This window comes from Chenopodium album, chromosome 15, assembly GCF_948465745.1.
Source record: "Chenopodium album chromosome 15, dcCheAlbu1.1, whole genome shotgun sequence".
Lineage (NCBI taxonomy): Eukaryota > Viridiplantae > Streptophyta > Magnoliopsida > Caryophyllales > Amaranthaceae > Chenopodium > Chenopodium album.
Window position 1 is genome coordinate 44,989,663 of NC_137848.1, and position 72,089 is coordinate 45,061,751.

Sequence of the window (72,089 nt, forward strand, 5' to 3'; positions counted from 1 at the left end):
AACCACGAAAGGAGGATCGAGGATGATGGTACAAAGTGAGTCATGGAGTCACATTCGCCCGTATTGGCCTCTACTCGATTCTTATAGTGAAAAGTGATTCCTGCGATCTCAAAGGAATACAAACAAAATATTTAATTCGCTCCAAACTATTATTAGGCTAAATTGGTTGAATATTAATGCAACACATAATCCTAAAATATTTGTGATCACTTGAATTAATAACAAGATTAAAAAGGAACCTAAATCGGTCGTCCAAATTATTTTATTAGGCGTGATTTTCAATTACATATTCCCTTTAACATGCAATATGGTGATCAGAAATAATAATAGAACAAACATTAATATTGGAAGCAATTTAACAATAATGGCGTTAGTCAAATCGAATATAAAATAACCTAATCATGATACTAGCAATATTAAAATAAAATAAGAGTAGCTAAATTAATTAATTACTCACATTCCGCGCGTTCCTTTAAATTGCTACATCATGAATAAACTGTTAGTAACTTCAATAAATAATAAATCAAATGGAAATTAAATTAAATAAATGTAGATTTGAATTGGTCCAAACCCTCAGTTATTTATACCTTTCACGCCTTGGTTTAAGGATGGAACCTCGGGTTAAGTATGGACTCCTTGGAGTGCTTAAGGGAAGAATGGTGTAGTTAGGAATATAGGTTTAAGGCTTAAAATATGGGAGAGAGAAAATAGAATGATTTTTGGTGTAAAAGAGAGGAAGAGAGAATGATTTTTGTGCCCCGAACTGCAGAAAGGAAGGTCTTATTTATAGAGAAAATGAGCAGGGGGAACACACGGAACCCTAAAAAGATAAAAACCCTAAAAATTAACACCGCGACACGGCAGAGAACACCGTGACACGGTGCCAGGCACCGTCAAACGGGGAAAAGTCCCGTGACGCGGGGAAAATTGGAGCGACGCGGGACATATTTGACCTACGAGAAGTGAAAACCCGTGAAGGGTTTACGCGGAAAAGACACGAGAAAATCCCGTGACACGGTGCCCAGTCAGTGACACGGAGCTGTTCCGTGTAATTTCCGCCCAATTTTTTTTTACCGTGACACGGTGTACTGTACCGTGCCACGGTAAAAAAAAGTGGGCGGAAATTACACGGAACAGCCCCGTGTCACTGACTGGGCACCGTGACACGGGAAATTGTACCGTGACGCGGTGCAAAATCCCGTGACACGGTGGATTAAAAACATGGAAAAACGCACCGTGACACATTGTAAATTACTGTGTCATGGCACCGTGCCACGTCAACAGGCACCGTGACACGGTGCTTTAACACCGTGCGCGGTAATTCCAGTTTTTTACCCGTTTTTAAAATCATCATAACATTTGATCTGTAACTCGGAATAAGGCATATAATATATCATTGGAAAGCTTATCAAGTCTATTTTCCAACCCAGTTATAATTAGGTCAAAATAATTTGTATAGTTTAAGATATGGATGTTTTAGTGGAAAGGTGTCGGTTTTGGGCCGAGTTTAGTGTTTTGCTCATATCTTTTTCGTTATAGCTCGGAATTGGGCTTATGATATATGGTTGGAAATATTATGTCAAGGCATATCCAACAAAATAATAATTGGATCAAAATTATAAGACCAAAAAATCAGTTTCTCTCGGTTTTGCGATGTGGACACGAAAAGTGGATAACAAGTTATGGTTTAGGGAAATGAGCTAGGAAATGGATTGGTTTATGAAATATATTGGATAGAACATGGATTTAAGCACTCCAAAGATTAAATACTCAACCCGACCAATAATGGCGGTGAAAGGTGTTCATCATCGGGTTTGGTTTTGGGAGACATTTTTAGGTGTCTACAAGTGGCAGTAACAACCAAAACTTACCGCAGTAGTTACTGTCCTCTTTTTAAGGCGAATTTACGGATTTGCCCCTGGTATTGGACAGACGTGTCCATACCTGGTAGCGGTCCATCATGGCTCCTCCCTCTTTCCCTTCATATTTCCCCAACTCGTCCCTTTAAGTTTGCTCCATACTATTTTTAGTTATATGAACCCCATCTTGTCTCATAACTAGAGCTGGTTATTGGTTAGGGTAGCCCAATGATAATTAGGTCAAGGCCAAGCTTAAAGAGCTTTTAATGGACAGGGCTTTTAAGGGATAGGACCCTTATTGGGGGCACGATCAATATAGGGCCAAAATGTTTTTCCAATTTAATTGAGAAAGAAAACACAAACTATTGGGTGCGGGCCAACAGTTCGTGCAGCAACTCATATTCTCCTAACTTCCCCCAATTCAATCAAATTCAACTCCATTCATCAAATTCAACTTAATCAACTCAAATTCAACTCAATCCAATTCAAATTCCACATTACTCAAAACCAAACCATTTTTTTTTTAAATAGAGAAAATTAGTACTTGATAGAGACAAGGATGACAACAGAGGAGATGAAGAATAAATTCTCCGGTGACGGCAAGCGTGCTCTGGTGGTGCAATTCACTTGTGGTAGGTGCGGTGGTGGGTTCACTGATTGTGGGTACGGTGGTTGGTTCGCTGATTGTGGGTACAGTGTTGGGTTATCGGTGAACGGTGTTTGGCGACGACTTGCAGCTGATGGGTTCGATGGTGGTGGGTGGCTAGGTGTGGTTGGTGGATGTGGTGGGTTGGTGGGTGAGGTGGAGGAGGAAATCAGGGGAAGCGAGGAACTAATTGAAGGAGGAGTGAAGGGATTTGTCACGATTTGTGAGGAATTTAGGTTCCTCCATTTTCTCGTGAAAGGGAAAAACATGAAGGGGGGAAAGAGGCGAGAGGAGAGAGGAGAGAGAATGAAATGTTAGGCTTATATAATGAAATATTAGGCTTATATATTTTGGGTGTTGTCTTATACATTTTGGGTTGTTGGCTTATACATTGTTCATATTAGTCATTCAAATGAACATTTCAGCCAATTGATATCTGATATCAATCAACATCAGGAACATATCAGACATAAATAAAAAAAAGTATAAGCCAACAAGAGGAATATATCAGCCAACAAAAGATACATATTAGCCAACAAGAGGAGTATATCAGCCAACAAAAGGTATTTATCAGACAACAGAAGAAACATATCAGCCAACAAATGAAGCGTATCATCCAACAAATGAAGCGTATCAATCAACAAAAGCAATAGGTAAGCCAACAAAATAAACATATCAGCTAACAAAATGAAACATATAAGCCACCAATTGAAATATACATATCAGTTCACAATATAAATATATCAGCCAACTGAAGAAACACATAAGCCAAATTATGTTTGATATCAGCCAAGAGAAAGAAAAAAAAAAGAACATATCAGTCAATAAAAGGAATATATTAGCCAACCCAAAAACCATATCGGCCAACAAATGAAATATATCAGGCAACACATAAAATATATAAGCCAACGAGTAAAATATATTAGCCAAACCTCCCATACCAAATAGTTCGTGCGTCCGTATGCACGCAATACCTTCTCTAAAAAAATGGATAATGTAATTTTACATAATTAAAGTTGTATTCATACATATATTTAATAATGGTTTTATCCAATATTTATTTTAATTGATATTTTGTAGGCTCATTTATCGACCTACTTTTGACCAGCGACCCGCATTGACCCTATAAAATATGACCTTATTTGACATGTCCCGTAATCGACCCTGACTCGACCCGCCCAATAACCAAGTCTACTCACAACTATTACATTTACATCACCATATTTTTCTCTCATCAACTTTATTAGCCAAAAAAATAAAAAAGTAAATTCACCTTAATGGGCCTATGGGGCCAATAAGTAAGGGCCGACGGGATTAATAGAAATAAACAATACTCATACATTGATTTATAATTAGGCCCATAACATATACTCGATAACATTTTTACCAATGTTTGATATGTGTAATAGTCCATCAATCCGTATTATAATCTCCTCCTTGTGTACTTTTTTAAACAAAGATAGATAAAGTGAGTTAAGCATAAAAGAAGTGTAATACCCCGCATTTTTTAAACGTATTTTCTAATTAAGTATTCTCTTAAAAAGGGTATTTTAGTAATTTATTTTACTATTTGAATTTTGGAGCCAAAATGATATTTGAATTTTGGCGCCAAAAGTATTTTAAAACTCAATTATTATTTTTGGATTTTGGATAAGATTTATTATCCATTTATTTTATTTTAAAAATCGGATTATTTATATATATTTCGGATATTTTAATTAAACAAAATTATATTTTATTATTTATTTAAAAGGGCCGAAAATTCCTACATTATTAACTATGATTTTCGGATTTTCTATGTGTAGAAAATCTGATTTTCTTAGTTATTTTATTTAGTGAATAATTGGAATTTTATTAATTAATTATTTTATACAATAAATATTATTTACACAATTATTTTTAATTCCTTAAAACTAGCAAATTAATTCCCTAAATATCTAAAGCCACCATGATGGATTTTTGGGTGACTTATTTTGGTAAATTATATTTTTAATTATCTCCTCAAAATATCTTATTTTCCTTAATTCTATTTCTCCATCTTTTTAATATCTAATCATCATATTTTCTTGCCATTCATTCTTCTTAATTATTCCCCGAGTAATTCCAATGTCCTTATTATTTTTCATGACATACATACCTTCCATATTCAAGTATACACAATCACCTTAATATCCAAACTTTCCTTAATTCTTTTATTCACTTCTCCAAGTAATTTCCTTAATTCTTTTTACCATAATTCTTCCCACATTCTCTTGCCATAATTCTTGCATGAGCTAGCCTATAAATACCCCTTCATACCTCTCATATTCTTCACACTAAAAACCCAATTCTCTTCTTCTCTCTTATTCTTCTTTTCCCTAAACCTTTTCATACTTTACTTCTCTTTTCATATAAATATTATCCCGTATACCTTTGAAGCCAGTTTTCGGGCACTTATGATCAGTTTTTGAGGTATTGATGTTCACAAAAGATTGTTCCTCTCGAAAAATCCTTGAGGTTAGGCTCAAGAATCACCCAATTCGGAGTTATATTGAATGAGTTATGACCTCTACAAGTTCTGCCTATTCTTTCCAATGAAAATTTAATTCTCTTTAATCCTATTCTTTTATTTTCTTCATGGTTAGTTTTCTAAAATACAAATACCTATTTCAAAGCTATAATTTTATATTAAAGTATTATTTTAAAAGAGTTTTATAGTCCATGCACATTAGATTTGAGTTTATGTTGTGATAACCTTATGGTTATGTTATTTGCAAGGTGTATTCGTGATTGAACTTTGAAAGTGCGAAGTATTGATTGATATTCGGAATCAAGGTTCTTGAGGTTCTTTTTGTGTGGTTTTTCTAGCAAGGATTAAGGTACGTTTAGGTGGCTAGATACCTTTAAAAGTGATCAGTTTGAATAACATGTTTTACATGATTTGATTGGTGATTGAATTAAATTGATTTGAATTATGATTTTGAAATAAATTATGTTTGAAGGTATTGATTTTAATAAAAGTATTTTGAATGATTGATTTTTAAATCATGTTTTGAATGGTTTGGATTACTTATCATGTTTAAATAAAGGACTTGATTTTAAAAGGTTTGTTGAAGGTTTTTTTTTTCAAGGAAAAGTTGTTGATTTTGAAAAGCTATTAATTAATATGAGATTTTATTCTCAAGTATTTATTTACAAGATTTGATTTTGAAAGCATGTGGAATTAATAAAAAGGGTTTTGAATTATATTGGAACTATTGGATATTAAAAGGATTTATTGAACCATTGAATTATTATTATTAATGTTTTATAAGCATGTTGGTAATCCCACTATGCGAATTTGGTTTATTGATAAGGTCTTGGACTTTGTATGACCGGGCCTTTCCTCAAGAATAGCCTTGTAATATAAGGATACTAGCTTGGGGGGTGTGCACACTTAGGTGAGGAATTGGATTAAAAGAAATTGGTTCTTAAAAAAGGAATTGGTTTTATTAACTATTATTTTGAATATTGAATCATTGGAATCGGTTTTGGAATAATGAATTTGGAATTTATTGAATTAATTATTGGAATTGATTTTGAAAGCATGTTTGCAAATAAATTGAGTTTACATTATCTTGCACTTACCGTACTTAGCATATTTTGCTAAACTGTATTTCTTATTTGTTTTGGTTCACCCTGTTTACCGTAATGGTAAACAGTGTTGACTATTTTCAGGTGGAGTCATGAATGAGCATATGAGAGTCCCGAGATTTGCTTCACCTAGTTTAGGAATGTTGGTCTCGTCTTTATTTGAGTACTCAAAACAATGTTACTATTTTTATAAGTATTAATAAAATAAAGTTGAGTTTTCGCTGCAAGTTTTGTTATTGAGTTAAGTGTTTGAGTAGTCTTGCGTAATCACGCGGCGGTAATATGCCCAAGTCTATCTCTACGGTATAATTATACGTATTATACTAGTATTTCCGTAGAGGGAGATTTGGGGGTGTTACAAGAAGGACCTCACTTTTCATATTTTTCATCGTTAAGAACCTTTTACTTTTTTTTTTTCACCTTTAAGGACCTAACATTTACTTTTCGATAACAATTAACAATAATTAACCCAAGTTGAGTTAAGCCTTGGTTAATTGAACACATATACCCCACGTTTTTCTTCCTCACTATTTCTCTCTCCTCTTCGTAAACCCCTTCTCCTCTATTTTTTTTAAAATTATTATTTATTTATTTATTTTTAATTCACAACTTTGTTTTTCATTTTAACTTTCAATCTTTCATTGCTTTATTTATGGGTAGCAGAATTTATTGCCCGTCTTTGATTCTTCAATCTTCATTAATAACTTTGCAATTCTTTCGACCATTTGTAAACTAATTGAAAAAAAATAATTATCCGTAGTGTCGTAGTGGTATGATTCAAGTTCGTTGATGATTTTTTAAAGGTTGTATGGTTTATAATTACAAATTAAATTCCTTCTCCTCTGTTTATTTTTTTGTTCCTTGAATTTTTTATTTTTATTTATAATTTTCGATTTATAAATACTTTCAAAGTCGTAGTCGTCGAGCTCCTTGTTCTTCTTCTTCAATCAGTAACTGGTAGAATTTAATTCAAGCTTTATTTATCCGATCTTAATTTAGGTCGAAATTTTTGTATTATGTTTTTCCATAATTTGGTTTCTTCGACTTTTTAGGTTTGTTTTTGTTTTTGTTTTCAATAGGATCTAAAACTCAAATTTGTAATTTTTTTTTTAGTTTATGTTTTTGTTATTTAATTTGATTCAATTAGTAATGGGTTAACATTCTGTTTCTTTCTTTGATTTTGAAAATTAGATTTTATTTTTTAAATTCGTGTTATTACTTTGAGGTTAATTTTGGATTGAATTGAGTGTTGTTTTGATGGATCTATGTATATTTTTGAAAGTGTTGCTTAGTACTATTTTTTTATATTTTTTTTAATTGATTTTTCCATCTCAAAAAAATAATGCAAATTAATCAGCTGAAAATTTGAGTCAAATATGATTAGTTTCGATTAATTTTAATCATGCATGGATTATTAACTTGAAAGTTACAATATATTGAAACCAAAGTATTAAGTTTTTGATGAATTTAAATGCTCCAAGGATTTAACATTTGTATTTGAAGGACTTAAGTTATAAGTTTTCAATTTGAAGGACTTCATTTTCTGGTTGGAGCTCAAGTGGGTTAACTAACCATAGATCCTTAAAGGTGAAAAAATAAACAAGAGGTCCTTAAAAGTGAAAAATGTATGCTTAATTCAGATAAAGTCATAAACACATTTCCCATTTCACCAATCAAAAAAACTTACATCATCAACCAAGCAGCTAAGCCGAGCCACTAGCCCAACCCAAGCCCAAACCCCAAAAAAACAAAAATCCCAGTAAAATATCAAACACCACCACCAACAAAACATACGACAACAAACCATATGAGAGAGAAACCAACTCAACCTCAACCCACCATCCGTGGCTGAACCTTCAACCTCTCAAATCCAAACCACCACCACCGCAACCGCAACCGCAACCGCCGTAACACCGCCGTCATCTTGGGGAACTCAGGAAGAACTCTTACTAGCCTGCGCTGTTCAACGTCACGGCATCGATGCTTGGGACTCCGTTTCCAGAGAACTCCACAATCGCACCTCTTTCTCTCACTTCACTCCTCTCATATGCCAGCAGAAATACCGCGACCTTAAACGCCGCTTCGCTTCCGATGTCGCCGGAGAAATTGCCGCCGATGATGCTGGTTTGTGGCTTGAGGAGTTGCGCCGCCTTCGTGTTGCCGAACTCCGGCGTGACCTTCAGCGTTACGATCTTTCCATTGTGTAATTATCTCGATCTGAAATTATATTATTTTTTATTAATTCGGTTTTTATTTATTGATTCTTGGATTGATTTAATTTCTAAATTTAGGAATTATTGTTCATGCAGTTCGTTGCAATTGAAGGTGAAGAAATTAAAGGAGGAAAGAGAAAGTGACGTGAAGGAAGAAATCAAAGAGGAGAGAGAAAAGATTTCCGATCCAAAGAAAACCGAGGAGAGAGAAAAGGAAATCAACGAAGTGAAAACTGAACCGGAACAACCGGGTGAGACAGAGCCGGACCGGGTGGGTGAACCGGTTGGCGGTGAGGAGGATGACTCGTGTAACGGAAGTTCGAACTCGAAGGAAGAGCGAAGGAGTGAGAAGGAGAGGAGAGAGCGGGTTGATTCGGGCGAATTGGTGGAATCGGTAGCGGAGTCGAAAGACGACGGTGGAGGAGGAGGAGGAGGAGGAGGAGGAGGAGGAGGAGGGGTGAAGGAGAGTAGAGACTTACAAAGTACGGCAAGTTTGTGGAGGAGTGAGAAAAATGATGATGATGATGGTAATAATGTTAATGATAATGATAAAATTGGTGATGAGAATAAGAGGAGGGAGAAGAAGATTGGGGTGTTTTCCGGGAATAGTAGCGGCGAGGAGAATCAATCTCCGCCGGTTAAAGCGAATGGTGAGGGAAAATCGCCTACGTTGGTTGAGTTTCTTGATGTTGTTCGAGCTCGTAAGCTTGGGTCGTTTTTTGAGCGTCGGCTTGAGAGTCAGGTAAAATTACGGATTTATTATCATCTTATGTTTAAAGTATGGTGCTAAGTATATTGATTAATTTTAAATATTGAGTTATTAATTATTATAGTGTCGATAATTAGTTTAATAAATGGTGATAATAAGAATGAATATACGTACTTGAACATTTGTACCCTGTGTGGTCATACCGTAATACTCGGTTATCCTTTTTTTTTTTTTTCATTACCATTAGTTAGTTGTCAATAAGAATTGAGTATAAAAGTCAAAATATTGTGATTATTACGGAACTAAAGAGGGAATACTCCATATCTGTACTTTGTTTGCCTGGTTGGCATAACATTTTTAATTATTGATAATCTATAACCTACCAGGCTACCACAATACATGTCATAAGGGATTATAGGAAACAGAAGTTTCAAGTCTACAACTAATACTTAAAAACGAGTATCAAAAGTTGATCTTCAAAAAAAGTTGACGTGAGTGCTTTATTGGCTACTTTGTATTGATTATTGTAAAATAGACAGATACTCCGTATAATACAATATTGTGAGTTTGTGTCCTCTCAATTTAGATTTAAGATTGATTTTCGTCTATTTTATGTCCTTTATAACAATCTCTAAATGGAGGGTGAGTGAGGAGATAGCTCAGAGTCGTTATCCTTGATTGGGATGCTTCTTTCCTAGTTAATGGTTACAAGATGTTTTGTTTTTTTCTTCCAAATTTATCAAGTGGAGAACATTTTAAATGGAAAAAAATTAATAAATAATGTTACAAGAAGTGTTGGGCAAAAGAAGGAATTTTGATTTTGCTCAAAAAAAAATTTAATTAAATAAAATTACATATCCAAGGGTCTGTTTTGATTTACTGAGCCAAGCCGAGCTGAACTGTTTATGAGAGAAGGAAATTAGGAACTGAACTGAAGTGAAATTAAGCTGAAGAGCAGGTCCCAAGTAGCTAACCATTGGTGTACAAATCAACTAAAAATGAAATTAGTTTAACATCTCATGTGGCAGGGTAAGCCAATCTGATATTTAGTTTGCCATTGGACTTAAGTGACCCCTGCAAACCAATTTTTGCGTAAATATCTGTGTCCTGTGCTGTACATTTATCATCAAGAATGAAAGTGTTCATTGTAATTGCAGGAAACTCCCAAATATACAAACCTAATAAAACAGCACATTGATCTGGAAACAATCCAGAGAAGACTGGAAGAAGGCCAGTATTCAGATTGTCAAACCAAATTCTACCGTGACCTAATGCTCCTCATCAACAATGCCATCGTCTTCTTCACAAAAAGATCTTCAGAACACAAAGCAGCACTCGAGCTTCGACAACTACTCAACCAACAATTCCAATCGCAATCATCATCTCCACACGATCACAAGTCTCGCTCTTCCAAACCTGTCCAACCAGCACCCCTACCAAAGCCAACAAAACCTGAGGCCAATCAAGCTGATCTCAAGCAGCCTAATTTAACTGTAAACGGTCTGGTGATTGCTTGTAGAAAACGAAGTTCAATAGCAGGAAAATCATCAAGAGGAGTAAGTGAGAAAAGGGAGCCAGCAGGCCCAGCACCAGCTACACCACCTGATGAAAAAGCTCCTATTGGGGAGATGGTGAAGCAGCAAAGGGAGAAAGCATCATCAACGTCATTCAATACTGTGACTAAGAAGCGAACCAGAGATCAGAGTTTTGGGTCAAGAAGCTCATCAAGCAAGAACAACAGCAATGCGAACCCAAACACTCCTATATCGAGCAAGACAGAAAGTTCCGAGGCTAAGGCCAATAAAAAGAAGCCAAGTCCTGGAAATTCCTCAAATAAGATAAAGCAGGTTTCAGGATCAGCCTCAGGTAAAACTTTATTTTTGCAGTCATTGAAGAATTCGGATAAAAGGAAGACTGGCAATGGCGGCAGTAGTAGTAATGTTAAGATTGACAGGAGGAAAGATGAGGGTCCACAGAATGGGTCAGGTAGTAAACTTAGTAAGGAAAAAACGGGAAAGGAGGAGAGAGAAAGTCCAAGGAATAGGAGCAGCAGTCGACCACCTAAGAGAGCTGCAGCAATTGCAGCTATGGGTAAGAGAGGCCGAGATGCTTGCAGTGTAGATGCAGATTCACACTCAAAGAAACGCCAGAGAAAGTAGGGGGGAATATGTGTATAGTTATGGTGGGAATTGGGATCTTTTCGATTTGATTTTGTAATGTTTAGGCAAGTAGATTATAAGGCACAGGCTTGGTGTATAACCCATCTATTATTTTGTTGTATTTGACGATGGGTACATGCATCTAACAGGTGTATAATTGCACTCTCATTGTTCTTGAAATGCATAATCTAGAAATCAACAAAAAATACATTGTTAATCCTACAAAACTAACTACTATCTATAAATACAAATCAAAATATTATTTATTTTCACATGGAATCTACTTGTACAATTACTGATCACTACTTGGTCAGTATAAAAAAGAATTTCCCAGTTCATCTGTTCTAAAACAATCACAAGGACCAGCAGCAAGTCAATTGTGGAACGTGCCCCTGATTCACAGATAAAGCTCGATTGTGCGCGCAACTTGCATTCTACCTTAAGCAACTGCTAATACGTAGGCTTTTGCTAATTGCCAACTCCAGATGCACTCAAGTATCTGGTTTGCTACGCTAGTATTGTTGATCTCCATCTGGTTGAAGTCAATGCACATCAGTCAGTTCTGTTTATCAATCACGGACACACAAATCAACCTAAAAATGAAGACGAGAATTTCCCTAAAACAAAGAAAAGAAACCAAAAGAAATTGCATATAGCAGAGAGATGAAACAAAAATTACATTGACTTAAGTTTTAACTTTTCACCCATCATATTTACCCCAACACATCCACATTCCACACCAAATGACATGAACTACAAAAGTGTAAAAACCCTTCTGCCCATTTTGCATAGTTACCCAGCTTACACCTCTAGATGAAAGGTGATTAGGCGGAGAGGGTAAAAAAGGAACAATCCCTCCCCAGCATAGATGAAGAATATAGGTTTCACATTACTCATATATGGCTGCACGAAAGTTCAATGCATGTTGTACATCGACTAATAAATTCTTCATTCCAATTATTCCCAACTTCATGGGGGTAAGGCCCTCAGGGATGACCCTCGAAACCACGAGTTCATTAGATGAAACCCAAATTTGAGCTTTTCACAGTTCTCCCCCCCCCCCCCCCCCCCCCCCCCTCTCTTCCTTCACACACCCGCACAAAAATAATTTTTGCCCTAAGTGCTCTGCTATTGGGTTCGTCCAAAAGCAGATATGAAGGGAACCCTTCCAAATAGGTGAAAAGAAGAGTTTAGAACATCATAGTTTGACATAAAAGTAATAAAATGTATTTAATTTCACATAAATGAATACCTTTTTATACTTTAAAAAGTATTTCCACTGTGTTAGTTTTTATGCTGTTAACCAAAATGGACTGATAATTTCCAAAAAAAATAAGGTAAACATGATGAAAACATGAAAGTTACATCAGTTAAGCCCAAATCACAATTCCCCTTGCTATCAGATTCTCATTAATTTTAGTAATTTAATCCTAAAAAATGAACCTTCTTTTTGGGAGGAAATACAGCTCGAAATCTCAAACTGTTGAAAACATTTTTTAAAACATCAATCACATTTTGGTAGTGGAATCCAGAACTTGCAAGAAACTGATAGTTCAAACTACCTCCACATTTTTACTCCAATAACATCACACTGGATAACCCACAACAAAATTGATAAATTAGCGTGTTGACTAAGCTTAACATTGCATGACCACCCTGACTGTGCAACAGTTGCTCATCCTCCACACCGGAAAAAAGATGATATCCACCACAGGAGGATGGACTGCCACCCTCTGTTTATTTATTTTGGGAGGAAGTGAGGGTTGGAAATTCTAATGCTTTTAACTATTGCTAATTGAATGAATATACTGGCATGCAAGTTGTTCCTCTATGTTCAGTTTGTTTCAATTTTCAGAAGAGATTAGGAGAGGAGTTGGGGAAGGGAGGGGGGGGGGGGGGGGGGGGGGGGGTTGCTTAATCAGTACTTCAAGCTATGTCCTGGTTATTGATTTTATACAGACTTTTCATCACATAATATATATGAGTCTATTACCACTGTCACCATCTGATACATATGTAAGCCTTGAGATTGCATTGACAAGTGCTTGCTCGTGTTCCTGCAAAGTGTACATTTGACTGCTTATCAGAATCTAGCAGTTGCATGGTACACTAGAATACTTGCACAAGCAAAGAGGAATATACCTTCAGCATTTTCTTCGCCTTCTCAATTTCAAGGCGGTCAGGATTACTTGCAGCAACTACCTTTTCAACCTGGTATGAAAACAAAGAATAGCACATAAACTAGACTTGCAATATAAGCATATAATAGTGCCTACAAATAAAGTCCGTTATATATTGTTCAATACCTCCTTAATCAATGTATCAGTATGGAGAATCTCAATGTCATCTGTCATATTTCCAGTGCCATTCTGAATTTCACTCCTATTTTGCTTTCTTCCAGCACCAGGAACTGCACCAATGTTGTTCATCGATCTCTTTTCTCCAGGGCCCCCTCTATGAGATAGTCCAGGATCTTTATTCACCCATTGGATATCCTCAAAAGGTATCTATGAAAATTTGAATAGACAAGTTTACTACTAATAAAAAAGTAGAAAATAAGCAAAAGGCAAAGAAAGAGGCAGTTGACAGCATAAGGCATTTCCCTCTCATCAATAGCAAACGAGCATATAACATCATGAAATGTGACTTGTTTTGATTGATATGCACCAGTTAGACAAATTATACAACAAAAGAAAAGAAAAACTAGTTTGATTCCTACCATTGGCAGTCAGTTACATGAACTTTAAATTAATATTGTTTGAAAATCAGAAATACACCCATAAGCATGAAAGCAAAATAGTTCATTGACCACTATTGAATTCTCTCAAGTTTCAACAATCATTATAGCATGGTTGTAATAATATCATCAACATCTTGCATCCTCAATACGTGATTATTCTTGATATTAAGTTCTCATACTGCTATAAATGCACAGGTTACCCACACCCAGCCCTGCTACAGCTTGGAGAGAGGAGGAGGAGAGGGGGAGGGGGGGGGGGAGGCCTGAGGCAATTAAACCACTATATTCTTATGAGGTAATTCCAGCAAACAGCTAAAGCCACCAACTTCAGTCAGGCAATTACAGCTACTAGCCCAACAAGCAAAAACTGGTGATCAGCATTATAGACAATCCAAGCATTATGAAGTTCAATATACCCATCAGTAGTTAGCTTACAGGTGCGTACTCAAAAACTGCTATGTACTTAAAAGTTCAACGTAACCTACTCTGTCTTCATTATAGTCATCAGTTCCTATTTTACATGGTCATTCTCCAAATACTGACAGTTATACACTATAAATGGGTTTGATTGACTGGACTAAGGTGATCCAACGTTGGTAATCATGGACTTTCCTAGATTTAAAAATTCCAGCACACTCCAACCTTTATCTAATTCCTACTACACACCCGTCCGGCTCAGAAAGTTGCAAAAACAAAGCTATATAATTGACCAATCACCAAGGGCTAGAGACCATGAGCACAATACATTTAGCTATGTTCTTGAAATTCTGAGTAAACAAAACTCGTTTGTTCAAATACACCAATTCAGATAGGAGCTTTATGATCAGGATTACAATATAGTCAGTAGCAGGTGAGCTTCCACCAGCATTCTGCACATGCTGCTAAAATACATCTGAATTGTTTCAAGTAGGCGGTATGATAAAGGATTTTCAGTTGACCAAACCAAAATCGGCCAGTTCATTAATGGATGTTTCAAAACCTGCAATCTCATCCGAATCAAATGTTACAACCCTGAATTACCCCAGGTGTTTCATTCAAAAATTACTTTTCAAGATATAGTAAAATATTCCTCATTCCTCCTCATTAATGATTCTAAGCCTCTAATAGCCTAATGTAACTACTCTAATAGCATAGAGTTTAATAATAAGTCCTTAAAAGACATTGAAATCAAATTCGCATCAAGATAAATGGCAACACGGTTCGCGGTCAATGCACCATTTCCGCTCTCACAACACAGTGACCATTCCCGCAATCACGACCAAAATTGTATTTTCAAACCATGATTCAGCATTACTAATCAATACCAGGAGTTACAGAATCCAGCACTCTAATCATGAATACATATGTAGCAGAAGACAAAGCATGAGATGAGGGTATGAGGCAATGAACATCACAACTTACAAGCACCACTGCCTTAAAGCTAAAATCTCATCATGTCAAGGGGTCCTACTTCCTTATTGGAGGGAAGAACTTCCAACAACCTTTATTATGGTAGGAAAAAAACCAGCAATCAGGAGACAAATGTCACATGACTCTGAACCTATGTTCACACAAGGCATTAAGGCAACATGTCTTGCTCATGTCCTCTAAAAACAACTCATTGATGTCATTGCAGAAACCTAGTAGCACACCACAATCAAATGCAGAATATATTTGCACTGGATATCCTGTTAAATTAAATTAACACTTATATGTACTATTAACACTCACCTCCTTGAGATTAACCCACTCAAAAGATTCATCTTGTGTTTGAGTACCATACACTAACTCATGTCGGCCCTGATAATATCCATAGAATTATTAGAATGGTTCTTGATTTTGAGAAAACTGAAATCCTATTTGAAAAGACATGACATACATCAGATGCATTGTATCGAGTAATCATGGCCTCATAAAAATGGTTGTCATCTGGCCACCTGGTCAACACTTTCATTCCCACCAACTCTTCACCTTCTCCAGGCACAGAAGTTTCATGTGCAGCAGAATTACTGTATGGGAACTGTATGGACGTAAATGAGAATACACCAGATATGACCTCAGATATATCAAACAGGTTAAGAAACAACAGAAATGGAAGTTGCCAACAAACATCAGATGAGATACTTAAACAAGCAAGATCTACAAACCTGTTTGGGTTTTCTGCCTCGCGGTCCAACAGATCCAGCTGGAGGTTGTGCTACATTGCCAGCATGGGTGGGAACAGATTGTGTTGTTCGCTGCTTCTTGCGGGAAACAGGAGTTGGGCTGGATACATCATTTATAGGATGCGATGTACTTAGAGTCTGATGCCCTCCAGCCTGTCTCCATTCCCTTAATAAACAGTAAAAACAACATATTGCATCACAACAAAGAAACAGAAGCATTTAATATCTTCAACATACAAGAGATACAAGAGGGCTTGTCCTTGCCAAAAAAAGGGGGAAAGTCTTCCTAAGATAAGAAAGCTAGGAGTTTTGTTGCAATCTGCTTACATATCAGCTAGAAAACTATGCTTGTCAATTGAAAAGCAAAATTTTTAACTTAGGAGTATTATTTCATGCAGTGTTTAGCATCTTTTGACAAGACATAAGATGTAGAGCCATAACCCATTAGCAACTATTTTTCCAAGACAGAAAAGTTTAATTTGGAGTTAGATTCTAAATAGAAGCATTAGACCCTACAGATTCACAGGTTAAGAAGTAACTGAATAAATCTAGTCTTAAACATATCTCAGCAATAAATCATTAACATACAGGTATAAAACAGAATACGTAAAAACCCCAAACCTTATTCTGCGAATGATATCATCATTATTGACCCTCACGAGAAGATCTCTGTGTTCATCATCTGAAACTCTCAACTCTTTCCGGAGTTCCGTTATCAAACTTTCTTTTTCCTGAAAAACAGGTTTTTAAAGTGATCCAGAATCTAACAACATGAGCATCTGACAACCCATTGACATCAAATAAAATAAATTACCCAAGAAATTGCATCAGATTGTGCTTTGAAGGCTCGAAGAACTCCACAATATGCTTCCTTTTCAAGGTGATGGATTTGGTGCTCCATATCTCCCTGCACTCTGCGATAAGGTCCTGAACCTAGCATTGAATTTCCGTATTCTGCGATGTGGGGTGCTCTCTGAACTCTATATTGATGTGGAGGAAGATCTTCATCAGTATCTACGGTATTCTTCAATCAGAAAACATGATTATTTTTTAATAACCGCGTGTCCTTTACAGTTATTTTTAAGCGCGTATAAATACAGAGATAAATAAAGCTGATGCAGCAAACAAAACTTGTAAATCAAAAGGCAACCTCCCAAACATAACCATTTTTATTTATATCTCATGCTAAATGTCCCTCATAATTTATAAATACTGGGCATCATTCACTTTTCCACTGGAGTAAAATAACACTTCCCACTATACATCCAATTCCCAAATCAAAATCTCAAGCACATGTCTGGCATCCCGCTATAATGTAACGAAGACATAATATCACTCAATTTGGGCAACAATTTCGACAACATGAAGCAGAAGCAGTTAATGTTACCAGAAATTTGTACTCCCACTAAACAAAGCTTAGCTTCAAAATCAAATTTCCCGCCTACCTACTGCAATTACTAAATCATTGAACTATTATCGCAATCGCTCAGATTATTTTACTGAAGTTCGTAAACCACTAATAGAGAATCACCAGAAAAAGGGGGCAAATATTAAGTAATTCCAAAAATATCAATCAATTCAATTGTAGCAAACACAACCCTGACAGTTAGATGTACAATCAAAGCAACAAAGTTTGAAACTGTATCAATTTCAACATAATTCAACACACAGCAACAATAAAATCATAAATTCATGAAAAACAAAAACCCTAAACCCTAAATTCGAGTAGAAATTGAATTAACTCAAAATTACATCACAATACAACAATGTAATTTCTAAAAAAAAAAAAAATACATAAACATACCACTGATATCAGAAGGACAAGGCTCGTAATCCATAGCCAGAATGACCAAATTCTTCAATCTTCACTTCAAATCAAATATTCAAAACCCCTATAAACCCTAGAAACCAAAATTGGGGAAAAAAACTGACGCTTTGGTAGAAGAAGAAAATTCGGCGCAATAGAAACTTAAAAAAAAATTTAATTTTTTTTTTAATATTTTTTTATGTATTGGAATTTCAGGAAGAAGTAATTATTGAGTTCAAAGAAGCGTGGTTTATATAGAGATGAGAGAGAGTATAAGAGGATTAGGAAGTTTTTTGCGTTTTTTGGGTTTAATCGATGATTTTATAAAGTTTTGAGTTACGGGGTTTCTTATTATTGGGCCCAAAATTCAAAAATAATTATACAATAATGTTTGATGGCCCAAAATGTTATGATATGGTTTGGTTGTGGACTTGTAGCCTTGTAGAGTTGTAGGTAAAGGCTATACATACATTTTCATTCACAATCACATGATTTTAAGACCTTTCAATCGGGTTGGTTAGGTCGAGTTACTCCGGATCATGAGTCATTTCGAGTTGAGTTATGTGTTAGGAATCGCTCAACCCTAAGGGTTCGAGTCAATCCAACAGGTTAAGAATTATATTTTTATTAAATTTATTTTTAGCAAATTTTTGGAAATATTTGATTTTAAAGCTTTCTTAGCTATTTATTTTTCAATTTTTTTTAATCAAACATTCTTACCAATATTGGTGTGGGTCGATTGTTGGTATGAGAGATGGTTGGTTTGGATTGCTGGATTTGAGACAGAGTTATATGAGTAATATGACATAGATGAGTAAGAGAAATGCGTGTAGGAATGTAGGATAGTGAACAAATGATCAAATTCAATTAAAAATAATGAAAAATATACTTTATTAATTCCGACTTTGTCAAATTTACTCTAAATAATCCCAACTATCGATTATTCTGCAATAATCCCAACTTTCACCTCCGTTTTCTTCTTGCAATCCCAAAAACCGGTTACCTGCTAAAAAGGTTTTTTTTTTAAAAATAATTAAAATGCCACATGTCACACTTTGATTGGTCCAAAAAATAAAAACAAAAAAAAAAAAAAAAAAAAAAACAAGTAAAAAAGAAAAACAGAGCCACCCCCTTCCCAAAACTCCGACCACCTAAAAATACCTCCCTTCCCCAGCCCCGTCCCCTCCTCCCTAGCCCCACCGAGAACCACACCCTCCCTTCGCCGCCTCCAAAACCGGCCCCAACAACCACCCGCCCAGTCCAATCGCCACCCCATATCCCCTGCCGCAACCCATATCCCCTACCGCAGCTTTCCCGACGAAGGATTCACGGCAACGGCGGCATAAATTTCTATCGTTTTCCAGGTAGTTACCACGCTTTATGGTGTAGATGTGCGTGGGGTGTATTTTTGGTGCGATTTTGGGGTTTTTAAGCTATATTCAGGTGCTTTTTCCCATTTTAGGTGGTGACGGAGTTCTATTTTCGGCTGGGTGTTTTCGGGGAAGTGCGTTGTTTGGGGAGGTGCAGCTGTGAGGCAGGGTTAAGGTGGGCCAGGTGGCGGTTGGGGCTAGAGGTGTGGCTGACTTAGATTTCTTTAAAAAAAAGTTTTTTTTTTTTTTTAAAAAAAAAATGGACCACTCAAATGCCGACATGTGTCCAGCAACCTACGATAAAAGGTTGTTGACTTTCATTGACCGATTCGGGATTATTAGAAGAAAACGTAGGTCAAAGTTGGAATTATTGTAAAATAATCGATAGTTGGGATTATTCAAAGTAAATTGGACAAAGTTGAAATTAATAAAGGGTATTTTTCCTAAAAAAAAAAGGAAAAATTACCCGGAATAATCCGACCTTTTCCTCATTCGCCCAAAATAATCCGACCTTTCGATTATTTTTTAATAATCCGACCTTTATATCCAATTCGCTTTGAATAGTCTCAACCGGTCATCCAACTTGTTATTACAAGTTACTAAACACGTGTCGACCTATGATTGGTCAAAAAAGTTTAAAAAATTAAATTAAAAAAAAAAGCAGAAAAAAAAACCCCCAAACTTTTAAATATTTACCGATAGAAAGATTTTTGACCAGTGAAAGGAGAAGTAAAGAAGGAGTAAAAGGAGATGGGTGAAATTGTAGTAGTATGCTACTATGTAAGTTCTCATTATATAGCCAAACATTTACAATAAAATACACAAATGATTGTCCTCTTGTACTTGTGCATATAATTAGTGTCCTAAGAGATTATGCATGTGAACTTTATTTTGTTATTTTCTTCAACACTCCCCCTTGAAATTCACATGAAATGGGGTTGCCTCATTAAAAACCTTGCTAGGTAAAACCTTGTGGGATAAAAACCATAGCTAGGGAAAAAGAGTACAACTATATTATATAATATGCTTTGGTGTACTGCCTCGTTAAAAACCTTGTCAGGAAAAACCCAGTGGGATAAAAACCCAATCGAAGGGAAAAAGAGTGCTATGCATATAATACTCCCCCTAGTTTCAGCATAGTTCACGAAGATGTCACATTCCAATTTTGTGAACTAATTGCTCACATGTCTTGGAAGGAAGTGATTTGGTGAACATGTGTGCAACGTTATCACAAGACTGAATTTGCTGGATATCTATTTCCTCATCCTTTTGCAGATCATGCGTTAAGAATAGTTTTGGGGCAATATGTTTTGTTTTATCTCCCTTAATATATCCTTTAGTTACTTGAGAGATGCATGTTGTGTTGTCTTCAAAGATGATGGTTGGATATCTTGTTATTGCGTTCATTCCACACTCTTCTAGGATATTACCGATCATCGACCTCGGCCATACACATTCTCGTCCTGCTTCATAGAGAGCTATCAACTCTGCATGATTCGATGATGTCGCGGCCAATATCTGCTTTGTTGATTTCTATGATATTGCATTGCCGCCATAAGTGAACACATATCCATTTTGTGACTTGGCATTTTGAGGATCCGATAAGTATCCACCATCTGAGTACCCAATGAGAGCAGTATCTTGTTTCGGTTGATAATATAAACCAAGGTCTTGTGTGCCTCGTAGGTATCGGAGTAAGTGTCGAACTCCCTTCCAATGCCTATATGTTGGTGCATTGTTGTGCCTGGCTAACAAGTTCACAGAGAAAGCTATGTCAGGTCTAGTGTTGTTACCTAAGTACATTAAGGCTCCAATTGCACTTAAGTATGGTATTTCCAGACCTAGAATTTTTTCATTTTCTTCTTGGGGTCTGAATGGATCATTTTTCATATTCAAAGAACGAACAACCATTAGGAAGTTGGTTGGAGTTGCTTTGTCCATGAAGAATCTTTTCAAAACTCTTTCTGTATAGTTTGATTGATGGACAAAAATACCTTGACTCAAATGCTCAATTTGCAATTCAAGGCAAAATTTAGTTTTCCCAAGGTCTTTCATCTCAAATTCTTTCATCAAGTATTTTATAGTTTTCTCGAGTTCATTTGGGGTTCCGATGATATTCAAATCATCAACACAAACTGCAATGATAGCGAATCCTGATTGTGATCGCTTTATGAAAACACATGGACTAACTTGGTTGTTCTTGAATCCTTCTCCCATAAGGTATTCACTTATACGGTTATACAACATCCTTCTAGATTGTTTCAATCCATAAAGTGACCTTTTTAGTTTTATGGAAAGCAATTGTCTAGGCTTGTAGTTTTCTGGTAGTTTTAGTCCTTCGGGGACTTTCATGTAAATGTCTGAGTGACCCATACAAATACGCAACCACTACATCCATTAATCACATTTGCAGTCCTTTTGTGACTGTCAAACTTACCAGAAATCTTAATGTAGTTACATCAACTACAAGAGAATATGTTTCTTCATAATCAATCCCTTGAATTTGAGAAAATCCTTGGGCTACAAGTCTTGCCTTGTATCTAACTATCTCATTTTCTCCTTATGTTTTCTTACAAATATCCATTTGTATCCAACGGGTTTTACACCTGCTGGTGTAAGGGTTATTTTTCCAAAAACTTCTCGTTTTTCAAGTGACTTTAACTCAGCCAACGTTGCCTCCTTCCACTTTGGCCAATCACTCCTGTGTTGACATTCTTCCAATGTTCTTGGTTCAACATCATTTTCATCAGACACAATGTCGATTGCGATGGAATTTGCAAATATTTCATCCACGATAACATCTTTCCTCTTCCACTGAGCCTTGGTAGAGATGTAATTCATTAAATTTCATTGTTATCGATTTTTTGAACGTCTTGTTCATTCCCCGTAGGGTTTTCTTCTTGTTCGTCCCTTTTTGTATTATCATCATTTTCTTTACTTTCATCCACATTTGGTCTTTCTTGACCTTATGACGGGGGAACATCATTAGTCTCATTTTCTATTCCATCCAATCTTTTCAATTTTCTTGGCTTAGAATCTTTTGAACCAAGTGGTCTCCCACGCTTTCTGCGTGTTTGAGATTTATTTTCTATGGCCTTATTACCAGCTGGGATTTTTATACGTGTAGGGGCATTTTTTGCTGGTATATGTGATTTTGTCACCTTCTTTGTGTCTACAAATGCATCAGGCAATTGATTTGCAACACTTTGTAAATGAACAATTTTGTTGACTTCTTGTTCACACATATTTGTTCGTGGGTCTAACATCAACAGTTGTGTTGCATTCCAAGTAATTTCTATTTCTTTCTTGCGTGGGTCCACTTTCTCTCCCCCTAAGGCTGGGAATACTGTTTCATTAAAGTGACAGTCAGCAAATCTAGCCGTAAATAAGTCACCAGTCAATGGTTCAAGATATTTAATTATAGAGGGGTATTCAAACTCGACATAAATTCCCAGCCTTCTTTGTGGACCCATTTTTGTTCGTTAGGGTGGAGCAATGGGAATATATACAGCACAACCAAAGATTTTTAGATGTGAGATACTTGGTTCTCGACCACAAACAAGTTGTAGTGGTGAGAATTTATGATAAGCCGTAGGTCTCTATCTGATTAGTGCTGTTGCATGTAATATAACATGTCCCATAGCAGATGATGGCAATTTAAACCTCATTATTAATGGTCTTGCAATCAATTGTAATCTCTTAATTAGTGATTCAACTAGACCATTTTGTGTATGAACATGAGCTACTGGGTGTTCAACATCAATTCCAATTGACATACAATAATCATTAAATGTTTGGGATGTAATAAATTCCCCAGCATTGTCGAGCCTTATTCTTTGTATTGTATGATCTGGAAATTGTGCTCTTAATTTGATAATTTGGGCAAGTAATTTCGCAAAAGCAACATTTCTACTTGAGATTAGACTAACATGCGACCATCGTGTAGAAGCATCAATTAAGACCATGAAATACCGAAATGGTTCACATGCTGGGTTAATTGGCCCACAAATATCTCCCCGAATTCTTTCCAAGGATTTTGGAGGTTCAGTAGCAATTTTGTTCATAGATGGCCTTATTATTAATTTGCCAAGTGAACATGCAGAGCATGTTAATTCATCTGATCGAGGAATTTTGACATTTCTTATTGAATGTCCAACTGAATGTGCTATTATTCTTTGCATCATCCCAGTTGCTGGATGTCCTAAATGATCATGCCATATAATAATCAAATGATTGTCATCTAACTTCTACTTAGATATCATATTGATTTCCTCGGATCGCTTGTTTATACGATATAACCCCGAAGAATATACTGGCAATTTCTCATATATATGTTTCTTGCCATGTTTTTCTGCCGTGAGGCATATATACTCTTTTTTATCTGTTGTCATTGTTTCTAAATGATAGCCGTTTTGGCATACATCTTTAAAGCTTATGAGATTTTTTCGAAATTTACTCGAATATAAAGCATTATAGATTATCAATTTTGTCCCATTTGGAAGCATTATACAAGCCTTTCCAGATCCTTCAATTAATTTTGCTGACCTAGAAATAGTGTTTACATTTGCCTGAAACAAATTTAGTTGTGAAAACTATTTTCTATCCTTCAAGATAGTATGTGTTGTTCCACTGTCCAAAAGGCATTGATATTCGGAACTAACTTCAGGAAGATCCATATCTTCATAAAATAAGTTTGAGATTAGTTTAGAATAATATTATACAAACTTTTATTGATGATAAGGATTAAAAGTACATGACTAGAAGTTTAAAATACAAGACATAAAGAAAATACATTAAAACATAATATTGTTACATTAGTAGATGGGAAACCTAAGCATTGTTATTTTCTCCAAGGATGAAATCATTTCCAATTTCAGCATTATCCATGAAATAATCAGATACGTCAAGGCTGGGACAAGGAACATTTTTTTCATTAACATAATTTTCTTCTGCATTTTTCTGTTTGCCTTTTACAGAAGACTGGTAAAGGTTTACCAAATGTTTGGCCGTACGACAAGTACGTCCCCAATGCCCTGTCATGCCACATCTGTAACATGTGTCTTTTCCTTTCAAAGGTGTTTATTTGTGGCTTCCAGATGACTGTCCCTTCTATTTTTCAAAATTTTTGAAATTACTGCTTCTTTGAAAATTGTTTCTACCACGACCACGGCCACGTCCGCAATAATTTCCACGGCCTCTTCCACGACCATTGTAATTTCCACGTCACCTCTTCGTGTAGCATTTGCCTCGGGTGGATAAGAATTTGTTGTATTTGCCTCATGATGAGTGGCCAAAGACCCAGTTGGTCTAAAATTATGACTTTTCAACAAAAGTTCACTATTTTGTTCCGCAACAAGCAATACACTCATTAATTCATTAAACTTTTTGAAACCTCTTTCACGATATTGTTCTTGTAACAGCATGTTGCTTGCATAAAAGGTAGTGAGTGATTTTTCAATCATCTGTTCATAGGTGACTGGATGATTACAGTATCTCAATATAGATATTATCTCATGTATGGTTGAATTGTAATCAATTACAGATTTGAAATTCTAAAATAGTAAATTTGTCCAGTCAAATAATGCTTAGGAAGGAGCACCCTTTTGTGGTGTTCAAATCTTTCATTAAGGCAATCCCATAATTCTTTAGGATCTTCAACCATCATGTACTCATTTTTAAGGCCTTCATGTAAATGATGCCTTAACAACACTAAGGCTTTTGCCTTATCTTGTCTAGTTACAGGTTTTACAACCGTCATTGCAGAACTAGTAGTATTAGTTATTTGACCAGAGGGACTTTTATTTTCTTTAACAGTGTGCTCCAAGCCTTGAGCTTTCAAATTCATCATTGCATCCACTTTCCATTCCAGAAATTTCTTTCCAGATAAATCTAAGATGCTGAACTGTCTTTTCATAAGGTCTTCCATTTTAGCTACAACAAATTATGTGATAATTAGTTTATAATAATAAATCATATGTGCAACCCATATGTTTAATTCTTCCATATTTATAGTTAGGTTAATAAAACACGTGATAATTAAATTTAACAATAATAAACCATAAATAATATAGTTCTTTCCTCCCCCTGGGTTTATTATTGTGAGTAATTATATGATTAGGCAAAAATTAATCATGTTAGTTGCAAAAACAGCAAAACGACAACAATAACAGTCGTAACAATAATTATAATTATAATGGTAATATTATACAATGATGATTAATAACAACAAATCAATATAATAAAACAAAAAAAAGCTTTTAATCTACTAAAACGACAAAATAAGTGAGTTTTACTTGTACATAATGACAAAAATTAATATTGCTACTAATAAAACTACAAGCGTCGTAATTAGAAGGATATGTTGTTTTATCTTCCTTAAATCTTTCTCAAAAGTGAAGGTGTGGGTGTTTTGGTTGCCTTCGTCGGGGAACATATCGGAGAAGAAGGGGGTGAAAAAGTTTTAGGTGATTTTTGGATAAAAAGTGGGAAGGGATAAGGGATTTGTGGTGAAATCAGGGGAAAAATTCGTCTTTTATAGAGGTAGGTTTATCCGTTACTATTTTGTACAAATGTAAAAATATCATATAATATAGTCTAATGTACTGGCAAAAATTATGGTCCAAATATATATATTTTATAATTGAAAAAGGTTATCACACTGGGAATGCAAGCCATAGTGGTCCGAGAGCCCTAATATCTATAAAAGATCATGGGTTCAAAAACGGAAAGAAACACAAAAAGTATGTAACGTAAGAAAAATAATAAGTATAAAAGGTACATCTTTTTGTTAATTTAGTTAATAATATGCATGCAAAGTTATTACTAAGCAATTATAATAACTAAAATCAAACTTTACGTAAAAGATGAGCATGTAACATGCATGAATCAAACAAAAACCAATATACCAACATGAATAAAACAATGGAAGATAGTAATGAATTTATAAGTAAGAGAATTTTTCCACCGTTGTTTTTGAGATATATGATACAGTAAATGTTTGAGTTTCTGGTATAGACGACCCCAAATATGGGCAACTATAGAGCATACTCCTCAAAACATTTAGAAGTAGATAGTATTATTTGTTATAAATTTTTAGAAGTAGGTATAAATATACTTGACTAGAAATTGGTGTTGATAACGTGTTAAATATTTACCGATAGAAAGTCTTTTGATCAGTGAAAGGAGAAGTAAAGAAGGAGTAAAAGGAGATGAGTGAAATTGTAGTAGTATGCTACTACGTAAGTTATCATTATATAGCCAAGCATTTACAATAAAATACACAAATGATTGTCCTCTTATTGTACTTGTGCATATAATTGGTGTCCTAAGAGATTATGCATGTGAACTTCATTTTGTTATTTTCTTCAACACAAACCTCATTCCGGCCGCCCCAACCATCGGTCCCCTACCTGATTCCGACCACCCCCTCCCTTCCCCACCCCGTTTCCGGCCATCCCTCCCTTTCCTCCCCGATTCCGGCCACACCCGCTAATATAATTCATGTGAACAAATCAATTTTTATTTATTTATTTATTTTTATATCTTTGATCTTCCATTTTTATTAAATTTATGTGAAAAAATCTAGAAGTATAAAACTTCTTAATAGGATGAGATCGGTAAAATACTCTGAACACCATGATATGTCTATTATGTATAGTGTTTTACCCCCGTCCCTTGGTCATAATTAGTAGTGTTATTGGCTCTTTAGAGCCACTTTTATTACTAATTGGTGTTTTCTAGTGTTTTCGTAGTTTTGGTTGAGTTCTGTAGGAAATTGCATCTTTGGAGCTTTTTCCCGGGATTATTGCAGTACAACTATGAGCATTTGAAGGCATGACCGATTGCATTTGGACACCGAGTATTCAAGACCCGAAGTGGAGATTCGAATTGGGCCAAGAATGAAGCTCAATCCAAGTCCATCATATAGCCGGGCCCGATCGGTTGAGCTTTAGCCCGATCGGGCGGATGTCCAGAACGAGTGGGCGAAGAAAAAGGCGGGCCCGATCGGGCGGTGCCTCGCCCGATCGGGCGCGTGTTTCTGAGGAGAAGTTTAAGCGTCGTTTAAGTTGTTTTAACTGAGGATTTTCGAGCTTAGTATAGATACGCTTTTGTTAAACGAGTTTAGTATTCCTTTCTCCCTTCCCTTACTCTCTTTCTCTTTCTCCCTCTAACTTTTCTCTCTCTCTCCTCTTAAACTCTAGTATTATTTTCTCTCTCTACAACTCTTTGTTTAGTTCCATCTCTTGTTTCCTTCAACTTTGGTAACGATTTCTTCTCCTTTAATCTCAGTTATTTATTCTCTCTCTTTCATCATGATTTGTTTAATTGCTTTGTTTAGTTTATATTTAATTATGTGTGAGTAATTTTCTTTCTAGGGTTATGGGGATCCATAAATAATATGAAGGGGTAATTTATTATTGTTAATTGTCAATGCTTGATTGATTTCCTATTGATTGATTTAATGCTATGCGGTTAGATTTGGCTAGATTTAATTCGTATGAGTTTAGCAATATTGATTCGAGATTCGAGAGATGAGAATTGATGTTTAGGCTTAGTTTTAATAGGCAGACTAATTTATAAATGGTTAGGTCGAGATTCGAGAGATGAGATTTAATACCGGTAAATTAACTCTGTGATTGTAATACGTAGCGAAAGCCCTTTATGATCTTATTAATTAATGCATTGATGATTGATTGTTATGTTTTACCCTGGAATATTATTTATTGGTGAACCTATGCCCTAGGTCTTTTATTATTTGATTTCTCCCTACTCATATTCTTCGTAGTATAGTTCCTTTAAATAACAACTTTTGGTTACTTAATAATTTAGATTATAGTAATTAATTAGGAATAGAAAGACTCGCTTCCCTATCTATTTTAGTTAGTGGTTTTAGGAATTACTTTTGATTAGGTGATACGACTTTAGCCTGTCACACCAAAGTGTCACTGCCAAGCTCCTCCATTTATCTTCATCATCTCCTTCACCTAGTCAAAATTTTTGTTTGAGACAATGCTTCTGACAGTTCCGAGAGACGATTAAGACGACCCCACTTGTACTTGCGTTGACGAGGAAGGGAATGGGTGGGGTTTTCGGTGGGTGGGCTGGGTAGAGGTTGTGGTTTCGATGGGTGGGTTGGGAAAGGGAGGTGGTTTCGGTGGTGGGTTTGCCGGAGTGGGTGGTTGTGGTTTTATTTTTTATAAATTTTTCAATAATATGTTTTTTTTTATTAATTTCCTTTTTTTTTTTATTTTTTTTACCAATCACATAGTAACACGTGTACAAACAATCTCAAGTCACAAATAGTAACCTGCTTAGCCGGTTTTAAGTCAATTGAGACCATTAGGAGCGGATTGGGTATAAACGTCAGATTATTAAAAAATAATCGAAAGGTGGGATTATTTTGGGCGAATGAGGCAAAGGTCGGATTATTCCGGGCAATTTTTCCCAAAAAAAATGGTTTTTATTATTTGAAAAAAAGGAAAACTTATTAAGAATAGTACTATGACCATTGGTCAACCTTCTGAAAATAGAACGACCTTGTTGTGATTATCCCAAAATAATATAACCTTTAATTTGGGAGGTGTAGACACCAAATTGTGTCTCCCCAAAACCAAACCCAGTGATGAATACCTTTTGCGTCGAACCATAATCGAATTAGGTGAAAGTGGTTTGAAAGTCGAGTGATGCGGTTTAGTTTTAATAAAATTCTTTTCTCTCTGTTTTTGAAAATGATTTTATTTGAAAATAGCCGAACCAGTTTACGTTTGGTCCATGATAAAAGGTCCAATAATAGTGTAGTTGGATGGGGCTTGAAAAGATCTTTCCAACGATATATTATAGGATCGATTCCGATGAATATTGAGGAAGTTATGGCCAAAATACTAAACTGGGCCTGGTTAATTATTTTAAATGCGGCCCAATGATCTAGAGGAGGACCCAATGTTAATTATTATTCCTAAAACTATTAGGATTAATTATAGTTTTCTAGAAGTTTCTAGAAGGTTCCTTTTAATTCTAATATTATTAGATTTAATAATTAATTATTTTTAATAGTTTTTTATTTGGAATAAAATATCGTTTGGTTATCTTAAAAATATATTTTATCTTCTGTACGGATTCCGTAGATCAAGTTGATTAAAGATCGGATTCCGCGTGAAGAAAAACGCGCTAATACAGGCTGTCGCCAAACGACAAGTCTGTCGCCGCGCGACAGACCTTGTCGCGTCGCGACAGAGTTAATTCCTGGCGACAGCGTGGAGTTTTATTCCTTATCAAATTCTATGATTTTTCTGGACTATTTTCATTATAAATAGCGTCCGAATTCCTGTTTTCAGAATCATGAACTTTCATCAATTCTCCCGATCAACTTTCATCATCTATCATCAACTCTCATCCTTAATTCTCTCTATTCTCTCTCTAAGCAATATAGCTTAATTCTTTCTCTCTCTTTCTAAACCAATCTCCAAACAATATTCCGCATTCACAAGATCTTGAATCACTTAGCCAAGTTCGAAGTTGCCTTCGCCCTAGACGTGAAAGGGTTGATAATTTCTGAGGGTTTGGTCCAAAACTAGTCTAAACTTTATTTAATTTGATTTTAATTTAATTCTTTAATTCTTTAATTATTCTTTATTATTTTCATTGAAGTTACTAACTTGTGTATTTTGTTATTAGAAAGAGGTACGAGGCTTCAAAGTATGTAATCTTATTACTCTCTTTCAATGTAGAAAGCATGTTTAGATTTGATTAATTTCTAGTATCATGTTAGGATGTTTTTATTGCTTTCTAGTATCATGTTTAGGGTGCCTTTACTTATTTCTAATATCATGTTATCATGTTAGTGCCATGTTAGGTTTAAAGCTTTGATCTTTATTGTTTAGTGACATGCTAGGGTTTGTTATTAATCTTGTTAGTATCATGCCTAGGATCTTGCTATTATTAAGCTTTATTATGCCTTATCATGATTATTATTATTATTTAATATTGTTTATTATTATGTTGCTTGATATTTATTTATATTTTATATTGTTATTGCTTGATCACACCTTTTATGCTTGTTAAAGGGAATTGGTACTTGAAATCACGCTTAATAAGATAATTAATAATTTGGTTTAGGCTAATGTGATTTTAACTCAAGTGATCGCCAATAATAGTCTTATTTGTGCATTGATACTCAACCAACATAGATAAACAGGTTAGGATTAATATAATGTTTGTATGTTATTCGAAAAGCGCGCATGAATACGAGCAGAACAAAGTAGAGGCCTATTTTATAGGGCGGGTCCTTTCTTTTGTAGATTGGATTCGTACCCTCATCCCCGGACCCTGTTTGGTTCAAGACCTTATGGAGTAGTGGATGATCCTTTTGGATTGTCTTTTGGGTTTACAAGTTCCTAAAACTTGTTGGCGACTCTTTTTGCTCTTTGTCTTTCCCTTTGGAACGCCACCATACTTTAGTGTATGATCACAGTGGGGTTCAAGTTTGGGGTCATAATGCTTGAAATATTCCCTACAGGAGGCATCTGCGCAAAATAGAATGTGACTGGTTGGTAACCTATTGAATGGGTTATACTAGACACATGTCACGTTGTGATTGACAACATGTTTTTTAAATATAATTTTACTTTTAACAATTAAAATCTTTAAAAGTAATTTTTTAATTTAAAAAAATATCCCTTCCTGCCCTATCCATAACTTGCGGCAGAGCACCACCATGTCACACCCACCAACCACCTCAAATCACTATTTTTTTTTTCCTTCATCACCACACAAATGACATCACTCCTTCCTCCACCACAATTTGCATCCACCAAACACTATCCTCCACCTCCATTGCAACCACCTTCAACCTCACCTCTAAGCAACCTTTCTCCTTGATAATTCTCGTTATTGATGTTGTTAGACTCCTTCTTTTTCCTCCTCCACCCGAAATACCACCACAATAATTCCCTCGCAACAAATTGACTATCAACACCCCTCTTATGATGGTGATTTTAGGTGGTTTTTAGGCCACTTAGAGTGTATTTCGAGGTGTGGAGGTTTGCTTTCTAGTGGTCGTTGGGTTAAATGGCTTGAAAAGGAGATGGGGTTTTGTAGACAGTGGTTGGAAATGAGGTGGATGGTTGTTAGTAGGCGGTTTGGAAGTTGGTGCATGGAGGAGGAAATAAAGGGGAGGGGGGTTATAAATTAACAACTAACGGGAATGGGGAGGAGAGGGTACGTAGGAGTTTTTGAATAATTAAATTAAAGTCATTATTATAAAAAGGATATTTTTAAAAATTAAAATAAAAAATACCAACTAATCGCAATGTGCCACGTGTCATGGTTGACCTATTAAATAGGTTACTCGTATCTTTATCCTATTTTGAGTAGATGTCTCTTAAAGGTTTTATTTTTGGAAGACTAGTCAAGGGTTGTATTATTCTTGACAAATTTTCCTTTAAGAAAAACTTATAACAACGGGTCATGTTTGGGTTAGGTTTGCAAATATACGTGGTAAATGTGTTAGGGTTAAATCGAATTTTTGGTCAATTTTTTTTCAAAACATACAAAACGAGTCGGGTAAAAAAATAATTGATCTACATAATATGCATTTATTTAAACCCACAAAATGAGCCAAGCAAAATTTGTTATTAATTCAGATTTATTAAACAAGGTTAGAAATGTCTAGCAAAACAGCAAAAGTAATACATGGAGGATACTTCTCAATCCAGACTCTCAAATCCTCATATTCTCTACTAACATCGGCAAGTTTTTGGGCAAACACATTCCCACTTCTACTGACTTGCGAGAAAGCAATTCAAAAACACATTTTAGCTAGAAGGCTAAAGTTAAAAACTTCCCAATGGCAGAAGTTTAGTTGGCCTACTAGGGCCTGGCCCCTAGTACAACCCAAAAAAGAAATTAGTCCATAAAGTCCAACTCAAAAATAAAGTACAAAGCATAGAGTATTGCCTGTTGTTTTCTCTGTTGCCCTTTTTAATGTTGCTAACATTTTTTTCTTAATCGAAAAAAATATTGCGAACCCCACGGACCCATGTATCACATTCTCAATTTTTTTTACTGTTTCGATTAAGATCAAACACATTTTTAATAATTAATTTATTTATTTGGACAAAAATGTAGGCACGATATACATTGTAAATGAATAGTTGAATTGCATTTCCATAAATTTGCTTTTTAAATTTTACAACACACCCTCAATATATCTATCATCATTTGGTATTCATCGATATGTTGATTTTAATAATGTTTGATATTTAGTTAAAGCAGATAATTTGGATTTTGTTTTTATCGTTACTTTTTTGACAAAACTTTTTAATCACAATTTTAGATAACAATGTAAATGATACTATTTCACCTCTCCATATAAACAATTTTAAAAGATATTTTTTTTTGATTTATTTCGTACTCCATAATAAACTTTAGATCAAGAATTTATATCATAAGTTTAAATACGTTTGGCCCCTAAAAGAAAATTACTCAAGATCTGCCGCTGTTGTTTCCCATACTTCAAGTAGGTGAATGTTTGATATTTCCAAAATTTGAGGGTTCCTTCTTTAACATTTTCAGCAAAGGTAATATTAGCCAACTAAGTGAAATCGTGTTTATTTCTATTTAGAAGATAAACTATTACGCATATATCTTAGAATATTATTCTGGTTCTATTTTAGGAAACAAAATAATTTAGAAGATGTTTTCCTTTGTGAGTTATGCATTAAGAAATAGGTCACAAAAGGGTTTATCCCCCAAGTAGTATATAAGATAAAACACATCTATAACATCTACAATCTATAATATTATTAAAATACAAGGGTTTAACATGTTTACGACATGTGTTATACTTTGTCATCATAAAATTTATGACATAGCGCCACATAGATAATGACATGACAACACATTAGTATTTGGATTAGCTTTGAACCATTACATCCGTTGAAATTCTCAACTTTTATTACTACTATTCCATAATTAATATCACTTTATTACTTAACTAGGTTAGTCTCGTGCGATGCACGGTTTTAGCAATAAAATATTTGATCATACATATTAGATGACATAATGTTAAATATTCTAATTAAATTCATAATTAAAATAAGGAAAAAGAAATATGCAGGGCTGCATATAAGAAGCTAAAAATGGAAAGAATTGACAATAACATTTATTACACCGATTTACTCGTGAATTGTCGATAAATTCCCAACTTAATACTAAAAAAGGAAGTATATTAAATGCTTATATGCAATCCTTAGGGCCACATATAGCATTACCCTTAAAATAAATATTTAAAAAATGCTAGCAGTAGTGTTAAATGGTTTTTGCTTCATTATAAAAAAAATTTAAGAAATAATAATGAGTAGAAAATTCAAACTCGTGAAAATAAAAGAGCCTACCACCATTTAATTTATTTTTTCTTACCTCTATAAGAATGTGTTGTTAGTCAATTTAGTAAAAAAAAAATTAAGTTAATATCAAAATGAAAAAAAGGATGATGTCACATTATTGTCACTTATACTTTTGGTGGGAATTTTTTTAATAAGAAGTTGAAACATAGATAATGGTGATGTCAACGATAATTACTTTAGTATTAGTTATTAGATTAGGCTCGTGCGATACACGATTTTAATATTATTTTACGATTTTAACAATAATTTTTAGCTTACATGTGTGTAATAGGTACGTAGTACAAATAATTTAAGCAAAATCTAATCAATTGAGAAATTAATAAAGCGTGAAAACCCCAATTCATATAATCTGTATAAAATATATGGAGTAGGAGAAAAGGATAATGTTTATAAGAAAATGAAATTGTCCGGCTTTCCTTTAATTTCTCCAATGGAAATTGCATAATTAGATTGCATAATTAGTCAATTTAAATATAAAACCTGTTAATAAAATATATACATAATTTACCATTTTCTATTTTTTTTTATGTTGAAAAAAATAATGATGTCATTATTAGTTTTGGCGGGAAATTTTTTTATAAGAGGTTGACATGTGAAAAGTAATGATATCAGCGGTAATTAATTTAGTTATATTTATAGATAAATAGATTAGCATTCATATATGAATTGTAACTTTTCATTAAAGATTCTAAAAGTTTTTAAGCGTTATATACAATTAACTAGTTAATTGTAAAACATATTCGTCTCTTTCTTTTTATCCCCGACTAACTTTACCATTTTTATTTTATTATTTAAACTTAAGGTATAGGTTCCAAAATATGTAGTATTATTCAAACTCAAGGTAATTTTTTCATTTTGTATTTAAACATAACCCAGGGAATTCCCCGGGCCCCAAACCAGTTATATATTAAAATTCAAAGGGACAACATATTACCACGGTGTGTCACCATTCCTTCCATATGAGTTGTCGCCACATGTCACGTGAGCACAATGTGTCACGTAATGTCATCATTCATTACTCTAAAACTCTTCATATGTGTAACTTTTGTACTCACTATTTCCATAGAATGTAACATCTAAATAATTGCACATTAAGACATTACTCACACACTAATGATTGTTGATTTCTTGGATGCTAATTTTCTAGATTCAATACAAAGTAATCCGTAACAATTACATAAGCTATTATTTTATTTTTTTTAACAAAAAGTTCTTATTAAATTATGTAAAGTAAAATGAATAAAAACTAGCACTCATTAATAGTAAATATTTTCCTTATATTTTTATTCACTTATAATATAGTTGAACACTAACCTTTTAAATTCAGATTTTATTAAACTTAGAACTTTATAGTGACCTAGGGCATCGTCTGGGTCAATAACTAGTTTCTAAGTCAAAATTCGAGGTTGACATCCTAGTGTAGGTGTCATTCGATGAAGTGCGCCTATCTTAGAATGCGTGAATAATGCTTGACAATTATTGAAAGTGGGAAATGACTGTTATACAATACGGACATATAAGTAGGGAGTCGTTGGCAAGTTTTTTAGGAATAAGTTTTCAAAAAATAATACGCGAGACGATTCTTAATCACATAATGACATGTGTCATTTGATATTCGGCTTTAGTATAAATTTAAAAAAATTTATTAATTATAAGAAAAAATGAACTAAATGCAAACACCATTATCAACTTTTTCTTAATATTAACGGTTTTTTCACCATATATCCTTGAGTTTTTTGTTTATTCACCATACACCTATGAATTTTTTCAAAGTCATTATATACCCCTGAGTTGTTACAAAATTTCACCATGTACTCCTAATGACAACAAGATGAGTGGAATTTGATTAATTGTGCATCGAAACCTTAAATCTCTCCCTCCATCCCCGAAACCACGTACTCCTCTCCTTTGAAACCACTCCAAATCTTCATGACCATATTCGTATGATCGATTTTGAGGATGAGAAAAAAGATATTTAGGGTGGTTTTGAGGGTGGGAAAAAGAAATGTAGGTGATTTCGGAGGTAGGGGAATGTATTTAGGGTGGTTTCGGGTCATAATTAATCCTAATGATTGACAAAGTTCACAATCATTAGTCATCAAGGGTATATGGTGTATTTCTGTGAAAACTCGAGGGTATAGGATGCATTTAAAAAAGTTCATGGTTATATGGTGAATAAACAAAAAACTCAGGGATATATGGTGAAAAACCCGTAATATTAAGTATTAGTTTTTTATCGTAGAAAATACTTGAAAAATTTGCCAGTTACAATTGGTAAAAGTACCTATTTTATGAGTTACAACCATCAAAGTTAACTTTTGCAAATTACAACAAAAAAAAGTCACCAAACGTTTTAAATTACAACCAATTAAAATTCGGTTTTCAGCCACTTTCATGAGAGTATAACGTCATTAATCATTTATTGATATAAAAAGTAACCCCTAACCAATAGTCAATACTAGTTTGGAATCATTTATTGATATAATAAAGTCATATTCTGTTGAAATTGGCCGAAAATCGAATTTTGGTTGTAGTTTAAAATGTTGGGTGACTTTTTTGTTGTCATTTGCAAAAATAAACTTTTATAGTTGTAAGTTTGTAACCTGCAAAATGTGTACTTTTACTGATTATTATTGAAAATTTTTCCTAAATACTTCCATTCAAAAAAATTAAATGTTTATCAATTAAAGAAATTTAAGATTGCCAATCCTTAATAAATATTTTCTACATGAAGAAAATAATCAAATTAGGATATAATCTTATCTTATCCTTTTTAAAAGTTTAAATAATATCTTCCATATATGTTAAGAATTTTTTTTTAAAGGCTAAATGTTGAAAATCTTTAATTTCCTAATAAATATTGTTTTACTTTTATTTCCTTACGTTTAAATATCTTTATTTTATGTCAAAAATCTTAAATTTCCTAATAAATATTGTTTTATTTTTATTTCCTAACATGCTACAAGCCACATGTCTCACATGCATTTTCATCATCTTTGACCACCACATAAGACCACGGAATTTTTTTATTTGACCTTTGGCCTTTTTGACTATATATAATCTCTTCCACTTGAAAATGTAATAATATCCTTATCACAAACACCTACATTCATAGAATAAAAAACCATGAAAATTGAGAAACTGTACTTGTTTCTATCTCTTTTTTCAATCATAATCTTCCTTTATAAAATCCTTCTACCATCTAAAGCAAAGAACAAGAACCTCCCACCTAATCCACCATCAATTCCTATATGGGGTCACCTACACCTACTCAAGCCCCCATTTCCCAAAACACTACAAACCCTTTCTGAGTGCTATGGCCTAATTTTTTTCCCTTCGTTTAGGATGTCAGTCTCTTTTGGTTGTCTCTTCTCCATTGGCTGTCGAAGAATGTCTTAACCAAAACGATAATGTATTTGCTTACCGACCTAAGTCCATTGTTGGTGAGATTTTAGGGTACAACTACTCGATCCTCATATGGTCCACATATGGAGACCTTTGGAGGAATCTCCGATGCGTTGGGGTCTTAACTATGTTTTCCTTTCGTAAGCTTAATGAAGGAAGCCCCACCCGAAAAGCTCAGATCCATAACATGATCTTAGAGCTTCAGACTGAGTCCGAGGGTGCGTCTGGAAAAGTGAACTTAAATAATATTTTGAAAAAGGTGGCGCACAACTTTGTGATGAGAACAATAAATGAGAAGCCATGGGAAAACATGGATTTGATACCCTCTAGTCCCATGACAATGTGTGACTTCTTTCCCATCTTGAGGTGGGTACCTTTTGGAGGGATTGAGAAAATTTTGAAAAAGCTTTGGAAGAAAAGAGATGAATATTTACAAAATTTGCTTGATGAGAGTAGAGAAAGTGTTAAAAGAAGATCATCTTATGACGAGGAAGTTGTGACAAAAAATTTGATTGAAGAATTACTAGACTTGCAGGAAGTTGAACCTGATTGCTACACTGATGAATTCATCAAAAGTTTCATTTTGGTAAGATTACTCTCTTTGCCTCTAGAATTACGTGTTAATTCCATAAAAATTAATTAATTGTGACAATTTGACCTTAGTACATGTCAATTCAATGCATAAATTTGATTAATACTAAAATGAGTAATGCCATTAATTATGTACTAGTTTAAATCACAAATTAATAAAATTATTTTGGAAAACATATTAGTTTAAATCACAAATTAATAATATTATTTTGGAAAAAAGTTGTCACAAATTTTATGTGGCAAATGATGTGGATGATAGAGATGGCAATGGATCGGATTTAGATCGGGTGAAGCTTCACCCACATCCATCCCTCATTCTAATTGCTTCATCCATATTCATCCACACCCATTTCACCCATCATCCATATCCGTCCGTCATTCATCCGAGGATGGAACGGGTGGCTTGGATGCCTAATGGATGAATTTAAAAGTGAAAAAATTCACATAAACTCTATTCATGGTTATTTATATAATAATTTTTAGCTCTATTTTATTTATAAAAAGGACACAATATATTGTTTGAAAAAAATTAATTTGTAACAAAAATAAAGTAATTTTCTTGAATATTTTTCTTTTAAAATTCTTAGATAAAATATTTAATATATGTTAAAATGGTAGGTGGATGGTTAACGGGTGGAATAGAGTACCATCCACATCCGTTTCATCATCCACTTCATCCATCACCTGCTTCTAATCCATTTAATTTTTGTTTTCATCTATTTATTTAATGCGGTGAGTCGGGTTAGCGAATATCCATTTAAGACTGACATCCTTAATGGAGAATGGAAATAATGAAGTGGCAAAAAAGAAAAGGGAAATAAATAGAATGATAATATTATTCTTTAGGTAACTATAAACTCCTTAACATACTAGAATTTTTGTAGGATAAACAAAAAAGTAACAAAAGATTTTATCCTAGTTTGCCACAATTTCCCTACCTTATAAAAAGTTTAAGAAGCTCTTATGAATAGTGCATGGACATTTATATCCCTAAAAAATGTTTTTTTACATATTTGCCCCCATTGAATTCAAAAACCTTAAAATTGTCTCTTGAATTTGCTAAGTAGATGAATTATTTGTGTTTATTTCAATATTTAAAGCATCATTTAGTCTCTTCATTCTTTTTTTTTTGGAGTAAAAAATTGTATGTTGACTTGGTTAATGGGGATATATATGCAAATAGATATAATAAAATCGTGTAAATATTTATAAGACATAAAGACCATTTGTAATAATCTTCTCGAAAGGTTAGCAACTCTGCAAATCGCGCGCGTAAGAATCCCTAGTTTAAGAAAGATGTAGTAAATGCAATATTTATTTGTAAGGACAAGATTGACTATTGTTGTTGTTTTTAGTATCCCGTGGTCATTATAGCTTAAATTATGGTCATCAATCATCATCATCACAAGTAGGGATGACTAATGGTTCATAATAAGAAACTGACATGCATTAATGTAGCATCAATAATGTGAGGGGGAGTGTAATATTTGTTGAAATATAGACTAAACAACAAATGCAAGTGTCCCACATATACAACTTAGAAGGTACTTATTTTGCTGTCAGCCTATCACATGGCTTTGTGATGAAACCTTTTTGGACTGGCAAAGTGAACTTTATTCTTTTGACAATGCAAATTTGTATCACATACTGTACATGTAACGTTAAAATTAATAAATGTGGTAATGTTATACTAGGAAATAATAAAAAGTAAGAATTGATAGAGTTTCCTTTTATTATAATAAACGGATCGGAAGGAGTGTTACACACATATATATTAATAAATGTGATTATCTATATGTCAGATGCAACTGTTAGCAGGAACGGATACTACAATTTCAACAGTGGAGTGGGCAATGTCAAACCTCATAAATAACCCCGAAATAATCGCAAAAGCAAGGGAGGAGATTAATCTACTCGTTGGCAAAGGAAGACTAGTAGACGAATCCGATGTACCAAAATTGAGTTACATTCGTTGGATAGTCAATGAGACTTTAAGACTTTTCTTGCCAGCACCACTGCTATTCCCACATTTCTCATCCAAAGACTGCACTATTGGAGGGTTCCATGTACAAAAAGGCACTATGCTCTATGTCAATGCTTGGGCAATACAAAGAGACCCTAGCCTATGGGATGAACCAAACATGTTTAAGCCGGAGAGGTTTGCAAATGAGACAGAAGGTTACAAATTTTTTCCATTTGGAATTGGAAGAAGGTCTTGCCCCGGAAGCGCCTTTGCCACTAGGAACATCACTTTGCTTTTGGCTACACTTATACAATGTTTTGATTGGGGAACACCTGAGGATGGAGTAGTAGACTTCACAATGAAAAGTGGTGCCAATATTTGTCATGAGGAAAAGCCTTTAGAGGTAATTTGCCACCTTAGGTCTTCAATGGTAGATGTCGTTGCTCAACTCCAAGTTAATTAACTATGTTTATTATTAGCTGGCTCGTAATATTAAGGGGGTATGTAGTTTTAAAATTTGGATGTATGATATATTTATATGTTATCTTTTACTTTATATGGATTTATTTATAAGTTCTTGTGTACCGTTAATTAAATAGCAAGCTAAGACTTTTTATATACTTACTTTATTTCACTTATTTCTAAGTATTTGTTTGTTAAATAAATTATCATATAAAACTAAGATACGAGTTAATAAGGTTGCGTTCTTTTCACCTTACAAAATAAGTTTCAAGTTAATAATTTCAAATTAGGAAAAGAATACTACTTGTATTAGTATTACTATTTTTATTGTGCGTGCTTCATAGCTAATAAGATAATTAATTTGGACAATTTAATTGTGACTCAATGATCATAATTGACTAATAACTTTTTCGATCAACCCAAGCTTAGGCATGGAATCATGTACTAGTCAGGATTTTTATTTGTAGAGAAATTATAGTAACAAACTATAGTTGTTAACTTGTTTTTAGTATCCCTCATATTAGTGCTTAATTTGTGGTTCATCATCATCACAAATAGAGTGGTCCAATGGATCAGTACAAGAAAGGACATGACTCTTATGAGACGTGCATTAATGAATTGATATTGTAATGACTGATGAAAATCAACTATTCAACTCTTTATATAATCTAAATATATATTTCTCTATATATATTTATATATTTTCGAAAATCAATCACTATGTTTTTTTTTTAAATAATTTGTAAAACTATATCAGATCAAGATATTATATCTTTTAATTTGTTGTAAATTAAAAATTTTCAATATAATGTAACATTATTTATACACTAATGTTGATTTCATATATTAATATACTAGTATAGGTGTGTTTGAAGTGTGTCTATCTTAACATGTGATAGGAAGTGGAAATTAACTAGTATAGGGGCAAAAAAAATTAGGGAGCTGCTAACATATTTGCAAGGATCTTGTAAATCGTTCATGGATTATTTAAGGCGACCACGAAAAGGCTAGGAGTTAAGATAATAAATGGTGTCCAACATTTTGGAAAATATTGTGTCTTGGGTCTAACTTGTTTTTTCTTAGTGTTTGGGGTCTAGATTAGTTTTTCTAGTGAGATTTGATTAATTGTATGCAAAAAAGTTAGACCCTTAGTTAAAAAACTTAGACCCTTCTAGTTAGCCAATGAAAAAATCTTTCTTCTTTATAAAAAAAAAATAAAAATAAAAATAAACAACTTTCATCAAAAAAATAAAAATAAACAACCAATTAGAAAATTCAAAATACTTGGACCCTTCTAGTTTTTTTTTTTTTTTTTTTTTTTTTAAAAAAAAAAAAAATATCTAGTATTGTTTAGTTATAGTGATATCATTTCCTATAGGAAATTTTGTCTAGAACTACCTGGAAGATAGGGTGTTTTGTGAAGAACTAACCATTTTTTTATTTGTTTACAACTACCCGCAAGATGGAAAACGTTTGGGTAGCACTACCCATTAATGTTTTCCGTCCAATTTACTCGTTACTGGGGCCCACTTTTAACCTTTCCCACCCAATTTACTCCCCCCAACTACCTTTTCTCTCTTCTCTCTCCTCTGTATAATTATTTCCCTCCATTATCACTCAAAAAATCCGATTGAAGAAAGCAATCGAACACAACTTCAGGTAATTTTTCACACTATCCTTGTAATTCATTGAATTTCGCATTTGTTTACAAGTTTTAATTGATTGCAATTACAAGAATTAGGGTTGAAATTGTTGTTGCAGTTTAGGGTTTATGGGCTCAATAAGATTTGGGGGTTTTGATTTCTAGGGTTTGGGGGTTAAATTGAGTTAAGTTGTGTTTGGAAACATGACATTCATTTCAAATGTTAGAATTGAAATTCAGAATTTCAAATCTTAATATTCAATTTCAATATTGGTGTTTGGGAAATATCAGAATTTCAATTCCAAAATTTCAATTTCTAAACTATGTTTGGAGATGAGTGAAATTTTGAATTAAGTTAATGAAATTACACCTTTTAACTCACATAAATTTCCTTTCTCTCTCCTCCTCAATCTTAAATTCCCAAATTCTCCATTTTTTCTTCAATAAACCCTAAAATTAAACCCAAATTTCTCTAATTATTCAACAAATTACTACCAAACAAGTTCAAATATACCCCAAATTATTCCCAAATATCCTCTATTAAATAAAAAATCCTCTGAATTCAGGAACCCCACCCCACCAGTCACCACCCGCAATCCACCGAGCCGCACTACACCACCATCTCGCGCCCCTTCCCCCTGCCAAACGGCGCAACACCAACCTGCAACAACAACTTTCGCAACAACAATTAGCCAGGGCAGCCATAGTCCTGCAGCGCCACCAATTCGCCGCTTTAATGGAGAATCGAGATTCACTTCAATGGTGGACCGTGAGGAATAATGTGAGTACACTCTAATGGTCGAGCAAGAAATTCAAAGCTTGCTTCAATGGAGGAGGGACGAGAGAACTTATGTATGCTTCAATGGTGAAGAACCCTAGTAGAGAGAAAAAATTGGGGAAGAGGATGAAACTAGTGTATGACATAGGAGAGAGAGAGAGAGTTGGGCGTTTTTAATGAATATTAGAATTTGAAATGACATGTTTAGGATTGGAATTTGAAAATATCAAAATATACTCATATCTTAATAATCTTGGATTTGGGCCAATTTCAATTCCCAAATTCTAAACACATCCAAACAACATAATTGGGCCAAATTTAGAATTTCAAATGAAATTCTGGTTACCAAACAAGCCATTATGGTAATTGGTTATGTTGGCTTTGAGATTACTAATTGACATTGTAATTTGTAGGATGTCTAATTCTTCTTACCATTTAGCTATGCAATATCTGTAGGGATTTAGATACTCTAAGTGGAATTTCATGAATCATACTCATAAGCATCTAATAACCAAGATCATTGCATAACACATAAAGAACATATAATTGTACCTTTGAAGCGTGATTCCACGTGTGATCGAGCAAGAATAATGGGAGATAAAGAACCTCAAGTGCGATTCATCTACTTGGTCCACGAGCACAGATTAAACCTCCACTAATGCTAGTTAGTCATGATTGAACCTTTCAATCACCCTTCTACGGAGAGGAGAGGAGACAAACGAGTCACGAACCACCACTACCACCGTGAGCAACCACCTTGCTTGGGTGGTTTGTACGGTTGTACGGATGAGGGGAGAGATAAAGAGGCGTGTGAGAGAGGGGTTGAGAGTGTTTGGTTGCATGCTTCATAATTCACTGTGTGGGTGAATTATGACTTATTATCCAACCCTAGGCATGGCATCTATTTATATATCACATACATAATTAGAGTCCATGTGAAGCCCAAACTCTTAGCCCACTTCTAATTACACTAGCCCTACTCTTTACATGGCTTGTCATATCCTCACGAGGCCCAATAATGGGCCCCTAACTTGTTTAACCCAATACCTTTATTGTGTGACCTCATAGAATCCATTCTAGTGGGCTTTGGACTATTTGACTAGCCCAAAGTTCATTGATCATAATCTAGCAATAGACAATGACGACCCAAAAGAATGAACTTATTATCTCCATAATAGTGATCCTTGATATATCTAGTAATTGCACTTATCGAAGACATAATTCCTTCAATCTCCCACTTGTCTGAGACAAGTGCGCAATATTCAAATTCCTTAAGTCAATGTGTGTCGATTTGATAATATGATTGCATCTCATGTCGTTATCATATTAATCTACAAATCTTTTCTTGAAATCTGAGTTAGAATTACAAAACAAATGATTACTATGTAATCCATTTGAGCACGGCCATGCATTTTCTGAATTCTCCCTCTTTAAGGGGCCAAGACACATTCCTAATTGAATAGGTAGACTCAATCCAATCTTGTGGCAATCAAAGCTCCCACTCAGCTGTTGAATTCACCGGGAAACATCCTTTATAATCTCTAGTTACGGGAAGACGTTTGAATGTACCACAGTCAAATCAATTATTGAATGGAATCAGTGTTCCACTCATGTCAAAGGAATCAACTAATATATCTGGAAGCTCTTATACTTGAACTTTAAAGTAGGTCTATAGTTCGATCATGCATCATTCATGCATATCCATGTGATTGACCGAGCTTCACTATGCTCCTATAGTCCATGAAACTGCGCTATCCAATCAATCTTACATGCTAGTCCTTTTATTGAAATTATTTATGTCCACTTTAATGATTTCGAACTAGGGACTTAAATAATATATGGATTTTGTTCACCTGTGGGGTTTCATTCACCACGTCATCAACCTGATGAGCCCATCAATCCATAATTATTTTGGACATTTTATTTAATATCAAAATCATAATTAAATAAGATTGAAACTTTGTTTCAATTGATAAACATAATTCTGCAAGTTAATGTATTACTTATATGATATGTTTTCTCAAAACATACACAACTTAAATTACATAACTTGCTTCAATCCAAGAACCTTAGTGTGACTCTCATACCTTGATCATGGAAGGGGTTTAATAAGTAAAATTCATGAGACATTCTCATGAACATGAATTTTGCAACTTCTAAATTTTATAATAATATTCATCTCCATACACTAAGAGTCTTCCTTCCTTCTTTCGCAAGGAATGAACTTAGGAATTTCTAATTTGTATTCCAACGTTACATTGGATTTTGATTGAAATCTATCATAACTTGTCCTTAAAACACGTGAAACAAATAGACGAGTAAAGTCCATGACATGTATGATGCACCCTTTGCAAACTGCATAAGGAGCATCTCTCAAAACCTTAATTTCATCAACCTTTTTCAAAGCATTGAATCTTGTTAAGTTTTGTGCCATGTTACATGGGATTGAAAATCCTTTCAATTGTTGAATCTTATAAGAATCTTATCAATATAAGCTTCTTAACCAAGCTCAAACATCCTTCTAGACCTATCTTTATAGATCTCGAATCCCAAATGTACTCATCATCCTTTTCAAGGTTTTTCATACAAAATGCATTAGCCATTACTTGACTCTTCAAGAAATGAATAATTGCTCTTTATACTAGACCAAGAAGACTTTATAGCTCCCACTAAACATCTTGTATACATAACATCTTCATTTTACGAGAACGTCAAACGATTTGATTTACTCACAAAATTAATAACACTAATTCCATGATGCTAACTTCAATCCATTAAAGGATCTTTTATGCATCCTTAGGATTATTGGATTTTCAAAATCATTCTGATTGTATCATGAACAATTTCAAGAAAGTGTTTTGAAATCCATCTGCCAAATCTCATAAGGCAAAAATCACTAAAATATCTTTAATAGATCTTTGCAATATGATTAACGTAAAGATTTCATCGTAATCATAGTCATACTATGAATTAGTTGAATCCTTTACCAAGTCTTTGCTTTAGTTTAGAAAACACTTTTCTTTCTTGTCTGTTTTGCTTATAATGGGTCTTACCCAATTAGGCAAATTAATCGAGTGTCATACACTTGCTTACAGACTTAGAATCTATTTCAGATTCCATGGTTGTTAAACCACTTTGGAGTTATAACTTGTCAAATCATCTTTATTACTTGCATAATCATCATGTTCTAAAATAAATATTTTAGAACTCTTAGTCAATATGAAATCATATTTCTTTGGTTAAGGTTTACTTATGATAGTCATCATTGTGGGTCTTTATGCAACAATTGAAACTTGTACAACAACTTTGTTTAGTTTTCAATGAGAAACGACAATAGAGGATTTGCACTTGGAATGTACTACCTTCGACACATGGTTATTATTCCCATTACACTTAATGAGACCACGCGTTGTCATTTGTAACATGAGGTGAATCATGCTCAAATTGTTGCTTTGATTCGATTATTTCTCGAATTTCTTCAAGATTTTCGAATTAACTTTTCTTAAGCTCTTTTAAGGCTCTCGAACTTTTCGAGATTCTTATACTCCCACTTGCCTTTTTAAGAGGAAAATCTAGCATAGGGTGAACCAACCATGGTTTGAACCATGTTTGTCTGTTGCTTTTCTTGAACTCTGTCGAGATTTACTCGAGATTTACACTACTCCCACTTGACTTTTTGGAAATGACATCTTTTCCATAAAGGGCATCTACTTGAGCAACAAACATTTTGTGCTAAGTATGACTTGTGTAGTAGTACCCCATGCTATGTATAGGAATTGAACGTGTATCAAACGATTTAATACACCTTTTATTCCTTGCTTTGTAGAAAGACTTTATAAGAACTTTTCTTATCCATATCACATATGAAGCCTTTGCTACATTTTGATTTGACATGTGTAGTTTTGTTTAGTTTTGTAGCTCATCTTAAAAGTGTATTGATGAGTGTCATTTATGGCACTCATTTAGCTTCTTTTAGGATGATTTTACATGATTTTTATATCTCTTTTACTTCCTTTTCTATGGTTTTGCTTACATTTTCCTTAGATGTTTTCTTATTTTCTTGCTTTTCTAGTGCATTTTGCATTTTCTTCTTTACTTGTTTGATCTTCTTCGTTTATAGGAAGTTGGCGATGTTTGAGAGCCTCAAGTGTGTCCTCCTCGGAGTTTTCAAGCCAAAGAGATATCCCACTTCTCCATTTGAAGCCCAAGAGCATGGTCATCAAGGTTGGGCCCTCATGCCGTGTGGGCATGAAAGAGTGGTTTCGAACCCACCAAAAGTGCTCTAACTTACTGCCTATATCATCATGGCTCATCCGGAGCTCACGAGGACAAGCTTGGCCGCACTTGGAGGGTTCCCCTGCTCCAGCTGCGCGGGTGCACGCGAGAGAGGAGCGGTCGCGCCAAGCTGCTGCGCGGCCGCGCGCGACCCTGGAGCGGCCGCGTCTCCTTCTTCTCCTTGTTCTGTACCCTTTTTGTAGCGGCCGTGCACATGAGTGAGGGGCCGCGCTCTTTGAGGTCCTTTTTGGACGTCTAACTAATTTCCCTTTAGTTAGTTTTGCTATATATAGAATTTCCTTCATTTTCTAAAAGAAAAAAGAAGAGAAGGAGTTGGAAAGAATTAGAATCATTTTTTTTAGAATTAGATTTTTAGAGGGAGAAACTCTTGATTTGGTGATTTTGTTCTTAGATTTTAGAGAGAGAAGCTTGGTGTTTAATGATTGTGATATTGAGATCTTCATTCCTCTTTGATATTGATCAAAGTTTTGTAAGAATCCTTTACTTTTCAATGCCATTTGATGTTTGATTTTGATATATTGTTGAATTTACATTGTTAGCTTGAATTTGATTGTTGAAGTTTGAGTTACAATGTTGATGATGAGATTTATGATTTCTTTTGTTATGCATTTCAATTTTACCATGATTAGTGAGTAGTTGATTTGCTAGGGAATGTGGTGAAGCATGTGTTGGTGATAATCTAATGCTAATTTGGGGTTTTTGATTGAGTTGTTGATGTGATTAAATTGGTTAATGAAATTTGTGCATGTTTTTGGTTTGAAAAGGAGTAGCTAACCTTTATGATCATGCTAGATTGCGAAATAGCCTTCAATGACACGAACAATTGATTTGGATGCTATTATTATTGTTTGACCTTGATTTGTGATTTTATTTTGAAGTCATTTGTAGAGAAATCTAGCTTGACCCTAGGAAATAGCCCATTGAGTGATTTTGATTGCTTGTTCCATTTTCCCTCGCATCGCTTGTTGATTGAATTCCCTCGAATTAGCAAGATTGTTATCAATGCATGTGGATCCTAAGTTCCCTAGTATTTTGATATTGAATTCTATTTGATTTTCCTTAATTGATTTGATTCCATTAGTATAGACCAACCCACTCCCTTAGCCTTCGGAATAAGTTAGCATCAACCTTAGCACTCCCTCCTTCCCTTGGGATTCGACCTAGGCTTAACTTATACCTCAATTTGGTTTAGCTTTATAAATATTGTTTTGGCCGGGAAATCTAGCCTCCAACGACCTAGGTTTTACCGTAGTCATGTATCCCCTGAATAATGGTTGGAAGATAGGTAATTTTCATCCATTATCAAAATATATCTCATATAGATTGATAGCTCCCTTCATAAACACTTTACAAGGTTTTCTTTCGGAGTTTGTTGTAAAACGATTTCACAACTCTTGGATGTTTATCAAGATCTTGGCTCAATTCTCATTATTACGATCATATCGCAATATTTTGAATATATTTCCATGTAAATGTCTTGACTTAAATTTTCACAATTACAATCATATTGTAATGTAATCATTATCTTGTCAAGTTGTTACTGAACTTCATATTGGACTTTTAAATTTTTCAAAACTTTCACATTTATGCTTCAACTAAGCACAAAGGATTGTATCACAAATGAAGTTTCATTGTCTGTCTCTAGTTACTGAACCTTAAGTTTTCTTACATCGATATGTATTAGACTTTGAGTTCATATCATCATTTCTCTAAACGATGACTTTGTCAAAATTTCAAATTAGAATGATGTTTACATATATCAATAGATTCACAATCAAATGATATTGAAAGTCCATCCATTTGGATCTTCCGCATGCAATGTTCATTTTTTCATTCGAATTAATTAACATATCAGAGACAATTTATATATATAGAATTGGTTTAATGAATTTTAAACCTATTTAGCAATTCAAAACACATCATGACTCAATAAAGCATAGAATAACATTTAGTCCATGTTTTCGAATCTTCAATACTTTGTCATTAAAACATTGAATTTTGTATGTTTTGATATAGATAAGAATAAATAACATTTATTTAATTCTAGCTAATGACTCAGTAAGGTGAAATGTAGGTTCTACTTGTAAAGTTGCAACTTTTGCTTCCAGACTTGTAGATTTTACTTGTGAAGTAGCAACATTTGCTTCTAAACTTGTAGATTTATTTCTCCTTAAGCTATACTTCTTCATTAAGTTCAAGCACATTCTCAATGAGATTGAACTAAACATGACATCGCATGTCCAATATGCTAAATCAATTTCTATAATATAATTCTTAAATTAGAACATTTCCATTCTTTTACCTTCCAACTGTATGAGGTTGTTTCTAATCAATTGGAATTGGTCCATTTAATTTGAAACATTTGTTGTTCATAACAACTTTTAGCATGTAAGTAGTTCTAGGTTTGAGAAGTAGCAACTTGTTTGCATTTCTTGGCCTATAACTTCTTAATGCAATCCTCATATATTCTTAAACCTTTCCTTTTGAGCCACTTTTCATGATTTTGCTAAGTCTTATTCAATCATTATTTATATTAGAGTTTAATCAAATATTTAATTCTAGATGAAATGGATGAAGAATAATGTCAATTAATCAACTTTGATCATAGAGACTTCCAATCACTTTCTTATATTCAATCATATTGAAGATAAGAGATTTTATTGGACTTCTATATTTGTCTTTTGGAGGGTTTGTACCTCCCATCTCATTATAACCGAGTTCAAACACTTTTCAAAATGAAGATGTGTTGGCATTTTACTCAAACATTTTGAATAAAACCAACCTTAGACATGTGACATGGGTTTCTAAAACTTGCCTTTAAGAACCATCTTAGCAAAATTGGAATATAAGTTTATGAATTATCTTTTAACCTTTTGAGAACGTTTCTCAACTTTATTTTCAATCGAGAAGATTTTATATAATAATAAAATTAGAACGACATGTTACTTATAAGTAAACGCAAAATTCAATTATGTTTTAATAAAATTTAAAGTACCATGAGTGAATTAAATTTGGTAACTTTAAAACACTTCATTCAATTTAATTGATCCCTACTTGAATTAAGTGATTCCAAGACCCTTTATTTGTCCAATAATTGACTGGACTTTGACCCTACCATCAACCATTACATTTTCAAGGTGAGTAAACTCTTTACTGATTACAACTCTTGTAACTCTTGGTTGAATAAATAACCATCAAATGTTTAATTATTACCCTTTGCTTCAAGGTTCTAAACTCTTTAGGTAACCTTGTTAAGTATAACCAATTAAAATTGTAAAACTTCATTTACCCCAACTCTCCCAAGATATAAAATGACACCCAGCTTTGGCATGACCTATCATCAATATCAAAGGTTTATTGGGTTTTTAATTGGAAAAGCAACCTCAATATTACCGGGACCTAGATTCATTATGTTGTGATTATTTAGTGAACTCTAGCGCATCATCAATCAACATAAATAAAATCTAACATGCATAATCAACTGAATGCATAAACAAGACATAGCATGGCCCCTAATCCTAAGAAAACTACTAAAGTAAATGCTCCCACTTGAACCTTCATGGATCTCATCCACCTCGCTCCTTTGGGCCTTCACTTCATGGGCTTCTTGGATTAACTACAATCTGTAATTCTACTCTATTATTCTATCTACTACTTAAATAAAATGAAATAAAATTACAAAAATACTTTATCGATACGTAAACCGTACCAAGATTACAAAAATACATCACGATGCGCATATCGTATTTAGTAATCTACTGGGCCATACTAGTCATTATATAGCAAAATAATATCATATATTATAAAATTGCCACATAATAAATCACTCATCATGCTTTCATAAACTACAACATTGAATGTTTACAATTAAGGAAACATGGCATCTAAATATCTCATATTTTAATTACTGTAATTAGATAATATCATATATTATTCATGACCATTAATAAAATATCATATATTTTAAACTAGGCATGAGATAGAATCAAATCTTATTTTAATCTTAAAAGATAAATCATATTTATCCTCAAAGATTATCCTAACAAAATTAGGAGATTTTATCCTAATTACTAGCCAATCACAAAATTTAAATCAATTATATCCAAAATTAATTATGGGATAATCACATTATTTAAATCAATTATTATCCTTTTGGAATATGCTCAGAATATCCTAAAAAATCTTTATCCAAAATAAACCACTTTAATTATGGATAATTATCAAAATTAACACTTTAAATATGGATAATATCAAATTAGTTAACTTTTGAAAATTTGATTTTATCCAAAATAAAATTGATTTTATCTTGAAATATTTTTAAAACAAAATAATTTTTTTTTGAAATCTACTGCACACCGCTAGCCACCATGGTTGGCCAGCCGAGGCTAGCCACGGTGGCTGGGCGCTTTCCCAGCTCCCTTTGCCATAAGGCAGTAGCGGCAGCAGTGCTGCTATTGGCTGCAAGCCACCGTGCGTGGCCAGCCTAGGCTAGCCATGGTGGCTGGTTGCTTTACAGCAGCCACTGCCGCAAGAAGCAACAGCAACAACAACAGCGGCAGCCACGGCAGCAGTCGTGCAACACTTGCACGCTGCTGTCCAGCCACCTTGGACCACCTGCCCTGCCCCTGCCTTCCCTCTTGGACCACCACCCGCGGTAGCCACCGTGGCCGCGCCACCCAGCCGTGGCTGCCGCCCAAAACAACACCAAAAACTTTTTTTTATTTCAATTTTAATTAACAAGTTTTGTTAAATAAAATTCATGTGGTTCATGATAAATTAAAACACAAATTTTATGTTAATTCATCCAATTAAAATTAAATTTACAATCTAATTTTAAAATCTAGGGTTCTTCATGAAAAATAATCCCAAATTTAATTTAACTCTTAAATTAAATCATTGATCATGAAAAATTCATAATTTATACATGAAATCAAATAGATTAAAGTCATGAAGCATAAAACAATCCAAATCGAACAAAACAAGCACAAAAATAAGATTTTAGGGCTTTATTAGGTTTGAAATTTTCGAAAAATTAGGGTTAGGGTTAAAAAACTTCGAAATCAATAGGGCAAGAATTCGATCCTCTTTATGGTTATGTTGAGCAAATTAAATCACATTTAATCAAATCCAAAAGTTAAATCACATTTAATATAATAATTGACCCATAATACAATTATTCTCCCTCTTAATTGAATTAAAATTGTGGACTATCAAAGAATTAAAATTCAATATGCGTATATGCAATAGGCTAACTAATACCACTGTAGGGATTTAAATACTCTAAGCGGAATTTCATGAATCATACTCATAAGCATCTAATAACCAAGATCATTGCATAACACATAAAGAACATATAATTGTACCTTTGAAGCATGATTCCACGTGTGATCGAGCAAGAACAATGGGAGATAAAGAACCTCAAGCGCGATTCCTCTACTTGGTCCACGGGCACAGATTAAACCTCTACTAATGCTAGTTAGTCGTGATTGAACCTTTCAATCAACCTTCTACGGAGAGGAGAGGAGACAAACGAGTCACGAACCACCACCACCACCGTGAGCAACCACCTTGCTTGGGTGGTTGTACGGTTGTACGGATGAGGGGAGAGAGAAAGAGGCGTGTGAGAGAGGGGTTGAGAGTGTTTGGTTGCATGCTTCATAATTCACTGTGTGGGTGAATTATGACTTATTATCCAACCCTAGGCATGGCCTCTATTTATATATCACATACATAATTAGAGTCCATGTGAAGCCCAAACTCTTAGCCCACTTCTAATTACACTAGCCCTACTCTTTACATGGCTTGTCATATCCTCATGAGGCCCAATAATGGGTCCCTAACTTGTTTAATCCAATACCCTTGTTGTGTGACCTCATAGGATCCATTATATTGGGCTTTGGACTATTTGACTAGCCCAAAGATCATTTATCATAATCTAGCAATAGACAATGACGACCCAAAAGAATGAACTTATTATCTCCATAATAGTGATCCTTGATATATTTAGTAATTGCACTTATCGAAGACATAATTCCTTCAATATCATCCAAACAAGTGCAATTGTGGCATTCTACCAAAACTGGAGACTTCGTGGACTTCTAAAAACCCCGGGAGAAGATTTTTGGCTTGTAAATTCTATGATGCTGCATCTGGTAGAAAAGGATGCAAATTTTTCAAATGGTGTGATGAAGAAGTAGTAGAGTGGCAGAGGGTTGTTACAAATTAACTTCTGCTGGACAAAAAACTAATGCAAAATGAGATAGGTTTATTGAAACAACAGGTTTGCATGCTTGAAGACCAAAAGGCAAGGGTGGAGATTGAAAAAGATAGACTTAACAAGAAATGGAAGACACTTTCTACTGCAATGAAGAAGGCAAAGGCATGTGACAGTGATGGCATTACAAGGCTGATGCAGGTGGTGATAGTTGTTGCTATTGGAATGTTGTTAGTGTATTTAGGAAAGACATTGGTGTAGTAGGCAAGTAGAGTTGATTGGGATTACATTTGCACTGTATTAGTGGCACTAATCATAGATTTTGGCATGTAATCAAAGTGCAAATGATGACTTTTCTTATTTGTAGGTTGTAATATTTTGATGACAAAGAAATGGAATGGTGTTTTGATTAATTCCTTTTACATTGCAATTTAAGGCATAAATTTTGAGCATAAAAAACCATACTATGAAAGCCTTGCATTTCATCAACCAAAATAATTATAAGGCTAAAAGTGGATTTGTTCATCAACACTGATTACAAAATAGGCTGCAACAATGTAATTTAAACTTGAATTACAACCAGCCCAACAAATTAAAATATAAAAGCACTACTACAAAAATGCTCAAAGAGACCTCAATTAAGAGACCATTATGGTCTCTTTGTTTTAAGAGACCCAATATTTGAAATAAATGGTCTCTTAGGTGCAATATGAGGGACATAAAAATGAAGGAGAGACCACTATTTTGAAATAAATGGTCTCTCTTTTCTTATTTATTCAATTTTTAAAAAGGAAAGACCATTTCTCTTGAAAATGGTCTATTTTTTTTTAGGGAAATTCTCTTTGGTCAACTCCAACTTTTTAATTTTCTCTATGGTGAACAAAGTTTTATAAAATTATCTTTGGTACTCATAAACTTTCTATACTTATTACTTATGACATTAATTATTATATTTTATTAAAAATTTAACTACAGTTAGGTTTTTTTTTTTAATTTTTTAACAATAACATTTAACTATAGTTAGGTTTTTAATCATTTTTTAATAATTATACTAAAAAAAAAAAATCAACCACCCCTTCCCGCACCCACTGCCTAGGCCCCCTCCCCCTGTCGGCGGCCGACACCCCTACCCAACCCTCGGTGTCGGCGACCCTACTTCTCCACCTTTCCCCCAGTTTTTCGGCCCCCCAAACCCTTTAAACCCATTAGAAACCACCCTAAAAACCTAAAACCACCCTAAAAACCCGAAACCACCCTAAAATTCGAAACCCTAGAAAACGGGTAGAACGGATTTTAGGGAGGTGTCGGGTTTTTAAATGGTTTCGAGTGGGTGATTAGGGTTTGGGGTGTCCGAAAAACCGGGGGGGGGGGGTAATTTCGGGGAGGGGATAGGGCGGGTGGAGGTGGGTGTCGGATTGGGGAGAAATGGAGAAGGGGTGGGTGGGCAACGAGAATGGGGAATGGGGAAGGTCACCGGCCGAGGGTGGGGTAGGTCGAGCGTTGTCGGTGGGGGCTTAGCCGCCGGCAAGGTGCTGGTTGGGTGGGGGAGGGGTTTGGGTTTTTTTTTTTTTCTTTTTGAAAAATATCTTTCTAATAATTTAATTATTAAAAAAAAAACCATTAGTTAAGGATTTTTATTAAAATAACACTTATCAATGGTAATCAATAATTTAAGTTTAACATTGATAATAAAATTTTAAAACGTTTACCACTTAGAAAATGAAAAAGTTGGAGTTCACCAAAGAGAATTTCCCTTTTTTTATTTATTCAATTTTAAAAAAGGAGAGACCATTTCTCTTAAATAAATGGTCTCTCTTATTTATTTATTAGGTTTTTCTCATTGGTAGCCATATAGATTTGCACATTCTCATTGGTAACAAAATTTTTCCATAAATCTCTTAAATAGCAATAGATTTATAATTTTTCTCTAATATAGCGTTATTTTAGTAATTTTGACATAATTAAGCGATTAATCATGGTTAATTACATTCCCTTACCACCACCCTACCACCCTCCTATCTAACCCCTACCACCAAAAACACCCAGCCACCACCTTCCCACCCCTCTACCTCCCTCTACCACCCTTATTCACATTCCTCCTTCAATTCCCCCCACCCTTGAAACACCTTGCCGCACCCCCTGCGAACACGCGCATCCTAGAAGCTACCATCTAACACAACAACAACCAACCAATAACTTCCACCACGCCTCTGTCTCCACCCGCATCAATCACACTCAGACAAAATTACCCCCTGTCGCCCCTGTATTTAGCACATAACACCCACTAGTCAAACTCTTCTTAAACGCTGCACAAAACACCAGCGTTTAGCATTGCCTCAAGCACTTAAACACACGCAGCAGTCCATTAACAATAATAGTCGCAAATAGCAGCCACAAGAGTCAATTTCAGCCCTAATTCATAATGAACGCTACATAAAACCGTTTCAAGGAGGGAAGGAAAGGATGGTTAAGGGTTTCGGGGTAGGGAGGGGAGATGTGGCTGGGTTGTTCGGTAGGATAGAGAACGGCGGCAAGCTGTTTCAACGGTGGGGATTGGAAGAGGTGGCTTGGTGGTTTGGGGGTGGTTTAGTAATTTACACATGATTATTTAACCCTGGTTAGTGATTTTAGGATATTCAGCTCAGAATTAGTAAAAAAAATGCTATATTAGAGAATATTTAGATTACTAATGCTATTTAAGAGAATTTGCAAAAAATTTTGTTACCATTAAAAATGTGCAATTTTATATGACTACCAATGAGAATGTCCCTTATTTATTTAATTAATTTAAGAAAGGAGAGACCACCTCTCTTAAAAAAATGGTCTCCCTTTTTTTGTATTTTTTTAAAAAATAATTAAAAAAAACCTAAACCCTAAATTGATGAGCCCGCCACCCTCCCCCTCACCCCCTCATTTCAGCATCTCCCTTTCTCACTTTCCCTTTCCTCATTTTAGATCTATTAGGTTTTTTACTTTGCTGCCCCATTCATCTCTACTCAAAAATTTGCTTCCTCATTCATTTTCTCTTTTCTTCAATTGCTTTAACCTTTATCTATGTCTCTCAAATTTTGATTTAATCTTGTAAGCTTGATCCTCGATTCCCTTTCCCCGTCATGGTTTTTCTCGTATAAATCACCAACCCGAACCTCAAAGCCCCAATTTAATTCTCTTCAAAATCAAGCTAATTCAATGGCTCCAAGGTCAATTTGTAAATCTCGGTGGTGTTCTCAACTTCCTATCCGTCCTTGTTTAGTTGTTGACGACATCGGACGATAGCAGCCTAGCTGTTTGTGATTCTCAAAAGGCAGCATCACAATTACTTGATCTTCGAAGTTTGTTATGCTTAAATGAGATTCCTTCATATCAGGTTTGCAATGAGGCTAGGGTGAAGGTGGGTTATTCCTCTACGTTGATTTTTTTCTTTCTTTTTTTTATGTCTTTAATTTGTTTTACAGGGAAGTGAACTTTTGAAATTTTAACTTCATTAAAAATAAGTTAATAAACATCTCTTTTTATAAAGTGATTATATATGTTCATGAGATGATGTGTGCTGTTTTAATGTATTAGTTGTATTAAACCTGTTTCTGTCTAGATCTGATTTCCCCGAGAACTCGGACCTGAGATCCTGATACTCCTATCGGCAAGCTGAGAACCTACACAATGAGAAGAAGTTAGCTAACCTTGGGGTGGTCCGGGGATAACCACTCCGATGACAAAGTCAGAAAGTGTTTAAGTGAGAAGAAGATAAGTATGAGAGAGAAAGTAGAGAGAGAGAGATTCATGCCCCCATAAATGAGGTCTTACCTACTATTTATAATGATCCACCTTGACAGGTGGCTCTCATGCATGCAAAGCCTCCTGCGCCAAGTGTCAAGCTTCTGTTGCCACGTGCCGAATTCCGACAAGCCGATATGTCTGCTTCCTGGTGCATGTCGGAGCCTTTTCGCAATTACTCAGAGTTTGGTCACGTGCTTTTACAAGATATCGGTCCTACCTAGATATCATCCCACACAATTAATCCCCCAAGTGAGGACGTATGATCACACATCATCGTTCTCAGCTAATGTAGTCGACAAACTTTACCTAACTAAACAAACTTTGGGTTCCACTTCTCATTCTTCGAATTTTATCATATTTTGGAATTTTCATATGACAACGTTTCTTGTACTCTGTCAAGCACTATGCATCAATGAAACTGTATTGCTATCCCTACTGTCGCTGCAGTTCGTTATATCCACTTTGCTTATATTCAAACACTGCAACGGATGAAGCTCAGAGATTATACCAATTTGATTGCCACTCAGATGTCACAGTGGATGAAGTTTGAGGACACCTCAGAGGCTTGCATCTTTTGCCGAGAAGATTTGTTCCTATATTCTTTTGCTGAGAAGATGTATTATTTTTTTTTATATATTTTTTATTTTGTAATTTTCAGGACGACTTTGGTATAGTGTTATAATCCCGTAGTATATTCATTTGCGTTATTTTTGGTGGTATCTCCCAGTTTTATGCTCCGCTATACCTCATCGATATATTATTATAATATATAAACGCCGTTATCCCCCCCAAGTGACCTTGTGTGCCGATAGCAGACAAGGTCTACTTGTTACAAAATACGGGGGAGCAAAAAACTCCGTTTTCCCCCCCAAGTGACCTTGTGTGCTGATAGCAGACAAGGTCTACTTGTTACAAAAACGGGGGAGCGAAAAACTCCGTTTTCCCCCCCAAGTGACCTTGTGTGCCGATAGCAGACAAGGTCTACTTGTTATGTTTTATAGTATGGGAGCGTAACCGTTTTTTTTTTTTTTTTTTTTTTTTTAAAGAGCGGGAAATTTAGTACACGTGTCATAGATCCTACCGCTGCTTTTTGAAATTAATTGTCGACTTAGGGCCGTTGGATCTCTGAACTGCCTTTCACTTCAACTGCCTTTTCAGTTTCTTTTTTAGATCAAAATTCCGCCATTTTATTTTTATTTTACTTCTCAATTTTCCAAAGTTTTCTCTCAGTGCCAATTGTTCCTCAATCAAGGCTTTACTCTTCTTGCTTTTCTCGATCTTGGTCCGCGCTTCTCAGCATATTCGGCGTGCTTTTCTTCTTCGTCACTTCTCGCTTTTTAAGTACACCGTATCAGCGACTTTCGTCGAAGGTATTGTCGTTCCCTAACCGTTGATTTTGCATGTTTATTTTTATTTTCTCATTTTTAAATTAAATGTCTGAAGATAGTGTTGAAGAGAACTTCCCTAACCTTAGTACTACTAGGCGTCGTTTAATTAGGAAATCCCTAGGCAAAGAAACCGGTAGTAATCAGGGTAATTCATCTTCCCTTTCTGATAATATTGATTATCCATTTGAGACGTTATATTCTGAGGAAGAAAAACGCGCTTTTATGCTACATAGGACTATTGCTCACCGCGAATGTGCTTATTATCCCACTAATCCTGATATCCCTACCGATACTGAAATTCTTGACGTTGAGCCTGTTAGTGTTCGTTATCACTTACGCAGCTTTGCTGGGAAACGCTATTTTAATCAATACGGCACTAACGTTGGCAATATAGGTATAAACACCATGCCAAGGGTAAAGAGTACCAGTTATCAGTCTCGAGCTGCTGCCCGTGAGGCTGCTGAGGCCGCCAAGGCAGCCAAGGCAGCTGAGTCCAGCAAAAGACCTGGGCAAGGTCAGGTTGTAAGTTCTTCTGAAGAAGAACAAGAAGCTGGTATCCCTGTAAACCCCCAGGAAGGTCCGTCATCTCCCGTTCATGATTCAGCCGTCAATTCGGTCTTAGGAGATGACGAGACTCAAGAAGGTAGTGTCAACAATGAGGGCAGGGAAGACATTGTTGACATGACGACTGAGGTTATCCAGGAAGAGAACCTGGACGAGGGCTATAACTCTAAAACAGACGAAGCTGAATTCCGACAACCTATTACTCTTGCTAGAGATGGGAAAGTGGCTAAGGCAAAAATAAATGACGATTTTAGGAAAACGGGAATTGAAAAAGATTACTGCCATCGTGCTAAGAAGTTTTTCAACTTACCTGACGGGTATGAGCTGTCAGTTCCCCCTTCTAGAGCCTCAGTATTAGATTGTCCGGCAGGTTCCGTGGCCGTTTATATGAAGCATTTAGACTTCGGCCTCCGCTTTCCTTTACATCCCTTTGTTGCAAAAATCCTGAAGGCCTGGAACGTCTGTTTAGTTTAGGTGACTCCTCCCACCATTCGGGTCGTTATTGCCACCATCTGGGTTATGCTGTATCGAAACTATCCCCTAACCCTTAACGTTTTTAGACGACTGATTACTCTGAAGAGAGATGGTCAATCAGATGGGTGGTGGTCTTTGTACACCCAACCCCACAAATATACCGTCCACCCTAAGCTGACAAGCTTTAAGGGTTGGCAAGTTAGGTTCTTCTTCATGTCGGTTCCTGAGGACTTTCCTTTGAGAAGAACCTTTTTCCAGCCTCATCCTCGTTTTGACTCAATTCCCGAGAGAGATCTCGGTAAACATGAAGAGAGAGCCGTTACTCATTTTGACATCTTAGAATTTGACGAGGGTGACCGCAAGGTCCGCATAGTTCCTAAGGTGTGGGTGCCGAATGTTAGTTACATTCTGGGCAACGCGCCGTTATCTCGTGTTGGTCTCTGTTGGACTGATAATTATGGTACTGTTTATTTTATCGACCTTCTTTTTTTTTTTTCTTTTATAAAATTACTTACCCTTGGCTGATTGAACTTCTTTATTCTTTGCTATCAGGTACTGATAAGTTGGACAACAGGCAACTCGACTTATCTTCTGACGGGAAAAGAGTTCTCAGACATTGCCCTAAAGCTTCAAGCCCCTACGATACTCTTGCTACCGTTTGCGGCCGCGCTCCAGCTATTAGTGCCAAAAGAAGAGCTGAGATCATGGCCGATGACAATGCAAAAAAGAGAAAGACGACATCTCTGGCCAATCGGCGAGGTGGAATTGTGATCTCCAGCCCCAGACAATCTGAAGGGCGTGGTGGGAAGAAGAAGGACCAGTCGGAGTCCGAGAAGACTCCGCCCATCACCAAAACTAAGAGCCCTGAGGCCATTGTGAAGAAGGTTATTCAGGGGATTGAGATCGAAGATCTCACTTCTGCCGAGTCCCCTCGTCAGCTTCAGCCAACCGTCACAGTGGCCCCTACTACAATTGGCTCTGATTCAAGCATTCCGGCCCTGACTTATCGGTCCAATCAATGGATTGAACGAGTCTCTAGAAGGTTTCCAGACGAAGTTCTGAAGGGTTTCGCCGTCCCTGCTGGTCATTCCGGAGACCGTTGGCAACCCAATATGGATGTCGGCCGGAATGAATCTATGATTACCGATGACCTAATGCAAGGTGGGAATCTCGGTTATCGGCTTTTGAGCAATCTTACTCTGCCGATGGACAGGCCTGCTGGTCCAATCGGCCCCCTTGGTGCTACTCACATGCATAACATGATGAAGGTACTCTAACCCTTCCTTTGCATATTTTTATGTTTGTGTATACAGCATTACTACAGACTTATATATATATATATATATATATATATATATATATATATATATATATATATATATATATATATATATATATATATATATATATATATATATATTTTTAGGCCGTCATGTCTGGTACAGAGCTTGTTGAGATGTACCGTTATTATCAGGAGAAGAATCATCAAGCCTCCTCCAGCCAAAGTGCCATGCAGGAAATCATCAATAACGTTGAAAGAGCCTTAGATGATTTGAAGAAAATAAAAGAGAGAGATGATAAGGAGATGTCGGAACTGAAGGTTAAGGCTGAAAAGGTTGTTGGTCTGGAATCGGAAGTGCAGAGTCTGAAGACTCGAATTGCTGAAAAAAGATAAGGCCATTGAGCGCCTTCCTTATGTTGAAAAGGATCTCGGCAACGCCAGAGCTAAAATAAAAAACCTTGAGGAGAAGGTTAAACAAATGAAAGCTGATAAGCCTGGTATTCGTCAGAGAGCCGTGGGCCGTTATTTAGCTTCGAACGAGTTCTGCTCCAAGCTCCAAGATCGTTTCGATGGAGGTTGGACTGCTGCTCAGAGATGTGTTGCCCATGCTGCCGGCTGGAAGAAGGAAGATTGGGCCAAAGTTGAAAAAGCTTTCAATGAGGAAGCTTACAAGATCCCTTCCGGCTTCGAGACACAGCAATTCTTTGAAGAGGACTTGTACAATTTGGTGCCCAGTGCTGATGACGGCCCTAAAGATCCCAGCATTTTAAACTCTCCAGCGTCTGAGAACGCACAAGCTTGAAGGGGCGGGCAGTCATCACCGACATCTTCTTGTGGGTCTTGTATTATTGGGCCTTATCAGCTGTAACTCTCTTTTTATTGCCTTTTGTATGTCTTAACATTTATTTTGACAATGCTGTTTTATCGGCATATACCCCTTTTTTGTGGTGATGCCTGTCGATTGTCAACTTTTCTGTCGTGTAAACTTACATTTTTATTTTCGTTGTTTATACTCCGTCTGATGATTTATCTGATATTTGACATCTTTCAACAATTATCAAATTATGAAGATATCATATCATAACAACCTGTCATTTAAAAACTATCAATGTACGATACTTATCTCATTCCCTACTCCCCCCAGTGTACATAGTTCGTGTTGGATCTATGTATACTTGGCAGTTATTATTTGGTCACCTACTGCTTTGTTGTTTTAGCCAGTTAGGTACCCTCTCGGCGATCACTTTCTGAGCTACGCCTCATATCGGCGTATACTCGAATTGATTTGGCCGGTATTATATTTTGAACCAGCAACCTCGTGAGTCAACGTATACAACTGATCAGGTTGTATACCTATTAACTTCACGGAAGCAGTTTTGAGCTGTCCGTCCCATTTAACGGTGTTCTGTTAAATGGAGGATGCCTATTCCAACACACGTTGTGTGAATACTTCTTCATTCATCACTGATACCCTTTTTGATATCAGCTTCACATGAAAATTGTACATTACAAATAGTATTTCTTCAACACAGCCGAGTTCCATACATTCTTTAGGGGTGCCCCATCCAAAGTTTCCAGATAAAACGATCCTTGGATGATGACATCTCTAATCCGATAAGGTCCTTCCCAACTTGCAGTCAGCTTTCCATCTTCATTTCCCTTACCGGTTGCCGCTGTTCTTCGCAGTACTAGATCTCCCACACTTAACGGCCGATGAGATACTCTTCTGTTGTAGGCCCTTGACATTCTTTCCTTAAATGCAGCTGACTTAACTGCTGCTTTTTCTCTGAGCTCTGGCAAAAAGTCTAACTGTTGTCGTAGGAGTAAATCATTTTGGTCTTCACAGTAATGCTGAATCTTAAATGTCGGCAACCCAACTTCTGCTGGTATGACTGCTTCTGTTACAAAAACTAAAGTATAAGGTGATTCACCTGTGGCCTCTCTAATTGTTGTCCTGTTTGCCAACAATATCTCTGGTATCAAATCTGCCCACAAACCCTTTGCATCTTCGATCTTCTTTTTAACTGCCGTTATTATTTGCTTATTTGCTGCTTCTGCCTGGTCGTTAGACTGTGGATGGCATACTGCTGCATAAGCAAATTTCACCTTGTACATCGTTAAGAGATCTTTGACTGGCTTACAATCAAATTGGGTTCCGTGATAAAAAAACCATCGCCATCGGCAACCCAAATCTTGTGAAGATACTTTTCCATATAAACTTCTTCACTTCTGATGCCGTTATCTTCACTCCGGTTCTGCCTCAATCCACTTTGTGAAATAGTCTATCCCCACTATCAGAAATTTCCTTCCACCCGTGGCCGATGGGAACGGGCCAACTATGTCCATTCCCCACTGGGCAAAAAGGATTGGATTTAATATCAGATTCAGGTCATTAGGAGGCAAGTTGATAACTAGGGCAAACTTTTGACACTTCTCGCATCTTTTAACATAAGCTATTGCATCTGCATTCATCGTCGGCCAGTAGTATCCCCTTCTCATTGCTTCTCTGGACAAGGCTCTTGCTCCGAGATGGTTACCACAGCTTCCTTCATGCAATTCTTCTAACAACCTTGCTGACTCAAAATCCGTTATACACCTTTGCAATGGCAGTGAAAACCCCCTTTTGTATAACTGACCTTGGTACATGACAAACCACACGCTATCTTTCCTTAATCTTTTCAACTCCTCCTTATCCGTCAGCCTCGCACCATAGATGAGGTATGCCAATATTTTATCATACCATTGGTCCCCAACATCAACACACAAAATTTCTGCCGACATCTCATCTATGCTTCTCTGCTTTAAAACCTCCACCATGACCGTCCTTTCCAAGTCGTTAAAACTTGAACTTGCCAACCTTGCTAGCGCATCTGCTTGAGCATTTTTCAATCTCGGAACCAGTTTTATCTCAAAGTACTGCAACTGCGCTGCTAACTGTTTCATCTTCTCCAAATACTTCACCATTGCCGGCTCTCGAGTTTCATATTCTCCACTAAATTGACTTGATACCAGCTGAGAGTCAGTTGTTAAAACCAGCCGTTTTGCCTCTGCCGCTATTGACAACTGCATTCCAGCCACTGCAGCTTCATACTCAGCTTCGTTATTTGTTGCCTTGAACTTAAACTTCATGGCATATTCAAACATTTTCCCGTCTGGAGCCGTTATCACAATTCCAGCCCTAGACCCCGTGGCAGTAGCTGATCCATCAACTGATACCTGCCATGTTCCCAGTTCTTCCTCTTCATCGGTGTATGTGGTTTCAACAATGAAATCCGACAATGCTTGAGCCTTAATGGATGTTCTAGGCTTATAGCTTATTTCATACTCCGACAACTCAACTGCCCATGCCAGTAACCTACCAGACGTATCCATTTTATGCAATGATTTCTCTAAAGGGTGATTGGTTAACACCTCTATTGGATGTGCATCAAAGTAAGGCCTCAACTTCCTAGCTGCCACTACTACTGCTAACGCCATCTTCTCTATCACTGGATATATGCGTTCTGCCGCATTCAATACATGACTGACAAAGTATATCGGCTGCTGCTGCTTCTTTCTTTCTACTAACAGAACGGCTGCTACCGTTTTTGGCGATGCTGAAATATATAGCTGCAACACTTCTCCCTTCTCGGGCCTGGCAATTGTGGGAAGAGATCTAAGATGATTCCTTACTACTTCCAGGGCATCACTTTGTTCCTTTCCCCACTCGAATGCTTTAGTCTTTCTTAATACCATGAAAAACGGAAGCGCCTTGTCGGCTGACTTGCTGATAAATCTGGTCAGTCCTGCCATCCTTCCAGTCAATCTCTGTATATCACGAATGGTTTTTGGTTGTTTCATTTGGAGTACCGCATTCACCTTATCTGGGTTTGCATCTATCCCCCGTTCACTGACCATAAAACCCAAAAATTTCCCTGATCTGACCCCAAATACGCACTTCTCCGGATTCAACTTCATCTGATATCTCCTTAACGTCTCAAATGTTTCCCTCAGATCCGCTATATGGTCCTCTTTTTCTTTACTCTTCACTATTGTATCATCTACATACACCTCAACATTCCGGCCTTTCTGCTTCTCAAATATCTTGTCCACCAACTTCTGATAGGTTGCCCCTGCATTTTTCAACCCAAACGGCATTGCTTTATAGCAGTACACACCGACATCTGTTATAAAAGCCGTTTTATTCATGTCAGCCTTATGCATGCTAACCTGATGATATCCCGAAAACGCATCCAAAAAACTGAGCATAGCATGACCAGAGGTTGAGTCTACCAGCCTATCTATTCGAGGTAATGGGTAGCAATCCTTAGGGCAAGCCTTATTTAGATCTGTAAAATCCACACACATTCTCCACTTCCCTGTCGGCTTTCTCACCATTACTACATTTGCCAACCATTCCGGATACGTGCAAGGCTCAATGAACCCTGCCGCTAAGAGCTTATTTACCTCAGCCTGGATTGCTTCTATTTTTTCAGTTGAGAAATTGCGTTTCTTTTTCCATATCGGTCTGAATTTTCTATCAACATTCAACTTATGTTCCATCACGTCTGGATGTATTCCTGGCATCTCACTTGCCGAAAACGCAAAGACATCTGCATTTTCTCGCAGCAGGCTTATCAAATTGCATCTTGTATCCACATCCATATCAGCCCCAACCTTCACCGTTCCACTCGGATTGCCCGGTTGAAACTCAACCTGGACAGTTTCTCCCCCTGGTAACGGCCTTGGTGTTTCCTCAGGCCTTGCATCAAAGTTTTTCATAGTTAAATCTTGAACTGTTGGCTCGCCTTCCCTTATCGGATTACACGGTGTCGGAGCACTGCCAACCGGATTCTTCAAAGCTGTCACATAGCAGGCCTTTGACATCACCTGACCTCCATATACCTTCTCCACAGCTCCTAAATTCGACACATAAGCTATTGCTAGATGATAAGTTGACACAACGGCCTGCATATCATGTATTATCGGTCTGCCGATAATTGCGTTGTAGGCTGACTTAACATCTACCACCAGGAACTCTGCCATCACATCTCTTACTTGCGGCCCATCACCCAGCTTAACCGGTAACACAATGCTCCCTTCTGGCCTTACAGTTGACCCATTGAAGCCAATCACGGGATATGATACCGGTTTCAGGTACTGCCTTCCTATATTCATCTCTTTAAAAGCTTGCATGAACAACACATTTGCTGAACTACCTCCATCCACCAGCACTCTCTTGATGTCAGCCCCATTTATCTTAATTATTAGGACTAATGGGTCATCATGTGGGAACACTATACCCCCTTGCATCTTCTTCTGTGAACACCACTTGAGGTATCGATGCTGGCCGAGGATGATTGTCCACATCCAAAGCACAAACTAGATGACGGTGCTCAGCCAAATGCTTCTCTGCTCCACTAATTGTCCCTCCATGAATCGGTCCTCCCGTTATCACATCTACCCTTCCAGTAGATAACGGTGGTATTCCTGCATCCCCTTGTCGGACTATTCCTCCTTGCGCCCTTTCAAGCCTTGCCTCTATCCGTTGCCTCTCAACTGTTTGTGCCGGTTGTTGATTCCTGCCTGCGTTCAACCGGTATTGTGCCAAATGCCCTTTTCTGATCAACTCCTCAATGTTGTCCTTCAACTGTGTACACTCCTCTGTATAATTCCCCAAATCCCTATGGAACATACAATATTTCTTCACATCCCTTGGCCTTGCCTTCATGGGAATCGGCCTTGACCAATCCTCTCTATTCTGATTTACTGAGTAGATTGCTGCCCTTGGTGTGTTCAGGGGAGTATAAGTGTTATATCTCATTGGCAGCCTTGTTGGTCTGGAATCTTGCCAGCTTCCTCCTCCCCTTCCTGGGACAAGAGCTCTCGGCCTACTTCCTCCAGACGATGTCCCTTCATACTGACTTTGCCCCTTTCCGGCAACGACATGTCTGCTACTTGTCTTCATCAATTCTTCGCTCTTGATGTAATCATGAGCTTTGCTAAACGCCGCTGCTAATGTCGGCAGGTTTTTCCTTGTAAGGTACCGTTTGAAATCAGAATCAGCCAAGCCATTCATTAAAGCCATCACAGCTATTTCTTGTTGCAGTTTTGGGATTGTATTTGCCTCATTGTTAAATCGCCTAATGTAATCCCTCAAGGATTCATCCGATTTCTGCTCCACGGCCATCAATTCTCCAGAGGTTCTCTGCCTCACACTGTTGCTGACATACTGGCCCACAAACATCTCGGTCAATCTTTCAAAACTATCTATTGACCCAACTTCAAGGTTGTTAAACCAATCGGCTGCAGCCCCAATCAAAGTAGTCGGAAAGACCTTACACCAGACTGCATCCGAGTTGGTATACAGCATCATGTGCCCCTCATAGGACGTTATGAATCTTGTCGGATCCCCTCTCCCATCATACCTACAAGTCGGCATTTTCACCTTTTCCATTGGCTGGTTCAAAATATGCTGGGCAAATGGGGACGCCCTTAACTGCACCACTGTTCGCACTGCCTGCCCATCTACTTGCGAACTTCTCTGCTGCTGGGTTCTGGTACTCACGGTGTGACTTGAGGATTTTTCAACCCGCCGTGACATTGTGTGCGACCTTATCGGCGATCCATGTCGGGATCTCCTCGGCAAGTTCATCAACTGATTGTGTTGCTCTTCCTGGTTACGGTGCGGTGATCCTCTATCGGCCTGAGCGACCCCCCTTTCAGCCTGTGCCGCCTCAGCCTCGTTTCTCTTCCTACTCATTGCACTCATCACTCTTGCTGCCGTCTCCAATTCATCTGGCGTGAATGCCGCCATAGGATCCTCCGCCTCCCCTCCACCTGCGGGGGAGGTTATCGGCATGTGAAACTGGTTACCCTCTAAGGTATGGGTTTCATCCACTATTTCCACTTGAGATTGTTCTACTGGTATTTCATTGTTTCCGGCCATGATTATCGTTGTTATATGTACGTTTTGTGTGAGGTTCTTAGGCGATAGAAGTGATCAATGTGCCCCTCCTTCTAGCGCCAAATTGTTTCTGTCTAGATCTGATTTCCCCGAGAACTCGGACCTGAGGTCCTAATACTCCTATCGGCAAGCTGAGAACCTACACAATGAGAAGAAGTTAGCTAACCCCGGGGTGGTCCGGGGATAACCACTCCGATGACAAAGTCAGAAAGTGTTTAAGTGAGAAGAAGATAAGTATGAGAGAGAAAGTAGAGAGAGAGAGATTCATGCCCCCATAAATGAGGTCTTACCTACTATTTATAATGATCCACCTTGACAGGTGGCTCTCATGCATGCAAAGCCTCCTGCGCCAAGTGTCAAGCTTCTGTTGCCACGTGCCGAATTCCGACAAGCCGATATGTCTGCTTCCTGGTGCATGTCGGCGCCTTTTCGCAATTACTCAGAGTTTGGTCACGTGCTTTTACAAGATATCGGTCCTACCTAGATATCATCCCACACAAAACCTCTCACTTCCGCTACTAGTTATTGTTTCTCTAAATTCAGGTAAATTATGTAGTTACCATGTAAATGCAAATGGAATTTCAACATTCTTTTAATTTTGGTTATGTTGATAAGCTCTGATCTTAATCGTCAATTGCTTATGTTAGAACTGAAGAGCTTTGCATCGTTTTAGTGGTTATCATTCTTTTCATCTTTAATTTGCTACTTCTCTATAATCTAATATATGTTGGTACAATTTTTTTTTTCTAATAGGCGGATTTGTGTCCAAGTGAAGGTTGTCCCATCCAAATCCATAAGTACTGCCTCCTTAAGAAGTTTTCTCAAAGAATAGTAACACATCAGTTTTCAAGATGTGATCCAACACCAAGTCCGATTTTACCATCTACATTGGAGAGTATTTCTTTTTTAGTTTGGGATTTGTATAAATTGCTTGCAAGTATATACTAGTAGTATTTGTTGTAAATGTTACAAGTAGAGGAATTGTATTTGTAATTATTTTGTTTAATGAAATTGTATTTTTGTTAAATGAAATTATAATATATTGAAATACAAATCAATTATTTATTTTTTTTTAAAAAAAAAAAAGAAGAAAGAGACCACCTATTTGAAATAGGTGTTCTTAGTTTTTCAAAAACAGAAACTATCTATTTTAAATAAGTGGTCTTAGTTTTTGAAAAACTGAGACCACTTATTTGAAATAGGTGGTCTCAAATTTTTCATAACCTGAAACTATCTATTCTAAATAAGTGGTCTCTCTTTCTAAAACAAGAGACCACTTTTGATGAAGTAGTCTCTTAAGCTAAAGAGACCTATGAGCTAGAGACCACCCTTAAAGTAGTCTCTTTGGCCATTTTGATATGGTTTCTTTGGCCAATTTTGTAGTGGTGAAGGATTGTTCTTAAACACAAAATACATATCACAAACAAATAACCTAGGGCTTCCACACATGGTGATTCTTCATTATTGACTTGATTGATAGCTTAGCTTTTGAAAGTGTTGTCTTGGACTTCAGGTTGTCACCTGTTTGAGGGTGGGGCTGGGTAGGCTGGGTTGATTGACTTGGTTGTGGTGGACCTAGAGGCTTTGAGCTTGCCTGAGAAGGACCAGATTGGGATATGGATGTCCCTGTTGTAGGGTCAATCTTCCCCTAAAAGACAAAAACAACACATAAAGTTTTAAAACTTGGTACAAAAATTAACCTGAAAATAGAGAAGGCAAATCCAATGTCCACATACCTTCTTTACAGCTCTATCCCAATTAATTTGCCTTGGAAGAACATTCCAAGTGTTCATTGATGGAGGTCTTCCACCTTTATCAACCTTTTTGGGTGGTGATGGGTTCTTGCACTTGTTCGTGTAATGTCCTGCCATTCCACAGTTTGAGCACTTTGGCTTTTTCTTTGCTTCGTTCTACTCCACAGCCTCTTCCCTTTCACCAATTTCTTGATTTCTTTTCTTATGGGATGGTCTGCCAGGCATTTTCCTGATGACAAGTGGTTTTGGCTGCATTATGTCAGGCCTCTTATCCCATTGTTTCATGCCAGGCATAGGGTTGATACTTGGTGTATATGCCTCCAAGTACCTGTCCTTACTGTAGAAGTTATCAACAAAGTCTTCTGGCCTCAGTCTCTTCTTAATGATGCAAGCCCAAGCATGAGCACATGGGATCCCAGTAAGCTCCCATCTAAAGCAGGTACATGTTCTCTCCCCCAAATTGACTATATATCTATCATTGTAGTAGTCCACCTCCCAAATGTCTAGCCTAGAAGGAATCAATTCACAATTACTAGCCAACTGTGAGACAAATTTGAAGACCTTGGCAACATAAGGCATAAATCTGCCTTCAACACTTTACATAGCATCCCATTTCTCAGTGTTTCTCTTCATTACATACCTCCTAATCCATTCAAGGCATGTAATTATTGGCTTGTCTCTTGCATCTCTCAACATAGAATTAAAACTCTCACATATGTTGTTTAACAGCATATCAGACTTGCTATATGTGGAGAAAGCATATTTCACCCAATGATTAGGAGGAATTGAAGCTAAGTAGTTGAATGCTTCTGGAGATAATTCCTTGATCTTTGTCATATTAACCTCAAATCAGCCTAAGAATGAACCCAATAATTTAGATAAGAATGCAAAGGTCAGAAATATTAACATTACTAACAAATTGAAAATGTGACACACATACCCTTGTAGTTGACCTAGCTGACTTCCAAAAATGCTCTTTGAAAGCCTCACCACCAAATTTGAGCTTGAAATTAGCCCAAATGTGCCTAACACAGAACCTAATTTCAGCATTTTGAGTCACAACACCAAAGGCTTCCAACAGTCCCTGCATTAGAAAGAATATAATGGTTAACATGTGATTCTGTTATTACCCAAAACAAGTAAACAACATAATGGATAAGATATCCACCTTTTGTCTGTCTCACATCAAGGTCAGCCCTTTTCCTAGTGGTTTCACAATGTCCTTGATAAGCAGCTGCAAAAACCAAATCCATGTATCTTTGTTCTCTACCTCCACCACTGCCCAAGCTACTGGGTAGATATTGTTGTTTCCATCCTTACTCACAACAACAAGTATCATCCTAGGGAAAGCACCCTTTAAATGACACCCATCTACTCCAATAATAGGCCTTCACCCTCTTTTAAATCCAACTTTACAAGCTTCAAAACAAATATACATCTTCTGAAAAATAGGTGGAGGCCTTTCAATCTCTTCAATTACTACAATTGCTGAAGATCCTAGGTTGCATTTCAGCACAACAAACCCATAATCAAACACTCTTGCATACTCCTTAGCAGAATTTCCATACATAATTAACTTGGCGCTTGCCCTGGCAAACCAAGCCTTATAGTACCCAATATGAACCCCCAAATCCCTGTATACCCTGTCTATGAACACTTTCAGCTTCCAAGTAGGGTCAGATTTCCACACATCTAAATACCTATCTGCTAAATACTCTGATGTGACCTTTGAACTCTCATGGTGAAAGCCACATGTGTGGTTTAAGTTTAAGTTCCTCACCTGCAATGTATCCTCCATTCTTATCTGCCTCAATAGTATTTTGAAGTTACACTTGTTCTCAGACTTGCAAGTGCACACTATCTTCCCATGCTTCTTCTCCCATGGACAATTACACTTGTTCTTACAGTACACACTGACTTTGGACTTCCCATTATGCAAAAAATAATAGTCATAATGGTTTTCAATGCTATGACACCTAATAGCTTTTCTAACTACTTCAACATTTGGGAACTTCAACCCCTTCTCAAAGTTAATGCTTCTTTTGAAATCAATCTCTAGGTTAAAAGAAGGGTTAGGATCTACCTCTTCATCTGACCCTTAAAGACTCCTTAATTCTTCAGAGTCATACTCCACCTCCTCCAAATGACCTTCATTCACAGCTTCCTCCCTTATCTCAGGTTGAGCACTTCTCTGTTCAGCTTCCTCTTCTAACTTATCCTCTCCTCCAACCCCAAAGTCAACTTCAAGATTTGACCACTCAGATTCATCAGACCACTCACCCTCCCCACTCCAATCATCACCATCAACCCTAAGTTCAGTCACTTTCTTTGATTTAGTCTTTCTATCAATCTTACCAGTACCCCCTTTCCTAACCTGCTTTCCCTTTAAAGCTACACTCTTCTTTGACTTTCCCTTATGAGCAATAGTTTTATTTCTTAGGGTAGGTTTTTGCAGGAGGGAAGAGTTGCTAGGGTTCAGAGAAGGTACAAAAGAATAACTTGGGAAAGGGTTTGGTTCTTGGCTTGTTTTTTGTGGACATGGAGGCAAATAAGGGTCTGAGCATTGTGAGGATAAGACTGGGCTTTTTTGTAGCTGGGTAACATGGCTTTCAAACTCAGCTTGGGTAATGACTACAACTGCCCCATCATCATCATCATGTTCATCATCTACTTTGCCTTTATTAGGAGATAACCTCATACTCTATACTAACAAAACCTCTTTTTTAATGGGCTTCAGTTTTGTGCTACTTGAAGCTAAGACTGAAGTAGTAGGAGGTTCTGGTTTGGGTGTGAAAGTAGGTACAAAGCTAATGTTTTTTGTCCTTGGACCTTGGCCCTGATGAATTTGGTGGACTGGGTTTGGTTTCTCAACTAAGGCCCAAATTATAA

At 36.1% G+C, this 72,089-nt stretch overlaps 4 protein-coding genes and 1 pseudogene across 9 annotated transcripts; 2 read left to right on the forward strand and 3 right to left on the reverse strand.

Moving 5' to 3' along the window:
• Positions 1 to 2,418: 2,418 nt before the first annotated feature.
• On the forward strand, positions 2,419 to 11,469 carry LOC145581264 (uncharacterized). Its single transcript, XM_081638298.1, has 4 exons — positions 2,419 to 2,741; positions 7,934 to 8,320; positions 8,427 to 9,072; positions 10,197 to 11,469. Exons 1-4 carry the CDS (start codon positions 2,419 to 2,421, stop codon positions 11,196 to 11,198), a joined length of 2,358 nt encoding a protein of 785 aa, XP_081494424.1. The 3' UTR covers positions 11,199 to 11,469.
• LOC145583188 (protein EMSY-LIKE 3-like) lies at positions 11,367 to 18,162 on the reverse strand. Of its 6 annotated transcripts, none has more exons than XM_081640368.1 (10): positions 17,887 to 18,162; positions 16,897 to 17,096; positions 16,704 to 16,813; positions 16,065 to 16,248; positions 15,797 to 15,937; positions 15,649 to 15,717; positions 13,505 to 13,705; positions 13,341 to 13,409; positions 13,195 to 13,255; positions 11,367 to 11,730 (listed from the first exon to the last, which is right to left on the reverse strand). In XM_081640368.1, the coding sequence occupies exons 1-10, from the start codon at positions 17,918 to 17,920 to the stop codon at positions 11,711 to 11,713; spliced, it is 1,089 nt and encodes a 362-aa protein (XP_081496494.1). In that variant the 5' UTR covers positions 17,921 to 18,162; the 3' UTR covers positions 11,367 to 11,710. The 6 variants fall into 6 exon arrangements, with proteins under 6 accessions (XP_081496494.1, XP_081496492.1, XP_081496493.1 ...); XM_081640366.1 differs by having other exon boundaries at positions 13,192 to 13,255; XM_081640367.1 differs by having other exon boundaries at positions 11,367 to 11,760; positions 13,192 to 13,255.
• Positions 18,163 to 36,790: 18,628 nt separating this feature from the next.
• LOC145582322 (cytochrome P450 81C13-like) lies at positions 36,791 to 40,109 on the forward strand (annotated as a pseudogene).
• A 21,897-nt stretch (positions 40,110 to 62,006) lies between these two features.
• LOC145581265 (uncharacterized) lies at positions 62,007 to 67,428 on the reverse strand. The gene is made up of 7 exons (XM_081638299.1): positions 66,332 to 67,428; positions 66,019 to 66,163; positions 64,875 to 65,825; positions 64,395 to 64,709; positions 63,765 to 64,307; positions 62,749 to 63,716; positions 62,007 to 62,454 (listed from the first exon to the last, which is right to left on the reverse strand). Exons 1-7 carry the CDS (start codon positions 67,426 to 67,428, stop codon positions 62,007 to 62,009), a joined length of 4,467 nt encoding a protein of 1,488 aa, XP_081494425.1.
• A 1,928-nt stretch (positions 67,429 to 69,356) lies between these two features.
• On the reverse strand, positions 69,357 to 70,453 carry LOC145581266 (uncharacterized). The gene is made up of 4 exons (XM_081638300.1): positions 70,331 to 70,453; positions 70,141 to 70,284; positions 69,841 to 70,028; positions 69,357 to 69,708 (listed from the first exon to the last, which is right to left on the reverse strand). The coding sequence occupies exons 1-4, from the start codon at positions 70,451 to 70,453 to the stop codon at positions 69,357 to 69,359; spliced, it is 807 nt and encodes a 268-aa protein (XP_081494426.1).
• Between the last annotated feature and the right edge of the window lie 1,636 nt (positions 70,454 to 72,089).

Coding starts and splice junctions, on each gene's coding strand:
- LOC145581264 (XM_081638298.1), top strand. CDS start 2,419: ATGACAACAGAGGAGATGAAGAATAAATTCTCCGGTGACGGCAAGCGT. Junction 8,321..8,426: donor CGTTACGATCTTTCCATTGT/GTAATTATCTCG, acceptor TTGTTCATGCAG/TTCGTTGCAATTGAAGGTGA. Junction 9,073..10,196: donor AGCGTCGGCTTGAGAGTCAG/GTAAAATTACGG, acceptor TTGTAATTGCAG/GAAACTCCCAAATATACAAA.
- LOC145583188 (XM_081640365.1), bottom strand. CDS start 17,920: ATGGATTACGAGCCTTGTCCTTCTGATATCAGTG. Junction 16,814..16,896: donor AATCTGATGCAATTTCTTGG/GTAATTTATTTT, acceptor CCTGTTTTTCAG/GAAAAAGAAAGTTTGATAAC. Junction 13,410..13,504: donor CTGATACATTGATTAAGGAG/GTATTGAACAAT, acceptor TTTTCATACCAG/GTTGAAAAGGTAGTTGCTGC.
- LOC145581265 (XM_081638299.1), bottom strand. CDS start 67,428: ATGGCCGGAAACAATGAAATACCAGTAGAACAATCTCAAGTGGAAATA. Junction 64,308..64,394: donor GGAAATTTTTGGGTTTTATG/GTCAGTGAACGG, acceptor CGTGATATACAG/AGATTGACTGGAAGGATGGC. Junction 62,455..62,748: donor TGGATTGAGGCAGAACCGGA/GTGAAGATAACG, acceptor GTTGGCAAACAG/GACAACAATTAGAGAGGCCA.
- LOC145581266 (XM_081638300.1), bottom strand. CDS start 70,453: ATGGATTTGGTTTTTGCAGCTGCTTATCAAGGACATTGTGAAACCACT. Junction 70,285..70,330: donor ATGTTGTTTACTTGTTTTGG/GTAATAACAGAA, acceptor TTTCTAATGCAG/GGACTGTTGGAAGCCTTTGG. Junction 70,029..70,140: donor CAGCTAGGTCAACTACAAGG/GTATGTGTGTCA, acceptor AATATGACAAAG/ATCAAGGAATTATCTCCAGA.